Genomic DNA, 70,594 nt, shown 5'->3' on the forward strand with positions numbered 1-70,594 from the left:
CAAACAGATCTATGTAGTTGCTAAGCAGTCTGCATATCCTATGTTAATAATGCTGAGGTGGGAGGCTTGTTTAATACCTCACCTACTCAAAGACGAAGCAGACAAGCCATGAAGGATAGAGGGTGATAAATTTTATCAGCCAGCCCAAGAAAGAAGGAAATAATGAAATCCAGTATCCTTAGGAAGCTATTATTCTTCTTGAGAGAGCTGCCTCTTCTCTCTGAAAATATTGTTGGTATTTTCCCACGCTAGGGCAACAGTGTAATGGCTGAAAAGAAAATTACTCCAGTGATTTTAATGTAAATAGTAAGTAGTCTGTTTGATATAATTTAATTATTTAATTATCCATGAAACTCTTAATTTCTGGCAGAAACCTAGTGTACATGAAGGTGAAGCAAAGTTACTGACTTTGGAGCTAAACTGTCTCCAGAAGACATTCTCCATCCCTGGAACCCCTTGAGTAAGCCAGATGAAGCCTGGCTGAAGTTAACAAGAAATACCAAATCATAACCTACATACAAACTTGGATTGTGGAGGAAGATCGAAAGCCAATAGTTGTTGTAGCCACAGCATTACTAGCAGTAGTATTTCTTAAATACTTTTTACATAATAGAATAGTATAAAATATGCAGCATAATGAATGTCTTTTAGCACTCAGCCTTCTGATAATTGGTTTCCGAGACACAGAATTTAAAGGTGATTGGGCAGGTGCTCGGTGAGGTGTTAGGAAGTGTCTGTGAGATTAAAGTTTCCTTTGAGAATCATATTAGACATTTATCTGCCTAAGTGCCCCAACTCCATTAAAATTCAGGTTCACAGGCCTTATGACTGAGCACCTAATCCGATGAAAAGCCAGGCAGTTTACAGAAGGAATGGTTCTTCTCTTTCTTCATTGCCCCAGCCTCACAGCCTGTTTTCCTTGCGCTAGTCCAAATGATCACGTAGTTGCAAAGCAAAAAGAGAAAACCCCCATTCTCTGTTGATTCTTGAGATAGCACAGCCCAGTGCAGAGGAGCATCAAGGTTGATACCCAGGTGTACACACCTCTCTGATCTCCTTTTTTCACTTTTCTTATGTTATTCAGAAAAGGCAGGAAGAAGTTAATGATTGAGGGTATTAAAGTAGCCAACGGAGTTAGAAGTGGTGAGTGTGCAGTAGGACACTGCTGATACTGCTCAGCCACAGAGTAGTGGGTTTGGACAGTCAGCTCTGCCTGCACATCCTAAAGCGGGGGGGAGACTTGAAGTGTTGTTCTGGCCAGTGTGCCAGAACAGCCCAGCCAGGGAAGCCTTGAGGCAGATCTGACCAGGGCACACTGTTCTGCCTTGTCCCCTGGCCTTCTCACACTACTGCTCTGTCTGAAGCCAGGCTACCCAGCCCTCTCCAGGACAACCACTCTGGTTATTAAACATCAGAGAAAGACTCTCCTAGCCTGTTTTATAGCCTTTTTTAGGGAAAGCAGAATATTAATGTGATCCTCCCCAAGCCTCAACGTAAGTAGAAAATAATTTCAGTCTCTCATGCCAGAGCCAACCAACCGGTCAACCCTAACAACAACAACGAAAGCAGTAAAAACGTGGTTCTAACAAGACACCTGACAAACTGCAGTGCTTCCCTAATTATCTCCTTGTCATATCTGTTTAGTGTGAATCATGAATTGATACTTCAGCAACCAGGATCCAGTGGATGGAGCTTGTGCCTGCCAAGTCAGGGTGCAGAGCAGAACTCAGGCACACATAAGGCCTTTTCCATCTATTTCTCTGTGTGCGACTGGATCACCGAGACTGCCAAGCTCTTGGGGCAGATACTACTGCTGCATCCACTACTCTTGATCCAGGACACCTGGATCCAGATTAAGCACTACCACAGTACAAAAGCCAGTATCAGTTTCATGTTTCTTCTGTACCCTGCTTGCAAATGTCTTCATTACCCTGCCAAAATTTAAAGACCTTTCAGTTTGTCTTGAGATAAACTTTACCAGTTGTATCTGCAGTCCAGTGCTGCACTGTATCTGTGATTGCACGTAAAAAGAAAAGTTTACTTGCTAAGTGTAGTTGTGTACAGTGCAAGCACAAAATACACGTTAAAGCTGATTACCGAAGTTCACTCATCTTGAATCATTCAAGGTTCAAAATTTAAGCAGGAAAAGAGTAATTTTATTACAGGCGTTCCCCATCAATATTATAGCATCATCTTGTGTGGGAGATCCTCTACTATTATTGTAGCATAATACCTAACAATATAGTACAATTCACCTGTTTGCAATTTATGTGGTATTTATGTGGCAAAGAAATGGATGAATTTTAGATTATGAAGTTAGAAAGAAGTGCTGCTACCCTCACAGGCATAGACCTGGGTATTTTTTACTGCTGCTCCTTCTGTGACCTTGGTCAAGCCATTCCAGTTCTTCAGACTCATAACGCACCTGGGTGGGCAGGCCAATTGTTCATCTGCTAAAACTCTCAGGGCCTTAAGTCCTCCAGGCCTCAGTGTTGCTGGATTTTAAAATGAGTTTAAAGTCACACCAGAACTGCCTATACATGTGAAAATTTACTGGCCTAAGTATAGGGATATAATTATGCATATAGCTGTATCAGAATATTTTCCCATGTAGAAATATCTTGCGCTTGTTGCTTCAAATCTCCTTCCAGGAACGATGACTGGGTAAAAGCCAAAGTGTTTGTTAAAGAATCAGTTCCAGTTCAATCTTGCTTGCGCAACACTTACCTGCCTACTGTAAAGATCCTGCAAGCAGGCAGGAGAGGCTCACCTTTCCACAGGTGGGCTCCAAACTTTCAGCCAGTTCCACTTTGGAGCTGACACTTGCAGGTCCAAATGGAGTTCAAGTTAGAAGGACAGCGGCGTGAGGCTTCTTTACTGTGGCTCTGACTGCACAAGAAGCCTCACGCACTGTAATGGCTTTACTCGCCTGAGCGAGGACTAAGTGCAGCAACACCTATGGACAGGAGGATGTCCACGTGTAAAACACCTGGGGCTAGAGGGTGCTCTGTCATTGGCAGGTATTACGGCAATTACTTCAGTATTAAGACTAGACCAAGTAAAGGCTGAATCACCTGTGGCAAGCGGCAGGACATAATCCTGTTCCATCAGGAACTGACTTTAACTCCGACAGCATCTGTCGCTGTCCCCGAAGCTCCGCTGCCGGAGCTCCCCAGCCGCTCCGGCGGGGCAGAAACGCCTTTTAAGCCGCAGCGAGGGTGTCGGAGGAGGCTCACACCCGGGCCGGGGGTCGTGCTGTGGATTAGAGCACACAGCGCCCGTGCCGTGCCGGGGCCGCTCTCCGGCGGCGGGCGCAGCGCTCCCAGCGGGACCCGGCGGCGCGGCGGCGGGGGCGGGAATTTGGGGAGGATCCCTGGCCGGGCCGGTGCGTGTGTGTATGTGAGTGTGTGTGTGTGAGTGTGCCGGTGAGCGGCGCGGGGCGGCTCCGGCCGCCTGACGCCAGCCGGGCCACATCCATCCCGATCCCGATCCCGGCGCGGAGGAGCTGCCTGCTGGCCGCCCGTCACCGCCCGCCAGCCGGTAACAACTTCGCGTCCCCCCGCGCCTCTCCCCGCTCACTGGCCCCGGGGCCGGGCGGCTGTGCCCGCGCATCCTCCTCCTCCTCCTCTTCCTCCTCCTCCTCCCCGCTCCTTGCCCGGCGCTGCCGCGGTGGTCCCCGGCGGCGGGAGCGGTGACGGGCAGCGCTGCGCTCCCGCTCTCCTCCCCGGCATGATGGCGTCCCTGCGGCGGCCCGCCGGGCACCGCTCCCGGCTCCAACTTGGTGGGTAGGTGCCGCGCCGGGCCCGGCGGGCGGCAGAGCCCTTCCCTGCCGGGAAGCCGCCGTCCTGCGGCTCCTCCCCGGCCCCGGCCTCGGCCCCATCGTGGCCCGCGGGGACGCGGCGGAGCCCCGCCGGCCGGGGCAGGGGCCGCCTTTGTGTGTGCGGGAACAGCCCTTCGCCTCCCGCCTCGGCCCGGCCGCGTCCCTCTCCCTCTAATTTATCTTCTTTCTTCTTTTTTCCCCCTTCCTTTCTTTCCGCAGCCCCTTCCCCTTCTGTTTTTTTTTTTCCCTCCCCTCCCCTTCTTTCTTCTTTAATGACAAATCTGTGCTTAGAGGTCAAGGAAAGTTCACTTTTTTTTTCTTTTCCCTGTTAGAGGGTTTGGATGTTTGAGATTTTCCCCCTCTTCAGTATAGTTGCTTCATATACTCGTACAGCCAAATAATCTTATCCTGAATATAGATCTTTAAAGCTTATTAAAATTTGCTGGTGTGGAAATATTCAGTCATGCGTTCGAAACGATCTGGGCCAAATGCTGCCTTTTTTTTTTTTTTTTTTTTTAATATAAACTGAAGTCAGAGCGAGTTCTGACCGAGGCAGGGTTGCTGTGATTGCTCTTTTGTTAGTAGATCAGTCTGAAGAAGGTACGTGGTCCGACCTTACAGTTTGCTTTTACAGTATCTGGATAACAGCTTATTCTGAAAACTAATCATTATCTTGGTGTATTTTAGCATAACATGATGGTCACTGCATGTCTACAGTTTTATTTGGGGAAGTATTTTCAACAGAGGTTAATAAAAACAGTATTGTTAGAGCCAGATGGGGAGGAGTAAAAGTAGATGTGTATTTCAAATACAGGCAAATGGAAAAGCTCATTGCCTGAAACATGTCAGTGTTTAATGGATGTCAGTGTTCAAAGATACTGCACCTTAAAACTAACAGGCTTCTTAGGAAAGAGCTGTCATAGCTGATAGTTTGAATCTGTTTTGCACACATAGGGGAAGTCAGAAAAAGAAAACTTGTTTAAAATTTTTTCTTCTGATAGTTATATGTATTTTTAAGCAGCATTCAGGAGTAAAAATTAAAACTTTTGCTTAGACAGCCCATGGAGAACACTTTTCTTTGCAGGTGTGTGTCTGTAATTCTTCATGTGGCTGACTGCATACACCTTGTCACGTCAAACAATAGGAACAAATCATGTGAGGGAACCTAAGTTTGGCTTATTTTTTTCTTTTACTTGTGAGTAATGACTTGGCTGAATTATGGGATCTGAGTTTTTAGTTGCAGCTGATTAATACTTAATTTCCCCCTTAGACCAGAGAGCAGTGCTGTGAAGCTTTTTCAAGGTTCTCATTGGATTTTAGTGCAGGTTTTGAGTGCTCACTTCTCTGTTGTGAGTGGAAGAACATCAGTATGAAAATGAGAGCGATGTGGCCCTTTTTGGAGTCCTTGCTGTGGTCTTAGGGCTGAAGTCTTGCAATTTACTTCAGACTGTAAGTAGGCACTTGAGAGAAATTTCCCTTGATTTGGGTGATCCAGAAGGCTTCCACAGCTATGAGAAATGATCAGTTCAAGGCATGATCAGGTTACCCTAAGGGTAGGGATTTGTCCTTGCATCTGTTTTGACCCCATTACCATTGGGTATGTAATTAAATACATTTTTTTCCTACTCTGTTCTGTTCAACTTGCTTTTTTGTGTACCCTTGAAAATGTGATGATCTGATACATTTGAGAGAAGTGACTGAGTAAACAGATGGAGATCTTTCTGTTTTCATATAAATAGTAACTATCAAATCAAATATTTGAAAACTGATGAGTTAGGTGTTTGCTTTTCCTCTGTAGTTTGAAAACAGAAGTAAAGAGTTGAACGTGAAGAAAAACAATACAAAGGTTAATAAAAGTGCTCCGTGTGTTTCTGAGTACTGGGAAATTATTCAGATGAAACTATGAATATCTTTGCTTGCTACAAAGATTTAAATTTAAAAAATGATGGGGTTATGACTGGTTTGTTTTTGGTTTTTTTGTTTTTTTTTTTTTTAAATTAAAGCATGAATGCACTGGATAGTACATATTGCCAGTATTCTGCCCTGTGCAGCCCGAGCTGTGTGCGTAAAATATCATTTGAGTAGTCTTACAGGCCTAATGGAGGCATCATCTCAGCTTTATAAATAATGTAAGTTGTGTATAATGTGGAGTCCCCAGAGACTGCAGAGAAAGCATCATTACCAGCCTTTTCAACCTGCTGGAGATCTTAAATTGATTTACAGCACTGAACTGGTGCAAAATGATACATTAGGATGACACAGGGTCAACCTGTAAAAGTCTATGATGTGAGCCTGTTAGTGCAGTCATCATAATTAAACCATATTATGAGGGCAGCGAAGCAAGTGTCTGTGACATGTCCCATTGTGCTTCAGATATGGCTGGCTCAAGAATCAAATAAAGAGAGCTCCGTGTGTGTTGTTTAAGTTATGCAAAGAATAGTTGGAATTAAAGTTTGTGGCCTGTGAAAATAAAACCAATTTAGGTTGACTCTCAATCTCCTCCTTGCAGTCTTTAGGAGCTGAAATAGATGAAGGCACGTGCAGCTACGGGATGTATGAGTGGGGAAGTGGTTGTGAGTGAATCTCTGAAATTTATACATCCTTTTTTAAAGGATCAGCTAGACTTTACCTGCTGACTGTGCTATCAGATATCAAAAGGAACAAACAGGCAAACAAGCAAATTGTTTGGATTTTTTTCCTCCTAGTATTTCTATCCCACTGAAGTTTGTAACTGCCTGTTAAAACATTCCTGAAGATCTGAGTTCTTGTATAAGATGGAGCATTTTAGTCATTTCTTGAACTATATAGCCAAACTTCTAGAACAGAGACTGTAATTTTGAATATGAGTTGGCATAGGTCACTTTTCTTTGTGAAGACAACTGAGGCTTCAGAGTTGTGTATTCCTCCAACAGCCCTAGAAAATAGCATGCCACAGGTAGTAAAATGTTTGCTAAATGCTCAGCATCTTGGGTCTTGCTGTTTCTGCTGCTAAAATCACTATGATGTGTTTTGGGAAAAGTCCTGGAAAAATGACTTGTTTTTTCTTCCTTCTACTAGTCAGTGTGCTGCTTGGGGATTTGAGAGTTTTGCATTTGTTAGTGTTTAAACTACCTCCTCATACCTGTAGTGGTGTGAGTTTTTAATCATCTGAGGTTCTCCCAGCCCAGAAAGAAACCTACCTTATTTTTAGTCATAAATATAAGTAAAAAAATAATTTTGAGGCATGCAAGTGAAGCAGACAAAATAAATGGTCACTAGTGGTAAGAGATTTATTAGTATCCAGGTTCAGTTGCACCTCAAGAGTAAGTGCTTTAGCTAAGGTACTTTTTGAGTGGCAGATAAAAGAATTAAAGCTCACTTTGGAGTGCAGTGGCTTTTAAAATGTGCATGTGGAGCTGTCTTCTGCTGTGTCAGTGCAGAAGAAACTGCCGTATTGGAGAGAGAGCCATAAAATCTGTGAAAATGAAAGTCAGATTGCACAAATTGCTTTATGGTTGATGAAGTGATCTTACCAACGTGTGGGGCTTTTGTTTTTTGTTGGTTTGTTTCTAGTTATTTTTTTAATTTCTGGTTTAGGTTTTCACGACGAACTAACTCAGTTTTGCTTTCAGAGTGGGGAAAGATCTGCTCTGCCCATAAAAACTTCACTGTTTTTCCCTGTAGTAAGAGCAGACTAATGTTCTTCTACTGGCCTTTCTTCTGTGTACAGTAAAAAACTGAATGCATACCAGTCTTAATAATTAAAAGATGATATGCAGTTCCTACAAGTTTTCCTTTGAAATGTACTGAGTGCAAAATTTGAGTTTAAAATACAAACCCCAGCTTGGCAAGTGAGGTTTGAAATGCTGGTGAGTTACAGGCTCATCTACCCAGGCATCTTGGAGTTCTCAAGCTCTTTTGCTCAAGCTGTAGAACAGCAGAGAGAATTTTTATATTAGAATGGAGGGTTTTGCTTGGGGTGGGAAGGAAGTTATTGTAAATCAATATTTTTAAAGTTTCAGTGTTGCATCCTCGAAGTCTGGGGTATAACTGTTTCCATTAGAATGTTGCTACTCTTCAAGATTTGAAATAACCAGAGAAAGTGTTTGATTGGGCCTTCTGTGGAGGGCTTTACAGAGAGAGGGTGGATTCAGGGGTGAGGACACCCTTGGCTTATGGCTGCCACAAAGATCCCTATCCTTCTCCTCAGACAAATGGTGATTTGCATTACAGAAGCCCTTGGGGTTGCTGTGTATTTGAGTGGGGGATGCCCCACATGTTTTTTAACGGGATGGAGAAGGCAGATGTTTCATAAAGTATGCTGATTTCAAGGAATGAAACCATTTTCTAGAAGGACCCCAGATCATACAGGACTGTCTCCCTGCATCCCTTTGTCACCTGAATGTGCTGGCACTGGAAGTTCCTCTCAGTTTAATAGGAACAAAGGTTGAGCACAGTGCTGCTGATTAGACTGTGTGAGGTCCAGTGTTCCATGCATGAAACGCTGAACTCCGTCGAGCTGTGGGGATGGGTCCATTTGTGTTGGTTTTTTATTTTGGGAAAGGTGGAAGGATGTATGGGGAACTGTGGCAGTGGGATTGCTCTGATGGAAGGGTTGTGGGGCTGTAGTGCCAGACAGCAGCTGGGTTGAACCATCAGTGGATTCCAAAAGGTTTTCTGCAAGCATGGATTGCTTTGCTCAGTTGTACTTTTCTGGTGACTGATGTCTTGGGACGCTGTGTAGAAGCTGAGTTTAGATCAAGAGTGGAGGCTTTTTTCTTCCTGTCTCTAGACTTTCCAGCATAGGGAAGCTGACCAGTAGAGCTATTCTGAGCGCTTGCACAATTTGGTTGTTCTAACATAATTTTGTAATTGTTCTGGACTGCGTCACTTTTATTCCAATGTGTGTTATCCACTCGGGAGAGTGATATTAGAGCAGATGTCACCAGTCTCTCCCATTTGGTTCTCCCCTCATCCTTTCTGCAGCATGCACAGGCAAAGTCTAGAGTACAAGGAGAAAAACAAAGTATTTTTAAACATGTCTTTATATAAGTCATTATATTTAGGCACTGTTCAAAGCAGTATCATCCAAACCCAACTATTATGTTGAGTTGGCATGTAAGCAAATGATTAATGTGGTTCACCAGTGATTTCTGAAGCAGTATTTCATATTTCTGTACTTATAAAGGGAACACTCTTCCCAACATGGCAGCAGATGAGACTGTCTAAGCCAGTGTAGACAGTCTGAATTATAGCACTTAATGGTATTCAGAAGTATATCACTTGTTGCATGTTTTTGTCATTAAAACTACTAAAATGCCAATCCACATCAAAGTAATCTATGAGCTATCAATCCAGTATTGGGCAACTTGAAAATAAGATACCCATTAAAAATTTTTGCAGTGCTGAAGTGATTATAGACAGAATCATGAGAGTTTTCGCTGTCTCCTTGTGTCTTTCCCCAGCATGGGTGTAAGAATCTCATCTGCCCTCCAGTTTTGACTGATGGACTTGCTTCCTTCAGTACTTGGCTCTTGTTTGAGGGGAAGCTGAAAATATAGATTTCAGCTCAATACAGATTTTATCCCTGAGTAGAACTTGGATTTCAGGGTTTGCAGCATTACAGAGTTTCTTCTACAGAGGTGGCAAGACTGATGTACATGTGTAAGGGCATATCGAAGTAGATGAAAGCAAAATAAGCATATGTGCACACACCTGACACTTCTGTAGCAGGTTGAGAAGTTTCCCATGAGTTCAGAGAATCTTGTATGTTCAGATTGATTGGTACATGCAGTGACCATAGTTGATGATACCTCTACTTGGTTTTCTTCTCACTTTGTTCAACACTGCAAACCAGTATCTCATTCTTCTGTGTTGACATGAAAGATTAAATTACTGAGATATTTTTCTTGTAAAGAATTTAAGACTTATGATTTCAAGCATTTTAAGGCATTGAAAATTATAACAGCATTCTGTCTGGTGTAGCATGTTGAAACCAGGGCATGAGACTCTTGAAGATATTTTAGTCTTACAATGGTGTGTATATAAGATCCTTCAAGTGGATAGGTATGCTGTATGTGTGTGTGCACAAATGAATACCTAAAACAATATCACTGCTGTTGAAAGTTAAATTGTTTGGATCAGATAAAGGTAGGCTACACCTATATATAGTTGAGCCTGTAAATTTATCGAGGTCTGTGTATGTAATAACTATTTATATATAAATACTTAAATGCTGTTTAAATGCTTGAAATCAGTGTTGATTAAAGATGAAGTAAATTACTGGAGAATCATGTTGCAACAAATTGTGGCTTCCCCTTAAATGTGTTTCTAAGGGTGATAGGAGGAAGAAACATCTGCTCTTTGGTCAGATGCTGTTAATGAGCTGCATGTTTGACTTCATTCTGCCAGTGTATTTCACCTTTGTATCTGTTAGGTTTCATTTGAATATTGACGTGGGAGGAATTAATCAAGTGTCCTCGTTGTCTTACAATGCCTCTTACTAGGAAAGACTTTGATCCAACTTATCTGTTGAAGGAAAAATATGCAGCTTGTAACCGGACATATTTTCCATGGCAGGGGAGAGAGGGCTTTCAAAATTTTGCCAAGATAAGCATGGTAATATGTGTAAGAGTGAGCAAGGAAGGTGGTGTGGAACTGACATCTCCTGTTCTTTCAGTTGATGGTTTAAATCTCTGGGGTGTCCCTGTGATTTTTCCAGAATTATATCCTGAGGAATAGCAAAAAATGTATGGGTTGGTTTTTTTTTTGTTCTCCGTTGTTTTTTAAGTCCTTGTCCTTTTCTTTCCTGCCCTCCCAAGATGTTGTAAAACAAACTCTGCTAGTGGTTTGGTAGGACAAAATAGTTGGCAGAACACCCTTGCTCACTGTTGGCCAGTTGTCTTTTTTCCAAGGGTTTCTGAGCTGTCTTACATGAAGCAAGAAATTTACTTTCAAGTTAGGCCACACACTAGCACCTGCTTAGGAGTGTAGGTTCTGTTCCCAGGTCCTGAGAACTTACTAAAACTGGCTCATCAAGAAAACACAGTCCTGTTTGATGAAGGATCTTTCTTTTGGTACCTAAATGCTCTGTGTGAAATTTGACATATTTTTACCACTGTTATGGTTTCTGGGCTGAAATATACTTTGGTGAAGGTGGGTTTGGATTTATTTTAATCTAGGAAGGGCTTTATTCAGGTTAGTAAAAGTACAGTCTACAAGATGATTTTTTTTTCTGTTGACTTAATTCCAGGTGTAATAAAATAATGCATCCTGCCTTTGCAGATGGGCTGGGAGACACACAGGATGTGAACATGACAGGGCTTAGTCATGGTTGCTTAAGGTATCTGGTACTACAGTGATGAGCATGGAATGGGAGCCTCTGTAGATCAGAATCTTCCAGTAGCTCACAAGCAGTGAAAAATGGGGTGGAAAAGTGGCTTCTTAACAGGGCTGTATGTGAAGCAAGGTGACAGTGATGAGGACTTGTGTTGTAATTGAACAAAGCCATACATGAATGAAGCCAAACTTCAAGGGTACAAGTATGAAGGGAGGAAGACTGAGGCAATTCAGAAGGCTTCCGGACTCTCTGAAGTGGTCGAAATCAGGGAGAAAGCAGCTTTCTTGTGTGTCTGCCTGTGCGCAGCAAGCAGAGCTCAGTCCCTACCTCAGTGATGAGACGTTTTAGTTGTGCCAAGGCAAGTGGACTTCTATCCAGTTTTCTTGAACCAGTTGCTTTTCTGAAGTGTGACCAAATTAATTGGCCGGTGGTTGTTTTGGGAGTTTCACAGAATCACAGTATGGTTGAGATTGGAAGGGACCTCTGGAGCTCATCTGGTCCAGCCCCCTGCTCAATCATGGCCATGAAAGTTGTCCAGCACCATATTTGGATGACTTCTGTTTTTCCAGTTGTGTGACAACCACTCTATTGTTTTGTCCCAACAGTGAATAAAGTAGATTTGAAATATATCTGAACCTCAAAAGACCTGCCAACATGTACACGATGGCTTCAGGGATTGCTATATGCATAATGCCATGACACTGGTTCATTTCAAATGTGTGGTAGTATTCCAGGAATCCCAAACACATCTAAAGCATGCGCTTGCTTCCCTGTACAGGGAGGGAAGAGGGAGATGGGAAGGACAGAGACCCAGCTTGAGTGCCTTTACTGAGGTCTTACCATGAATCTCCAACATTCAAGACCAGAATTTCATCTACCTTCAAACAGTCTCTTGCTCTTTGCTCTTGTCAGACACTTTTTTCTTTTTATCACCAAGAAGAGAGATAGATAGATAGATAGATAGATAGAAAGAACAGACCTTGGTTATGTCATCATCTTAGTTCTGCTAATTATCTGGTGAATGCAGTGATGAAGTATACTAATCTGAAAAATGTGAATTTTGACCTTGCTGAATGTCTTGAAACAGCTGAGTTACATATAGGTTGCCATCTTGACTGTTGCAGTTTCCTGTTCTGCATTTTTGCCTGCTGCTGGCTTTACAGTCTGGCATATTTAATAACAGGCCCTTTATTATCCATGCTAGCTAGTGTCAGTGGTAAGTGCTTTCTCTTGGATGTAGTAGCCAAAGGAAAAGTCTTTGTCTTTATTAGCTTAAAACTTAGGCTAATGCAATTACAGTTTCTGTAATGTGTCGTATTATATTTCATGTGGAAAATATTTTATAAATGCTCTTGGGTTAAAGCTCTGCTGTGTGTGGTTTTTTTGGATAGATGGATATGAAATTGCTCTTTTTTCCCCAACTTTGCTGTAGTTACTAGAGCAGAAGGCAGTGGCAGTAGAGGGGGCTTGAATTACTTGCAGGAGTGTTTGGTTATTCAGAACCAGCTAAGGCAGGGCTCCTTGCTCTGGGGATGAGAGCAGGTTTTGTAAATCAGCTGAAGTACTTGTGTCTGAGTGTTAGCTCATCTTTGACCTGGATATCACTTAAATTTTGAGGGCTGCAGCTCCCTGAGATGGAAAGAACTCTTAAGACCTGGGTTTCTCTCAGTCCCAGGCATGAATTTCTTCCTGTAGGCTGCCTGGGTGACTTTGGTGCTCTGAGCTGATCCCGCAGAAGGTGTTTTTTGGTTTATGTTGGTTCTGCCAGGTTTAGGAGGGTGAACTGACTGGCAGGTAGAGGGAAAGTTGTGTTGCAGTACCAAGGCTGGCGCAAGGGAGTCAAGGGAAACCTTTTCTCTCTGGGTGGGAGCGAGCCCTTGGGGCTGCCCATTGGCTTGTGGACCTGTGACCTTGCTGGCCCAAGGCAGCTGCTGGAGGTAGCCAGTTACAGGCAATGCTTTAGCACTCCCAGATGAAGACTTCCTTAAAGTGCTTGCCAAGGAAAGGTCTAATTTACAGGGTTTTTTTTCCCAGATACTTATGTTGGTGATTAGCGGGGAGAGACTTGGCTGCCAGCAGCTACATCAGACACAAAGCCCCAGTGTAGCTCTATTGGCAGGAAAACGACAGTGATTAATGGTGCACTATCTTTTATGGGGGGTGAGGGAGGACGGATGGAGAGCAACATTTCCACAAGCTTTCCTGGTCAAGTGTTATTTTCCTAGTATAAACTGCAAGCTGTCTTAGAGATGTTTTTCTATTTGAGTGCAACTGCATGAGCAGAACACATCTAGTGCATGTGCTGTGTGAGACAGGACAAGTGTTTTCCCTCAGGAGGAAAAGAATGTCCAAGTTTAACTTCTTGGTAATAGAAACTTTATTTTCCTCTTTAGAGGATGAAATAACTTGAAACAATTGGCAAACTGGGTACAGTTAGCAGCATTATCAAGAAATCAGAGAAAAGGTAAATACTAAATCCACTAAAAACCCTTCTGTAAAGGCAGATTGGTGTTACCAGAAATCACTGCCAGTGACGACAATTGGGACACCTGAAGCTGATCTGTGCTGTGAGCCGGTGCAGTGTTTGTAGCTTTCCTGGGTTCTGCACCACTGCATAAATCACTTTCAAATTTTTGGCTTTTGATCCACTTTTCTCAAAAGAAAATTAGAAAGCATTTGTTGTGGTGCTATACGATAAATGTGTTTAAGAGCCCTTACTCATTTTTGTTCCTTGCATCTTTGTAGTATATTTCTTAAGTTTAAGGAATTAGACTATCTACACATTTAAAATACAAACTGTAGGTATTTCCCTAGTAGTGGGAGCTACTACTTTTCCGAGTGCTGGAATGAGGTACTCACTGAATTCCCTTGTAGCCTTCTGCTGTGCTGGAGAAGTCTCCAGAACATGGGAATCTGACTGTAACAACTTTCTCATTTTTATCTCTGGCTTGGCTAGAGGCTTCTTTGCAGAAAGCATCAGCATAACTGGCATAAATGCTCCAGGGCTATTTACTGCAGTTGACTGGATAGCTGTTCCCTTTGCCCTTCTCCCCACCAGTTTATCAGGAATGACTCTTGCTCATGGTCAGACCCAATGCATCTCCTGTGGTTTGTGGGCAGGGAGCAGTTCAGAAGTGGCAGTGCTGGTGACAGGCTGCTTCGGCTCAAGTCTGATATTCCTGATTTTTTTTCTGTCACACCTTTGCCTACTTTCTTGCTTTCACTGGTTTGGGACATGAGGACTCTCAATATTCCAGGCCAGCCAGAAGTCAGGGTTGTTTGAGCCTAAGGGCTTCTTATCGTGGGAGCTGGGGAGTGCTGGTTTCAGCCCCAGAATTAATGACATCTATGGAATAGCTAAAAGACAAGGAGTCTGCAATCTTTGTGTGTTCTTTCCTTGCACTAGCTTGTAGCCTAGAAGTAAGTAGTCTTGGCAAGTGACTTTGGAACTTGGAGTTCTTCTGTCCATCCTCAGTACCAGGCCAGCTGTGACTGTTTGTTCAGTAGCAGGGAGCAGTGGAAAATTTGGAAGTGTTATGGCTGTTTTAAGCTAGCCTGCTGCTGACCTTGCAGAGCACGGGGTGTTTGGAAAATGCTGTGTTTTGGTGTCTCAGCTGCAAGAGACTTGCAGCTTTGCAAAACCTGACTTTTGAAACTTCAAACTGGTCTCAAAAATTATGCTGGAGTGATTAATAGGTTGTCTTATTGCCATATGCAGTCATACAGGCTCTATTAAGAAGAAAAGCTTGCAGATAAGGGAAGGGTACTGAGTAATTCTTAATGTGGCTTGGTTCCTCTTCCAAAAGTCATGAAAAGCTTACAGATAACCAGGGAGTCAGACAGATTACAGCCCTTTTCTCCTGTTGTAAAACCTCCATATTCCCAGTCAGCAGTGTAGGAGGATATCTCCCACTTCCTTTCAAGCTCTGCTGTTCCCAACTGCTGTATTAACTATCAGCTCCTATCTGTGGCTTGAAGCCTTTGTACAGAACGCTCCAAAGCCTTGATCTCAGGAATATGAGAAAACAGTTTGACGTGAGATTCTGCAGATGTTCTGGCACAGGGCTATGACAGCTGCTTTTGCCTCATCCCACAGTTTTTTGAATCTTTCTGACTCCTCATGATTGTCTGCACCCTTGTTTTGCCCTTTTGGGAGGGGAAAGGTGTGTCCGTGACTTCTGGATCTGTTTTTGGTATAGACACGCTCAGAGCTGTACCTCAACTGCTGGTAAAGGCTGCAGTCAACCCTTTATGTGTGTTTGTGGGTGTATTTTGAACTTTGTTAACCCAAAGTGGCCTTTTACTTGATGTCAAGAGGATCCCTGATTTGTACTTGCCTGTAAGTGTAAACTTTAAAGAGTTTCATTGTCTTGTGTGGAAGCTGAAGGGTCCCTATAAACACTGTGATCTTCCATTTATAAAGGGTCTGTGACTTAGGATGGCTTGATAAATACTTAGGAACTGCCAGGGAGTATTTGCTGTGGTGGGGTTGTGCAGCTGCTCCTCAGTGTCCTGAGGACCTGGAGCACACTGGGCTTTGTGTCATCTCAAGTCCAGTCCCGGTTTTCAGTGGGCCACTTGTGGCATGCTGTCATTAAATAATGTTTCATTAGACGGTGGAAGTCTGGCAAATATTGGTGTTTGTGTCTGAGTTGTATAAACTTGGCTTGGAAAGCTTTGTCATCTTTAAACACTTTCTCTGTCCAGAATGGTAGTTGTGAATTGCAGGGCATTTGACAAAATTCAACATGGACACTTTAAAGACCTGAAGAAGGTACAGTGTTTTAAAAGGTGTTTAAAGACAAAAGAATAGGTCTTTAGTTTTTACAGATGAGGCAAAAACCAGGAAAGCTGGAAGAATCCTTTAAAACAAGGAAAGCTGGAGAGCTTTAAAAAAGTCAAGAAAGCATGCGTCTCATGAAATGCTCAGAAATGTCTTCAGCATTGGCAAACTGACTATTCTTATTTAAGGTGCATAAATGGTGGGTGGAGGACTAATTTGTGGAAAGATTTATTTAATTTAACAGCATTACTTTTTTGGTTTAATTTTCATCAGTTTGTTCTGCTTTGCTGAGGCTTGACCCAAAAACTCTGTTATTGGTGAATAAGTAATTTTTCTTCTCAGTTTTTGTCATCTTTTGATTTGATGAAGGATTCTGCTTTAAAGCTGGGGATCTTGAGCTGTAATTTAACATCTTTACTTAATCTCTGATAAATGAGGTCTGGGTCACAGTCTTTAGAAGTGGTTAAATGTAGCTGATGTAACTGTATTGGTGCGGGCTCTTGGTGAAATGAATCATTTGTAGGAGCAGTGACTTGCCTCAGCTGAGCATAACTGGAGTGCATTTGGTGGGGTTCCCCTCCTTAAAATATACCCTGTTGGAGCACTGCTCTGGCTGGGGCTGACAAACCCCTTTTTAAATTCATGCAGACTGTGCTAGACTGTCCCGTTCTCTGAAGACAAAACACATCTTGCATTTTATGAGCTTCACTCAAAAATTTTGATGCCTGCGTGGTGATGGGCATTTTTCTTTCTTTTCTGTTTTAAAGGTTTTCCTTTATGCTGCAGATGTATGTTTTAACTGCCTAAAAAAACCCCTGAAAGTGACATGTCAGTAAATTTTCCGCATCTCACCTGTGAAGGAAGTTCCTCCTGCCCTGTGCTGATGAATTGGAGGGAAATGCTTTTTTCAGCTGATAAAAAGAAATAAAATTCCGTGCCCTTCCCAAAGGAGGAATTCAACAATTGGACAAGTGATGTGGGACCATGTGTTGGTTTGTAAAAGGATATAGTTTGTAAAGATGTTTCCTTTGATGCCTGTGATGAATATGGATGTGTTTCCCTTGGAGAGGGTTTTGATTAAATTATGCAATTAGAGCTGACCAGACAGATCTAAATATAGGAAGAGGTTTCAGTTATCCTGCCTTTGTGTGTATTAACACACCCACACAGATGTGTGTTTGTTATTGTTGTAAACAACACCTGTTTTCTAAAGACAGTTCAAAAAGTCAGGAAAGGGAATAGTCTTTGTGGAAAAAGGGAGTTACACAGGAGTTTTATGATGAAAGGGCAAAAAAAAAATCTATTTTCCCCAGATTTTTCCCCTTTTAGAAAAGGTCTTCTAACTTTGATAGGTGGATGTTCACAAAGCCATGGCCAGTGCTGCAAACTGGTCTTAGAGGTTCTCCCGCATTTTTCAGGACTTGGTCTGTGTCATCTAACAGTGCTGACTGAGATCCTTGGCTGCTCCTGTACTCCTGAGTGCTCTTAGTGTCCTGATGGGACAATGTCTGGAGTTTAAGTACAACAGAGCACAAATGAAATGGATAAACCTGCCCCAAAGATGCACAATGAAATACCACTGCGATGGCTGGTAATTCATAATGTCTCTTGACAACTGTTTCTTTGGATATGTTTTTCTTTCTAATGTCTTGCCATAGTTTGAGGATTTCTTTAAGAGGCCTTTAGGTTGGAGACAGTGAAGAATGAAGAGTCTCTTCCTGCATAGCATTTAGGAAAAAAAACCCAACCTTATGAACACTATTCTGGCAAGTTTTGTGATTCACAGCCTTGTATTCATCATATAGGTTATTTTAGTGAAGTTCATATTTTGCAATCCCATCTGTGCCAGAGTTTTGACTGAATCATCAAGTTACAGTTCCTTCCTGACCTTGGTTAAAGTACTAGGCTGCGGTTTTAGAGATAATCTTTGAAAGCACATCCGATTCAGTCCGGCTGCTCGCCGACACCAGAAGGGATTTATGCACACCTGGGTGGATGTTTTGATCTATCCTACTTGTACTAGCCCTGCTGTGCACCAGGCTTACCCAGCTTCCTGAACAACTATCTTGGCAAACTTGGTTTTAGTTCTTTCCTGTAGTCTTGGCAATATAAAATATATATGAAATAAGCACGGCAAGGAGACCAGCAGGCGGTAAAGGAAAAGCTGGTGTTTTGTAACTTTGTGGAATCTCACATGCATCTGAATGCAAGAATGAGTAAAATTCAGCAGTGTGTTTCTCATCTCTGGTGAAAAAGGCAGGATTTGAGGATCTGGTGATCACTTAAGAGGCTGTGTAGTGTTAATGTTTTTTGTAAACATGGTGGAGATAAAACATAGGAAGGATATGGTGTTTAAATTTGTTTTCAGTGGGTCAAAACAGTTGCAAAGGTATTGGGAAGAACTGTTCTAAACCAGGACAAGAGCAGATCTAATTGTTGATGGATGTCTGTTAAAACCGGGAAAGAACCTTGGCCATGTTCTTTTCTCACAATGATATACTTGCTTAGAAAGACTTCTGTGCCATTTTACTTACATTGTAATGCAGATTCGGTAGCTAATGTCTGTGGAAAGTGGGTATTTTTTCTGGGGAAGCAACAGCAAAGTTACCATAAATGTGACAAACCTAGTGCCTTCAAATCCAGAAAACCTGTAAGAATTTGCTATTGTTTTTTACTCTTGCAATCATGATAGTTGAGTTTTCAAGGGCAAGGAGCAGTGCCTTGTCTGCCAGAAGCCAAGTGGGGAGGCGGGCAGAAGAAAAGCTGTGGTTCACTGTAGAAACTGGCCAGACACTGTGTTTTTGGTTTGAACTTTGGGGAGCACTGGGGAGAAGCTGGCAGATCCTGATAGTGTAAGGTTATCCCTTCATACTCTGGACTAACAGGGCAATGGGCTTTTTGGGTTTTTGTTGCCCTCCTCCCCTCCACTGGTAAATCCTACATTGCCCCTGCAGGTTCATTTTGCTCTCCCCCCACCTGCTGAACTAAAGGGTGTTTGTGGGTATCTGACAGGATTTTCCCTGAGGGCTGTACAGTGATACATGGGGGATTTTCTTGGAAGGGCAGTGCCTCAGCCAAATAGCACAAGGGATGGCCCAAGAGGAGTTCTGGCAGAGAGGGTATTTTGGCCTGGAGCAAAGGTTACTTCACGGAACAAGCTGCAGAAACCCATCCTCCTGGCCCTTGCTGGGTCCAGGTAAGGAAGGGAATCCAATACAGTGTCAGGAAAAACCCTGCCTACTCTGTTAGGTATGATGAGGTATTTTCAACACCAATGTGTTCCTCTTTCCTTGAACGATGTGTTGTATATCAGAACAAGGATAGCATATTTCAGTGTTTTTTTAAATTCTTTCTGCCATGCCAAGAGAACATAAAAGAGTTAATTTTTTCCTTTTTCTTGTCGTTTTCCAAGCCTACCAAGGAAGCCAAATCAGGTTGTCAGCTCTCTAATGAGTTCTACAGCACTGTGATGTGAAACGTGCTTTCTTTTTGCATGTGTGTTGTAATGTTACTGAGGTTTCTACCAGGTTTAGTGCATTTTTCCAAGCTGAGCAAGATCTGACCTTCTGCCATAAGAAGGTGCAAAGAAAGAATTTGTTGACTAAAAGAAGGGTAATTCAGCAGAAGACTCTGGACTTTTCTGTGTCACAAATCACATTACTTGAAGAGAGAAACTGAAACTTTTTGCTACTTGCTCCAAGAATAGGGAGCTAGAATAAGTTAGTGCACAGTATGTTGTTACGCATTCTAGCACTGCAGCTGCTTAGACTTCATGCCTTTTAGTAATACATGGAAACTGTATTTATTCCTGCTGGAATAAAGAGACAGCTCCCTGCCTTCTATGCCAAAATCTGTTTGGGTTTGTTTCTTTTTTAAAAAAGGTCTAAATATTGTACTGATTACATGAGTTGCTGAAAATATGTGTCTCTCAGAGAGGGTAAATGACTAAATATTTTTAAAGAAGCAAATTAAAATCTCTCTGCTTGTGATTTCTTTATAGTGTTACTAAGTAATGGATGCTGGGAAGAGGTATGTTGACTAAGATAAATTGGATTTTTAAAATGTAGTCATAGACTAGACAGTTTTCACTATTAACAATTATCCTCACTGTGGTTCCTGCCCATTTTTATGTCTAACTGTGCTAAGCATATATTAAAAATATTTAATAGGATCCTTTTTGCCTGCATCACTGAGCCTGTAATACAAATAATGAAATTAGTAGAGTCATTTCTTGTTTGTCTGAAACTTGGGCTAGAAGTTGTTTTCCTCCCCCATCCACCCCTCTGGGAGAGGATCATCTAATTGTCCAAACCCTTTCTCCACCCATCAAAAACAGTCATTTATGCAAAGTGGGACAGTTTCCTATGGGATCTCCTGTGGGAATATGAAAGCACTCTCATTGAATATTTTAATGTCTGCTTCGTGTTGCTGATGGAGTAAATATATTTTCTTTGAGGGCTAGAAAAATAGGACTTCACTCTTAGGCGTTTTGCCTAAATATGTTTGTTTAGATACAAGGCTGGCGGAACAGATATATGTATATATATAGAGATATAAAGATATATGTATATATATAGAGATATAATGTTCACTTATTTTTTTTATAGGCTGCGTACAGGTTTGTGTGTTAATCCAAAGATTACAAAAAAGACAACAGCAGAGAAGGAAGACAAATAAAACAACATCGTGATTTGAAAGGAGTTTGTTGATTCCAACACTTCCATCAGCAGACAGAACACATAGTAAAAAGTGCATGGGTTTGGAAGTGTAGAGAGCGTCTGATAAGTGGGTAACAACTCAATTTCCTTTAAACTGATGCCAGATGCCTTTTGGAGGGTGTTCTGTTGTTTGGCCCAGGTTTCTGTTTCATCCCTACCTCGTGAATAAACAGACCTTTCTAGGTCTGGTGGTCACTTAACTGCTGGAAATACTAACTCCCACTTGCCCAGAAGGGCACGTGGATTTGGGGAACAAACACGCAAACTGTGTCATCTGCTGACTCGTGGTTTAATCTTTATTTTGCACTTCCAGCTGATAAGACCACTTTGTGCAGAAGTAATACAGGAAATGATGCAGTGCAGAAACCAAGAGTGGCAGAAAGGGAAATGGAATGTACTGGCAAGGGCTCAGCTTGCCAGTACAAGCTCTCTGCTTCTTGGAAACAAAAATCTCCACATACATTGTGGTTTGGGTTTTATTTGTTTGGTTTTGTTGTTGTTTTTTTCTTTGTCTGTTTGTTTGTTTTATGGATTTTTTTAGCTTAATATTGGTTTTGGAGCTTAGAGAAACTAGCGTACAGCAGCCTGTGAGTTTTGTCCCCCTTCCCTTATCTTGCTGCTTGTTCAGGGCTTGGGGTGTGCTTAGGCTTTGTTTTGGAGGCAGGACTTCAGCAGGAATCCCTGGCTGCAGGCTGGTGCCCAGCTGGGTCCTGCTGAGCTGAGTTATTTCCGAGCTCACCTCCAAGCACTGTGCCTAATGCTGTTCCTCCTGCTCCCAGCAGCTGTTGCCACAGAGATGCCACCATAGCTTTGATGGTGAGGGTGAAACTTGTTTTTGGAGCGCGTGATTGTGGGAGTGGAATATGTGTGTGCTGCAGGATTTGATCCAAAAACTTCAGAGAATCTTTTCCTTTGGTCTGACTGCTTGGGGCTGCATCAGAGCGTCATCTTAATCTGTGCAGAGCTCGTGTAGCAGCCTGTGTTGGGGCTGTATTTTCAGACACTGTTATGAACATACAGTCTCAACAGACAGGACTTTTCCTTTTTCACAGCAAGTAGCTGGGTGAAAAATGGGTCAGGCTTAGGTAGAACCACATCTGCAAACATTATCAATGTTGAATGAAGCTCGGGTCGAAATGTAGACTTTGTACTTCCTCCTTTATTAGAGCTTCAACTCAAGCTTTTTAAGTCTCTTCTGTTTAATTCAAATGGAAGTGAAGGAAAAAGCTTTACTTGATAAACTACTGGAACTTGTGTGTGTGGAACTTGTATCTTTTGTTTGAAAAGTGCAGAAAAAAGATACTTAGAATATTGATTGAGATACAGACTATATATGAATTGGGAATAACTCAGTTACAAACATTTAAAGGACATACACTGGGGTTCTGGTAATTCAGTTCTTAAATTAGCACAGCATTTTAATAGAGCACTTTACAGTGCATGTAAGGATAAAGTATACCTGGAGTATAGTCAGTGACAGTAATGGAGTTTCAGTTCATTTAACAGTATAGCACATGCCCACGTAACAAAACAAATTCTTAAATTTGCCCCAGGCTCATGCAAATCTTCCCTTGCATTGACATTATTATTTCAAATACAGTTCTTAGCATAAAAGAAATGGGATGTACCAGTTTGAAGTGTAGGTAGATGTGGCCTGCGTCTTAGTCCATAATCATTATTCACATAAATGTAGTATCTGCAGTCAGCCTAATAAAAATGAACCTCTGCAATTAGATAACTGTTCTAGTGACAAGCTAATTTGAATAAAGTGGATGGTTTTCAGCTTAAAATTCTTCAAATATAGTGGTATACTATGAAACCATTGCATTGTATGACAGTCAAGAGGGTAAGTGTGCCATAGCATTTGCAGTTTTAAGGTCTACAATCTTTTCTTGGTATAGCTGTGAAATCCTGTCTGACGTGGGTGTGCTGACACCTTCTATTCTCTGTGTGTATAGATTGCTGGTTTGTTGGGTGTTTTTTGTGTTGTTCTGATGGCAACAAAAACATTCATATCCTTTTCCCCTTTCCCCTTCCTCTGCAACCTGTTGGTATCCAGTCCAGGATATGTTTCCTGTCTTGTCTGTCTATTTGAAAATCAGTGGTGTGGTGCTCTTTGTCTCATTTTCCACCCCCTGCCAGTCCCGGGTCTCTTCTGTTTCCCTTGCCAGAGCCTTTTGCCTGCTCCCAGCATGGACAAGGACAAAACCTGCTGCTCACTGTTGGAACTCCTGCAGATGTGGCATTCCTCCCCCTCTTGACCCATCTCTTCAGTCCCATTCCTTGTCTCCCAGCTTGAGGACTACTGTGCTGTCTAAAATCCTCTTATCTAGACTTCCTTGTCCTTCCCACTCCTTCATGAGTCCTTGAGTATATCAGGCAGACATTGCAGCATGGAGGGTCAGTGGATAATCAGTGAAGTTCATTATAGCTTTCCCTTATGGGCTGCTCAGGAGCTCTGAGGGCTTGAGAGCTCTTGGGTGGGGTGGGCAGATGCAGTTTTCTTTCTCATGTGAGTGAGTGAGGGACAAGATCTTTCTAGTTTCACCTTTTTTTTTTTCCCCTTTTTTTTTTTTTTTCCTTGTTCCTCAAAGTAGGTAAAACTGTTTGGTTTTGTTTTTTTTTTTTTTTCCTCCCAGACTGAGTTATGCTCAGGTCTAGTGCAGTGATTTTTGAAACTTCATGCCTGGCAGTTTTGGAGAGAGCTGGGCAGCACATTGCTGTTGAGGAATATTGCTTCCAGCTGCTCTCTAAAATAAATAATAAAAAAAGCACTAGTGGTCCTGCACTGTTTCCTTGGGATGTTTTGCTGGTTAAGGTTGCAACAGCTGACAGGCAGATTGTAGCACCCCTCACGCTTAATAGTGAAAAATTTAAATTGAGGGTCGGTTTTAGGCTAGACTTAAGGTGAGCTACATTTCTCATATAGGGGTGTACTGGATTCAGCAGCAGGTCCTGCTGCTTAAGTTTTCATCAGGTGTACCTTGAGTCCAGTCCTGGAGGTTGTCAGCATTTGTTGTTGTTTTGTTGTTGGTTGTTTTTTGATCACAACACTCTTCTGGGTTGAGGTGGGGGATATTTTTAATTGCTAAAGGTAAAATCCTTTTTTTCCCCTCTTTCTGATACTCTGCTCTAGGTTGTCAACCAGGAGGATTTAGAATAATGAGAAGGTTGTGACCATCAAGGGGGGATGTCAGCACTGCCTTCCTGGGATTGGAGGATTGAAAAGGAGAAAGGACCAGAACTGTTTGACCCAGGCTGCTTTTGACTTCTGACTCAATCTGCTGTACCCTGGTGGTGGTGGAAGAACAGGGCAGTTGTTCCTGCTTGATTCTGTGGTATCACCACAGCAGGGTCACCATGAATGTAACAAGTTTATTCTCCTTCACCAGCCCAGCAGTGAAGAGGCTGTTGGGGTGGAAGCAAGGGGATGAAGAAGAGAAGTGGGCAGAGAAAGCTGTCGATGCATTAGTGAAAAAACTGAAGAAGAAAAAAGGTGCTATGGAGGAGCTGGAGAAAGCACTAAGCTGTCCTGGCCAGCCCAGCAACTGTGTCACAATCCCTCGCTCCTTGGATGGCCGGCTGCAGGTGTCTCACCGGAAGGGGCTCCCGCACGTCATTTACTGCCGAGTGTGGCGCTGGCCCGACCTGCAGAGCCACCACGAACTGAAACCTCTGGAATGCTGCGAGTTCCCCTTTGGGTCAAAACAGAAGGAGGTTTGCATCAATCCCTACCACTACAAGAGGGTGGAAAGTCCTGGTAGGTTCTTCCTTGTTTGTACCTTTACACCTTATCTGAACAATGCAAAGTGTGGCAATTAATTATGTGACTCATCGGCTTAAATAAGCAAAAGTGGCTGTTTGCACATGTCAGATTCTTCCTCTGCAGTTTATCTCGATGTAAGCGTTAATTAGCAGTTCTCTCTTTCACAGGGGCGAATGCTTCACTTGTGCAAATGTTTTAGCACTACACAGAAGTGGTCTTAGTATGTGTCTCAGGCTGCTGGGCCTGGTATCATCTGGGAATGTTGGTACCCACTATCCCTCCGTTAATTTGTTGGTTACTCAACTGTGCAGATCTGTGATTTTGTATGAAGCATTGCAGGCTAACATAAAAGATTTATTTGCATTATCTGTGCTCAAAAACCATTCTGACACATAGCAGTAGTAATACTGCTAGTATTAGTAGTAGTACTATTTTCAAATTATTATTTCACTTTATCACTTCAGTTTCTCCAGAAAATATTGTTTATCATTTCTCTCACAATTTGTGCCTTTTAAAAAGATTCTGAGTTTAGACAGCAGATTATAATCCCCTCATTTTGAACTTTGATAGTACTGTTTGATTGTATGTGAAATTCTGTTGTCAGCTGTTCTGCAAACACAGTTTGCTTACCTGTTACCCACTGCCTCACTTCTTTATTTAAGGTGCCACCCATTCTCTGTCCAGTCTCCTCTTCAAGGGCCACACCTCTTTTTGATAACTCCGTGTTTAATTTCACTCATGCAAGTTTATTATCAGGGAATACTTCTGGGGACTAAGAAGAACTATGCTTGGAGGTGTCACCACTAGTCTCCAGGTGTTTGTGAGGGTGTACAGCTGCAGAAATGCGCTGCAGGCATGGGTGGACTTCCCTGGTTTAAGTATGGGAAGTGCTTCAGTGTTAGCCATTTCACAAACTCTGCAGCTGTCTGTAGAGTGGCAAGGATACACAGAACCATGATGGAAATGAGGTTGCTGCAAGATTGTTTTGCTGTGGATGGAAATTGCATTTGTCTTGGATCTGCAATGCATAGTGCATATCTTGATGTTAAATATTTCCCTTCTCTATGTTAGTGTTAACTTGGAAATCATGTGAATGGCAGATGCAATACCCATAATGTATGTATTTACACAGCAGCAGCTTGAACAAAGGAACTCAGCTCTGAAAAACAGTTCTGAAAAAAATTAAAATTAAAAAAAAAAATCTCAGCAATTTCATGTTAAGTACAAGAGGGATAATAAAATAGTCATGTACTTCTACTGCTAGTTGTGTGCATATGTCTGGGTTGGTTGCTTGCATTCAGTATTCCAAAATAGTGAAAATGAAGATTCCTGAAACACCTCTCTTCCTATCAGACTGAACAACAATGGGGCTCTTACTGTAATGCCGGATTTCATGCTCTAACTCATTTTGCTTTAGTATTGAAAACACCTACTGAGTTTGAGAACATTCTCATATGGACCATTCATGTCACATTTAAAACCAGGTGTTTGTAAATATCCTGTCACTTCACAGAATCACTTAGGTTGGAAAAGACCTCTGAGATCATTGAACTCAACCTTTGACCAGACACAACCATGTCAACCAGACCATGGCACTCAGTGCTGCATCCAGTCTTTCCCTAAACACCTTCAGGGATGGTGACTCCACCAGCTCCCTGAGCAGCCCATTCCTATATCTGATCATCCTTTCTATGAAGGAGTTCTTCCTAACGTCCAACCTAAACCTCCCCCGGTGCAGCTGGGGACTCTGCCCATATTCTGTGTTCACTTCAGTGAGTTATGCAAGGCAGAACAAAACTTTCAAAAGATGTCTAACTGAAATGTACATTTTCTGCTGGGTATGTAATGTAGGAGGGGTTTGTGTTTAGTCAGCCACAGATTGTTTTGAGGGATACTGCACGGAGCTGAGTGGGAAAACAGCTTTTGGAAACAGGGTAGCTGAACTCCCATTTGGCTTGGAGAATTGTGCTCCATAACTTCTGACTTCTTTTTTCCTGTTCCTGTCTTGTTCTTGCTGTCCTTCAAACATGATCTTTATCTTCATTTTGTGACAGTCACTCTCAAATCCTGCTAACCATTTTTTCCCATTTTTGCCAGGACATTAAAACACCATTATTGTCATGTAAGTGCTTACACTTTGAGATTAATGGGTAGTGGGAATTAATGGGTAGTGGCATGAGTCACCACTTAAAACAATCTATGGACTCAAGCAGTTATCAAGGTTTGTGTTTCCCAGAAAGCTTAGACATGTGCTTTCTCTTGACAAAGCAAAATTGGAAACTCAGATTGTGTATGATACGTGTTTTGTGCGCAAGGTACATCTCGAAGCTCTGGCTCTGCTTGACAGCGTGGTCTCTGTGTTTAACTGTTTTGTGCAGAACCAGTTACTGGAGATCTGAAGGGTATGATCCATGTATGGGATGGCATCTGTCCCTTCATTCTTCTCCTGATTGTTGTGTGATTTGTTTCAGTGTTGTGTAAGGTTTGAGGAATGGATTAGTGGTAAATCCTCAAATATGTAAAGTAAGGTAGTGCTCTTTGTTGGGAAGTCAGTGCTGTGGATACATCTCAGTTTCCACAGTGCCAGAGGCATGAATGGATTTTCTACCTTGACACCTTATTCCATCCTCACTGTTTAGCTTGTGAAGATAAGCTTGGAAAGCATGAGAACTGGCACTCTGTGGTGTGTCTGCCAGCTACAAAGCTACACCTGAATCCAAGTGAGATTTTTCTGTTAGCCAACCTAGATAGGAACAGGTTGTAAACAGTGAGAGGAGGCAGAAAACTCTCAGCAGTCTCAAAGAGGGAATCTCCCAGTGTCCCTGCACAGGGGGGTAGTGTGGCACCTGGCAGGCCCATGGGTGTGACATGATAGCGCCGTGCTCATGCCTGACCTGACCAGGAGGCTCTGCACAGGCACAGGGGTCTGTCTGTTCCTGTGCTGTATCAATCAAGAAAACTAAACTCACAGAAAACTGCTTTTGGCACAGTTAACTTGGCAAGCTCAGTGCTCTCAGCTCGCTCACGTGGAGCCAGATGGGGGCACAGCAGCATAGGGACCAACAGCGTGGTGGAGGCGAGGAAGGGTGGCCCTCCCGTGACCCTGTGACGCTCTTTCAGCCTGGAAGCAGCGAGCTGATGGAGCGCTGGAGCTGTGCTCCATGGCAGGGTGCATGGGCTGCTCCTGCTCCTGGTGTTGTGCCCTCCCACAGTTCCCTTGTGCTGGACCAGATCACAGGCACCTGTCCTCTCCCTGCTGTGTTATCTTCCAGGCTGATCAGGGCAGCACAGGGGCTTCCCTTCTGGCTGCAGGAACATCGGTTCCAACATGGCCCTGTGAAGGACATCTGGGAAGGAGTGGAAGTGGAGGGGCATGAGAGGAAAAGTAGAAACTTGTTGCTGGGAGTGGGAATGCAGCCTTGCACTTTGAGTAGCAGGGGGAAATATCTCCTCAAGATGGGTTAAAGTAGCTCACTGCTGCTGTTCCCTAGTCTGTTGTTTGCAGAATTATTTCTGGAGCAGGGTAGTTAATGGCTGTCAGATTTCTCCCTTGGCAAGACAAAGCAAAGCTTTTAATTAAAGGAGGCCAAGGTCTGAATTTGATGCCTCTTAAAAATTGGCACACTTAGCTGAACTGGTGCTTGCTTGGCTGAATCTGCTGCTTCTCCTCAGTTTTATTTTTTGGTTTAGAGATACCTGTTGGAATTATCCTTAAATATGATCAAGGCTTGCTAAATAATTAGGTGTACTGCATACACAGTGGCTGGGGGGAAAAACCTGACACAATGTTTCTCATCCCTCTGAAAATGCCCCAAATGACCTCTCAGGGTTTGCTGGAGAATGTGTCCCTCCTGAGACACTTCCTTCCAGTCTCTTATTCCTCAGGTTTCTGTGGAGATACAGCCTCTGCTGCCTGCCTCTGTCCTCAGTTATGGCAATGGGACCAGATGAAAGCTATCATCCAGGATTTTAGGGAAAAAAAGGCCTGGATCCTGTTTGTTCTAAGAGCAAAACAAAAGGAATGGAATACAGAACAGGGAGGATGAAGAGGTGCTTAAATTGCCACTGCTTTTAAAAATAATAATAATAAGTCACACCTCTAATGTGGCTTTAGGGGAGGAGGTTCAGTTCTTTTGCCTTAGCTAAAGGGGAAGGAAGGAAGATGAAGAAACTGAATATTTAATTTTCTTAAAGTGCTAGTGAACACTAGCTCTCCTCCATTCTGATGCAGATTTGTGTTTGCCTCTGCTGTGTTTGCCCCATTGTCCTGCTAGGTTCTGACTTTATAATATATTACAAAGGAGGCAAAAGAGAAATTAACTTTGTTTTCATGTTTAACATGTAGAATTGGTTGAAGGTGCAGTGTTTCTGTAGATGGCTATCCCCCATTTTTTTGCAATTACTGATAAAACATGGATAAAAAGGGCTGAATGGTTTTCCTCTGTTAAGCTTCTCTTCTTCAGAGAGCTGGCTTTACAAAGCTGATGGTGCCAGTGTTCCAGCCAAACTGGGGGCGAGCAGTGGTGGCTTTTTGGTGGTGCAGACAAATAACAGTGTCATAAAAGTTGAATTTTCACAGCTGAAAATGATGTTCCCTTCAATTATAACCATGAATTCAAAGTGTGTGTCTGCTTCAGCAAGCTTGTTGCTGGCCAGAAACATTTCACCTGTATGTACAGCTGCTTTTTGCCACGAGAGCAGGCCAGGTCCCCAGGCTCTGAGTAGAGTGGTGGGTGTGTCACGATGGTTTTGCTCTTGGTGTGGACTCTCTGCCTATGACTTTAACATGATTATTTTCATACTGGCCTTTGATCTCCTCTGCTTTTTGCTCTCAGTGAGGCTCTGAGAGGCAACACACCTACTGCAGGCTCCCACAGAACCAGGCCTGCTGGAGGATAATGCCAACAGTGCCAGGCATCGGGGGGAGGAGTGGAAAAGGCAAATGGGAGACTGCTTCTGGGGTGTAAGGGAGGGCAAAATTGATGCATCTCTTCAGAGTTAATACATAGAACCAAGTTACAAAAGTCCTTGGTCCTGTATGATTCCCATAGCAGGATTTCTGCACCTCTGCAGGCTGGGGGTGAGAGGGAGCACAGTGTCATCCCTGAGAAATTTTGCTGCGCAGCCATGTGTGCACTTGGGTGTGACTTTAAAAATAGCATTGCTACAACAGGTGGGCACAATTATAGGATGGTTCCCCAAAATAGCAAAAGCAACTGTCAGTTTGCTTGGCAAGCAGAATAAAACTTCCTTCATTTTGGCTTTGCAGAATTCAGTTCTAAAATTCCCCACCAGAGCCGAGCTGGGGGAGAGGAATTGAAATGAGGAGGTGGAAGGAGGGAATGATCTAACAGCACAGCTTTCCTTGTCTAGCCTCACCACATGTCAGGAAAAGAAACTGCAATAGAGGGATAAAAGTTGTCAAGAAAGATATGTTTCTGTCGTATTCTGTCTGTGTTTTCTTTCTTCAAAATTAACCAGACACAGATGTTTCTTCTGATTTGAAAGACCAGACTTCCAAGTTTTAACCTACTCGGTAGGATGGTGGCTGTGGCTTTGGTACAGGTAATTTGAACTCTGGTCTGTGTAAATGTCTGAATTAATACACACTATCACTGTGACTGCTCCTCCACCAAATCTGCTTACAAGGGCTGCCTCACTAATGTGCATACAATTAGTACTAAATTCTGAAATTGACCTTGGCAAATGTCAGTTTAATCAGAATGTCAGCTTATCAGAGCATCCGCAAATAAAATCTAATGTTAGCTGAATATTGTAATGCAGGAAATGTCCTAATATTACTTGTCAAATGCATTTGGACCAGATGTCTGATGTAAAAGCAAAGTCAGTAAAGTAACAACTGTTTTGCCTTTTTTTTTTTCCCCAAGACATACAGTCTTCATTTGTAACTGCACAAAATGCCAAATAAAATTTTGGGGTCTCCCAAAACCTCAAAATAAAATAAGAGTTGAGAAAACAAGACAGCTGTCAGCTTTCTCCTGGAGTAGAAAGTTTGTCTTTTTGTCACCCAAAACAGATTTCTGAGTAATTATAATTACTAGAACAGAGGTTTGGAGTGAAAGTCTCAAAGATTGGAATTTCTTCTTTTGAGAAGCCAGCAAAGCAAAGCTGTGATACCACAGCCAAGGGTTATTGGAAGAGCTTTAAGTAGTTCGATCCTCAGAGATGGCTTTAGACACAGTGCTTATTGATTGTATATTTTTAACCAACTCAGGCAACATGAGAAAACCTAATGACATGAAAAGTTTTCTCTCTACCCAGTGTTTTACTGTTTACAAGCGAGATCTTGTCAAGGCCTGGCAGTCAGAATGCTTCAGTGACTCCCTGGTGTTGCAGAGAGCAGCACGTCCAGCTGAGCATGTGTTGGTACCTGCTCCGTTCCCACCTCCCACCGTGGGACTGGAGTGCTCATCAGGATGCCACAGCCAGCTTCAGCTGCTGTGACCTCAAAGGCAGGAAATGAAGCTGGGAGTCTTCAGGAGGGTTCAAATTTATTAGTTTAACACTGCTGCTGTCTTTTGTTGCTTTTGGTTTTTTTTTCTTTTTCTTCTCCTAACTCTTTCTTTTTGTCACAATTTAGTCTTTGCAGGATTTTCTTATTTCCAGACAGCATGAACTTTTGTTTTAGGATTTTCCTCCTTCCCAACCTGCAGTTCTGTTTTTCTGGCAAAACATGCATGGCTTTGCATAAATTCAGATGAAAATGCAGCTATGTAATGCTTGGAAATTAAAGCACTCTGCCTAATGATAGTGTTGTCAGGTTTTCATTAGCACTGAGGGCCCTGTTGTGGTACAAACCCTTTTACAGAACATATGTCAACCAAGTCATGGTTTTTAAGTCCAGCACCAATTGCTTATATAATTTTTTTCTTTTTTCTTTTTTTTTTTTTCTTTTTTTTTTTTTTTTTTTTACAGAAGAAGTAGAATCTACTTTGGCAAGGAAAGTGGATTAAAGTCTGCTTTCTTATATGTGGACCCTTGTATTTCCTTACATGGTCTTTCAGTTTCCATACGTGGAAAGAGAGATACCTACCCAAATTTTCACATAACATGCAAAGGGTGTGGAAAAAATGAGCCCTTGAGGGAAACTAGCTGTCATCTGGGCCTTGTGTAAAGTAATCAAAACCCATCTGGATAGAAAATATGCTTCTTTGAAAGTACAGCAGGTCCTTTGGATTGGATTAGTTTGAGGTTTTTCACAGAGAAACTTAAAAAAAAGAAGTTATGTTCATAAATGGGATACTTTCTGTGTTTGCTAAAATCATTATCTCTGGAATGTGAAAATAGAACAAAAAAGAAAAGTAAGAAGATCTTTATTTAGGATAGCACAGCTGTTAGTTTTCTGAAGAAGAACAGGGTGACATACTGGAGATAAAAAGAGTAGAGATCAGTTAGTTTCTTCAAAGGCCACTATTACATTTTCATAAAAGCATTTCTTCCTTGGTGTGGTTAGTCAGAACATTTATCTGAACAGCCAGGTTGCCTTTGGTCTATCTTCTGTATTTTTGGCATTCTTGGCTCCTAGATGAAATAGCCCTGTGGGTTAAATTGCCCCGTAGCTCTAATTTCTTTAATATAGCTCCTCTTGTTTGGTGCAGGCATACTTGGTCTTATTTGCATGGTAAAAGCAAGCTCCCCAATTCCCAGGCTGGCTTGACAGACACAGGATCTCAGGTACAGTTCCACAAACATACCCTGCCTGCTTCCTGGGGGTTTATCCCCCTCTTCCTTACTAGTAACCTTACTGGTAGTAGTCCTGTATTAACTCTCAGCTGCAGGTCCACATCGATAGAAAAACTTGGGAGCAAAATTTAGCCACAATATAGCACATAAAACCTTTTAATCTGGTGTTTGAAGAATTACAGAAATCAAGCTGTCGGATGACTTGTGGTTCTACTCCATTAACTTTAATGAGATTGAGTTGGCAAATCTGTTGCAGCAGCTTTTTAAGACAACAGTGTATTCAATATTATGTTTCCTTTAAATATATGCTGATGATACTGATGTTAAATTTTTTAAAAAAGAAAGAAAATTAATATTTTTATTGTATCAGTGTTCCCTTCCGCTGAAGAGGAAGGGAGGAATTGTGTTTGCAAATGGTCAGAGCCACATCCTGCGGAGATCTGCACGGCAAAGATGTGCACTGCTTCATTATTTCATAGCAACAGGTGTGCTGGCTTAGCACCAAATAACTCTCTCATGCTCTCTCCCCTTCAATTATACCTCTTCCTGGAGCTGGCAGCTGCAGCAGAGATCAGCCTCCTCCCCTACTGCACTGAGCCTCAGTAATTTGTTATTCCATGTGGCTGAGGTCTGCAACCTGACCAGAAGCTCAGCGCCTTACGCAGGGGCGAGGGGAGCAAGAAGGGTGTGCATCCCCCTTTCTGTTTGAACTCCTGGCAGCCTTCCATGCTCCAAAGGGCCCAGTCCCTGCTCATGTCTTTACTCCTGAGTGAGCAGCACTTAAATTAACTCCTCTGTGGCTCCACTGGGAGCAGCTTCCCTGCAAAAAAGCTGGGAGCTGCAGGGAGATCAGGTTCTGGCAGTGAGTGACTTGGGGTTGTACTAATTGGAGCACTGCAGGCTCTGTCCTACCCAATGTGGCCTTTCAGGGCTTTTCCTCCTCATTGAGGGTTTTGTGTATGCAGGGAGGATGTGAATTAGGGGCAGCACTTAATATCAATTCTGCAGTGATATTTTTGAGACTATTTGTGTTCCATCAATACCAGTTGTATTCTTTTCCCCCCTTTTCCATGTGCATTTTGAAGAAGTTGGCATTTATTGACTCAAGGTTGGCGGAGTTGGACAAAAAGCATGGGTTTGCATGAAGGACACCTGGGAAAAGGAGACTTGTTTTTATCTCAAGTCCTTCTAAATTTTGCCAGTGGTTCTGCCCAACAGGAGAAAACATGTATATATACCTTGGGAAAATCTGGCACTGCATTAATTTAATTACAGAAAACATACAGAAAATATCCTGTTCTCCTGCTATTTTAAAATGCTGTAAATCATTTGGCTTCCTCTGATGTCATGTATGTCATTGTTTAATGTGAGGTAGGGGATGGGAAAGGTAGGTGATGTACTTTCTGCACAAATTAACTCCATAAAAGTTAATGGTTTGACCTTCATCCACAGGAAAGGAAGAGATAGGAAAGCTGTGTTTTTAATGCTTAGAAAAGTAAGGAAGAATCATAAAGACAGGAAAGGGAAAATACATTTTAACACATGATCTCATTGTTAATTTTTTCACTGGTAATTTATTATCCCAGCAAATGTTGACTATGACAATTAAATAGTACTTGACCTAGCTGCAAAAGGACTGCTTGATTTAACAGAACAAGCTTAATTCTGAGAAACCCTAATATTCAGAGAGCTTGGCTCTGACATGTTGAGGATGAGGGATTTGTGATGTCCACCTGAATGCTGAGTAACCTTTTTTATTACAGCCCTTTCCAGTGGCATGTCAGAATGGTTGTGTTGGAGCGAGAAACAGTCTGCACAGCTGGAGGAGATACAGCTTCTCCTGGGGTGTTTTGCAATTGAGAACTTCCACAGAATGACAGATGGATGTGGTTTGTTTCAGAAAACACCATAATTAGGAACTTTGCCTATGCCTTGTAAAGTGGAGTTGGATTTTTTGACATCTAAACAAATCTACTTAAGGGTGACATCTGCCTCAAATGTTTGAGATCTCTTGGAATCTCAGCAAAGTTGCTCTAAGAAATTGAGAGATCAGGTTAAATGCTTAAAACCTGCTTCTGCTTGGGCAGCCTAAATTTCAGTAGTGAGGGTTTGAGGTTTTTTCAGTGTATGTTCAATGAAGATTTCTGGGATCAGACTGCTCCTGCCTTAATGCCACTAGCAGGCAAAAATGGGAGCTTAATTACTCTCTTAGGCATATGCAAAAAAAAAAAAAAATCTGAACCAGAGAAACCTACTTCTTTTCTTTTTAGTTAATGTGTGACTTTAGGAATAGAGAGTGAGTTTTTGGTGATAGTGGGTTTTTTTTGACATTCATTTATCCCTTTTAAGCATGAACCTAGACTTTAGACCTGCTCCATGTGTCAAGTGATTATTCTGGTCCTCTTGGACTCCAGGACACTAAAGTAAATACCTGAGTGCTGCTTCTTTAATACCAAATAGCTGGAAGAGTAAAGATGCCCCAGTGTCCTGGGAGAACCTGTTTGTCATGTGAAGAAAATGTTATTTGGTTTTTTTGGCTTTTTTTTTTTTTTGGCAATTAGTTTGTAATTCAGGCTTTTAATAAAGCAGCTGTCTCCAAAACACCTTTCTTAATCTGAATGATAGCTATGTCTATGTAGGCTTGTTGACTACACATGCTCCTGTTCCTCTTCTGTGTGCCCAGGTGTTGAGGCCAGAGCAGGAGTCTCAAGGAGAGGGGGTGGTAGCCTTGGCTTGTTTTTCCTGGCTTTTGTTGGGTTTTTGGCACCCTCTCTTGAAGGCAAGCTATCCGGGGGGGAGGTTTCTTCCAGTCCTGCTCAGACATGGAGTTGGGAAACAGAGGTTCCAAAGGGGGAAGACGTGAAGAGGACTTGATTTTTTATTTCTATTCCACTACATTGTGCATGGACCTCCCTCTCCCTGACCTTGTCTCTCCTCTCCTATCCATCACCCAAACATTTCTGTGGAAAGAAGAGCTTTTAATCCTTCGGTTAGCTTGGTCTTTGCTGTGAGGCATTCAAAGATAGAAGCTGAGGGACTGGAAAAAGAATTGATTCTTTTATCTTAGTGTATCTGGTATCATGTTCATATTCCCAGTTTGAAAGAGACCTTTGTTTCACAGCTGAGAAGGCTTCAGAAGTGTGGTGAGACTCGTAGTTTCTGATGTTTCTCTGATCCCATAGTGGCACATAGTTGCAGCTCAATTGCTGCTCAGTTGGTTTTTTTGAACTACATAATTTTGTTTAAATGGCACAGTTTGTAAACTGACTTGAAGAGTTAATAACTGTTTTAATAGAAACTTGTAAGAACATAGTCTAGGTTAAAAATAAAATTATAGCTGTTGGGACCAGACTGAGTTCAAGGCTTATTAGTATTGTCTTCAGAAAAAAAAAAAAGTGTTCTTATTAGCAAGGGTTTGGGTTACAGGCCATTAGGCGATTAGTCAGATGACAAGTGCAGCAGGAGGAACTGCATGTCAGCATTGTCAGGCTCTTCCCAGCACCTCTTCGTGCGAGTGAGACTGAAACACAGAACTGTGGTTTGTTCTTGGCTCCTCTTCGCTGGCCCTCTGTGCAAACAGGCTCCCGTCTGGCAATCCGGGCAGCTGCGGGTTTGAGCTGTGCAGTATCCGGATGCGAGGGAAGGAAGGAGTTCTTGCTTGGACATGTGCTCCTACCTTTGACTGCCTTGTTTCTGAGGCACGTGCCGATATGCCGGGGCTGGGGAAGAATGTGGGGTTTTTCCCTTGTACACCTTCAGGAGCAAGTCTCTAACGCTGTGGCTTTTCTCTCTTTGTCCCTTTGCAGTTCTTCCTCCGGTGCTGGTGCCGAGGCACAGCGAGTACAACCCCCAGCACAGCCTCCTGGCGCAGTTCCGCAACCTGGGACAGAATGAGCCCCACATGCCGCACAACGCCACCTTCCCGGACTCCTTCCAGCAGCCCAGCAGCCACCCGTTCCCCCACTCGCCCAGCAGCAGCTACCCTAACTCGCCTGGGAGCAGCAGCAGCACCTACCCACATTCTCCAGCCAGCTCAGACCCAGGAAGTCCTTTCCAGATGCCAGGTACGGTCAGCTTCCCTTGAGAAGGGAGAAGGTGGTTGGACATCACTGCTGTTGTGGACTTTTTTGCTCAATAACACCAAATGATCAGCCAACACTTTTGTTTAATAGCAAGCTAACACTTGTAAGGTAATAAAGACTACAGAATCTCTTTGTCTGGTAATATTGAAGGCTTTAGGATTGTGCCTCTTTCAAACACACTTAAAACATTACAGGAGAACTCTTGTGAGGTGTGAGGAGGGATCCAAAATATTTTGGGGACCAGTTCAGCAGTTTAGCCCACAAAGTGTAGCGTTCAATGCGCCAGAAGTGTGGTGCTAGAGATCATCCTTGCTTATGATCATAAGTTCAGCACAAGGCTTTAGTTCCACAGAAAAGGGATGTTTCTCAAGGTGATCACGTTATTGCTACTTGATAAACAATTTCTTCTCATAGTGGTGTAATTCCAAGGAGCTTCAACTGAAAAGCAGGCTCTTAAAATAACTCTTCAGGCTGTTTTACTACCTACAGTCAGGGAAGAGCCTTCCTTTGTTGACTGGTGTCTGTAGAAAATTCCATGCAGCTGTCTTTTTTTGCTCTTTACATGCAGCTGGATAAAAATACTGCAGAAGCAATCTGTGGTACATTTCTTGATCTAAATGCTGGAGAAGGATGCAGTACAAATGCTTACTGATGTTGTTTGGCTGTTTCCTTCAGGGGCTGAGGGGAGGGTATGTGTAAACAAAACAGCAGATTTGTGAAAATCTGTTTCCTATTACATGAAATTAATATCCATAGATTTCTTCTCTTGCTAATTGTTAGAAATTTTTCTCTGGTGAGTGAAAACTACTGAATTTGCTGGAAGGAAGAAAAGAGTTTGTATTGGCTTTTCTAAAAAATGTGAGAATTTGCTGTGAAACCAGCTGTCTTTTTTATCTTCTTTTTTTTTTTTTTTTACATGATTGCTGTGGTTGGGGCTCTTCCAACAGAGATAAAGACCTAACAAGGTCTTCCTGAATGCTGGCTTGTGAAAGTTCACTTGATCTTTGAAGGTCTGTTCTGTCCACATGCCCTTAATGTCTGCAGCTGCAGTGAAGAAATTGAGTTAGAGGGGAGGTCAGGATACTGATGTCCTTGATGCTTAGCCCTGGACAGTTGTCCATCTTGCCCTAATGGGGAAAGAGGCTGACATCTGGAAAATACAAAAACAAAGGGGCAAAGCAGTTAACCTTGAAAACTTTCTAGATACTGCTTAATTTGTTGCCCGTGGCCTTGGAATCTTGTGCATGACCAGCATCATGTTTGCACACACACAAGCATTTAAGGCTTAGTAAAACATGGGACTCAAAATCCAGTGCAGTTTGTTAAGCTTTTAATGCAGCCCTGTTGTCATCTCTGCCTTTCTCTGCTGCTTTCTCATCCACCTGAATGTGTTCAAGTTACAGAATTAGCCAGGCACCTGCCGGCATTAGATGTAAAATAAAAAATACCTGCTAAACAATAAGTTAGTTAATAAATTTCATGAACATATGTTTTCTTAAAAAATACATTTAAAAAAAATCCAAACAAAACCACCACTCCACAAAAAACACCCCCAAACTTACAGAGCATTCTCCTCCTGCCTTTTGTTGATGCTAATTTGGTTTTCAGAGTTTTGGAATCCCCTGTGATTATTTGCTGTGGTAGTTTGCAATCCATACTCTCAGTAATGGAAATAAATGTGGGATGAACAGCAGCAGAGACATCACAGGGGTAATCTAATCCCAGCTTTTGCAGCGAAAGCTTGCAGGGATCAGGCAAGGGTTTCTAGCTCTTGGATGTACCTCTGTGCAATTGATCTGGAGGAGAGTGTCCTCTGGTGTACTGGGAAATGGTGACATTGGCAACTTACAGCAGCTTGTAGGAAATCTTTTGGGAAGCTTTCCCAGGAGTGGAATAGGCGGCTGAAGGGCAGTGCTGGCTGGGACACTTCAAACAGAGCTGACAGCCATATGTTAATGAGTGCAGGCAATGTGCATGGGCTCCTGTGCTGGTGATGCAGCCGTGAATGGGACAGGACAGAAGCACTGGCAGAGAAATTCCAGACCCACAAGGCCACTTTTGTCGGATTTGGGTTCCTGAACGCTTTCTGCTATTCCCAGTCTAGGGAAACAGAGCTAATACTTTGCACTGACAATGATAAGGCCCTGGATATAGCTGGGATGTTTAAATAATTTGCTGGTATGATTGTGTTGGAAACAGAAATGCTTCTGTTCGCTTTTAACATATTCAGTATCTACTGCTGGCTGGGCCCTGAGACCTCTTTGTGCCCTGATGTTTGTATGGCACTTTCAGCCTGCAGAACTGTGGGTTGGAAACACGGCTGAGCTATCTTTTGTGGCTTTATGTGGGGGTGAAGTGACTTGTTTTTATTGCAGTTGTGCTTAATATACACAGTAATTCTTTGCTTTCCTTATTCGAGGTCCATGATTGCTTTTTCAGATTTCTGGTGGGTGGAAGTTTATAGCTGAGTTAGGCTGGAAGCATTTCCAGGCTCAAACTGTTTATGTGGATATGTAGATGCGCTTTAAAGAGAGGAGAGGACTCATGTATCTGCCTTTTCTATATTTAGCTGATACTCCCCCGCCCACTTACCTGCCTCCGGAAGATCCGATGACACACGATACCTCCCAGCCCATGGATACCAACATGATGGCACCTGCAATTCCCCCTGACGTGCACAGAGGAGGTAAGAACGCCTCCTTCATGTTTTCTGCTTTGCTTCTTAAGAGTAAAGAACCTCCACAATTTAGGAGTAATAACTGAGTTTTAATTTTGGATGGATGTTGTTCATAAAATTTTTCTTTGCGGAAAAGAAAAAAAAAGGGCCGTGTAATTTTTCTTCTGTTGTTGTAAGGGATGAAATAGTAAAGCTGGAGATTATTTATAAATGTAAATATTTATTTAAGAGAGGAATCTATCCCATGACTCTTTAAAAATGTAAAATATATGGGGTTTATTACTTTCTTTCTCCCAGCCAACTCAAAGACCAAAGTAATTTTATGTTTTCTATTGGGAACTTCCACTAATCTGTGAATGGAAAGAACTCCTCTGAGGCTGCAGAATACAGAGTAATCTGCCTGAGGTGTGGCATTGCTACAGACTTTAAAATTCTGTATGCAATAAAGGCCTATTGCTTTATGTACTGTGACACAGACATCTTTTTACACATTGCTTGTTAAAGCCGCAGCAGCGGCCGTGGCTGCTGAGCAAAGGGTTTGGTGCATTCATCATCACCTTGTGAGAAATGACCTCTTCAGAGAACACTTCAGCTTACACACTTGTGGCCCATGCCAAGAAAGAGCAGCAAGCTGGATGCTGTGCCAGAACGATTATCAAGATCACAAGTATATGAACAATTGAACTGTTGTGTTTTGGGTTTTTTGGTATTGGTGGGGTTTTTTGGGTTCTGGGGTTGGCTGGGTTTTTTTTTTGGTACTTGTTTTGCTGCTAAGCTCAATGTCTTGTTTCAGGAAGTATATCTGCTCTCTTAGCACAATTTGGATGGTTTTTGTGTTAGTCTATTTACTCTCTGCTTGGAATGAGTTTTGCTCAGTCTGTAGCACTTCCACTTTTTGCTGAACACACAGACTACACTTTGAGGGTATAAGTAGTTTGCAGGAATTTTGGGCCAGAAATGTAGTGTCCCAAAATACATTTCTCAAACTTTATGCCTACCTGCAGACCTGTGCATGTGTGTCTCTCTCCCAAAATGTGTATTATAGAATTCCTCTAACACATTAGAGATGACAAAGAAAAGAGGGTTTATATTTTTCTTCTTGCTCTTTATAATTCAGCCATTTCAAAATAAAAATTATATATTGATATTTTTCTCTTCTAGTAGGTTAATGCAATGGATTTTCCTCTCTGTCTCTTCATTAAAAAGAAAGACTTTTAGGAAGCTTCACATGTTTATTATTCATATGTATGCTGTGATACCATGACTTGAAAAAAAATCTGCAGCAGGTTGTAGAAGAAAAGTTTTTACTGTGAACTTACTGCATCATTTTTTGTTGCAAACTTTGTAGAAGCGTGTTCTTCATGGTGATTTGTTAGTCTTAAGAGATTTGATTGAACAAGCTGCATCCTGTCAATGAAGTTGGGTAATTTCCATTGTTGGCCCATGCTGGGAATAGAGAGACTAAACGCACCTGCTCTGCATGACTTAAAGCAAATGTGAGGAAGTCAGTATGAAATCTGTGTGAGAGAGATATGATTAATTCTGTAAGAATGGCCAGCTGGCAAGATTTCTTCCTGACTTTGAGAACTGGGGCAAAGCTGCAGCTTTGATAATTGCTGGCATCTTTGTGGGAATTAAAAATGTAGCAACCTCTTAATAATAATTAGACTGTTTTTTCTTCTTTTTTTTTTCTTCTTTCAACAGTGATGTGAAGGGATAGAAAGTGCCAGATTATCAGGAAAGATCAGCTTTTTACCAGTGTTTTTAAGCAAGTTATTAGCAATAAATGCTATGCTCAGAAGTTTTGCCATAGTGATGTAGGATGTGTTACCCTGCTCTTGATTATTTGCCACCTTTTGTATCTACTGTGCACTGCTGTTTGTGGGGGACTTGGGTTTTTTATTTTTGTAACAGAAACTCATAGTGGTGTGATCTGGGAACAGAGGAAAATATAAATCTTGGAGCTGGGAGAAGGAAACCTCTGGCCATAAAAAACAAGTTTTCCCATATTACCAGTCTGATTTTCATTTTAGCGCTTTGCCCTGTAGTGGGATCTGCAAAATTAGTGTTTCATCAGCAAGTCCAACTTTTCTAGTCTTAGTAGTGAAATAGTGTCCTTCATTTAAAAGAAGGCACGCATAAAGCAGCTACAACCCCTCAGTAGCCTCCTTTTATTTGGGGCTGTGCTTCATGTATGTTCTGCAGACAAATGTCAGTCTCTCTCAGGTGTTTTGAAGTCTCCTACCATTCTCCCAAAAACACAGGAGAAAGATTTGTTCATGCTCTGAATGCTGAAAGATTGATCTGCTGACTGTATATTTAAGCTGCCTTGCTGTACTTCTTTGTAAAGTGAGAAATGGTCTGCGATGCAGTCGTGTGATGCTGTTTCTTCCTGTTGCTGTGCGACTTTGCAGTAAGCAAACAGGTGACTTGTAGTTAGTTAATAAAACGAACTGAAGTAGAAATCCCTCTACTGAGTAGGAAAGAAAGCTGAGTTGTAGAGTTACAGCATTTCTCTGCTGTCTAGGGCTGCACTGTAGCATGTTGTAAGAAAGTGGGGCGAGGATACTGGGGCACTGCTTTGGACATGCCCAGGAGTTTTATATACTTGTCTGTTCATACCTAGTACCAGCCTTTGTCTCTTTTGAGTCTTGAATTGAAATTATTTCACTCTAGGTAGCCCAGATCTGCTGGGTTAGGACTCTTTTCTCCTCGAGCCAGTGCTGCAGCACTGTTAGGCTGTAAGGTTTCCATTGTGGCTTTGCAGATGTCCAGGCCGTCGCTTACGAAGAGCCGAAGCACTGGTGCTCCATCGTCTACTACGAGCTGAACAACCGCGTTGGGGAGGCGTTCCACGCGTCCTCCACCAGCATCCTGGTGGATGGCTTCACTGACCCCTCCAACAACAAGAACAGGTTCTGCCTGGGGCTGCTCTCCAACGTCAACCGCAACTCCACCATTGAGAACACCAGGCGGCACATTGGCAAAGGTGAGTTTGGGATCTGGCAATCCATTCTGGGTGGGGGTGGTGTTTCCCGAGACATGACAGCCTGGGCCACTTCCCTCAAGAGTAAACTGCTCTTCCCTAGCATGTGGGAGAGGTGCTTGTGTTGGTAAACATATAATTTTCTGGCCTAGTCTTATAAACAAAGTATTGTTCCTACCTGGTTTGTAATTACAGGAAGCTTTTACCCTTAATCAATTTTTATTTGCCTGAAGGCTATCGAAATCTAAATTAGAGGTTAAGGCAGTTTGTCTAATGAAATGTCTTGATTTATCTTGATTATTGCTGTATATGGAAATCCAAATTGTGGTTCTTGGCACCAAATGTTTTAGCTAGCCTTAGTTCTAACATAAATTAGCTATCCTAACATGTATTTTGGAAGATAACCTGCTAAAACAGTTTATTCCAAATGCATTTTTCACAGGCTGGTGATTTTTTCAGTGGGAATTTTGTGCTTCCCTTCTATGTCTGTGACAGTCTTGCAAAAGAGAAAATCTTCACCTTAATGCCTGACTATTTAATACAGTCCACTTTTCTGAGAACTCACCTGTAATGCAAATGGCAGGCAAAGCTGATGTTGCCCTCTGCAGTGCGCCATTCCTGCAAAGCACATTTTTTAGGTATTTACATTTTTAGTAAACTGTAAATTTTCTGAGACAGTTGAGGGTTCAGCATGCCCAAGCAGTGGGGTAGATGTGCCAGTTCATGAAGAGGAGGAAAAAACTGAAGCTGAAGAGAACTGTCAGATCCTCAAGTCTGAGCCCCGAGTCTGGAGAGCTTTTCTCTTCATGAGAACTGGTGCAGCTCTCAGTAGTGCACCACACCTGTGTTATGCCACTCAAGTGTTAATACTTCTTCCTTCTTTTCCTCCCCATCCATCTTCCCAAGTATCAGGATATTTATTTAACACCTCATTCATTTTTCCTGTTAGGAGTAAGCCAGCTGCAGGCAGAGTTCTGCTGAAGCACTTAACTGCGTGTGTACCAAAGCAGAGCGTGGGAGAGACAAGGATGCAGTTCAATAAGTAAAGGCATACAAGTAATGGTGATGTAGAACTGTTAGTCTTTGAGAAAGGAGGAGTAAATCCCAAACTTGAAGACATAGCCATAAATGTTTTTGCAGATCAGGTGGGAGTATGTATCTACCCACACAGTTAGTGGCAAAATCTTACATGACAGAGCACAGTCAAGGCTTTCTTACTGGACTGCAGTCGAGTTTTCTAATTCTTCGTGTTCGCCTCTGTAATTTGTGACATTGGGGGAGGTGATAGGTTTAAGTAGCAAATAAACCATTTTTAAACAGAGAAGGTAAATTTTCTTGCTTTCTCAAAACCTTTAGAATTGACTTCTACTGACACAAAGGTTCTCTGTATGTTACTTTTTGGGGGCTTTGCTGCTGTGGATGACAGGTGAAGGAGCAGGCACTAGATGGGGAGAGGACTGTAAAATTGGTGTGTAGCCTCATTTGGCAGATAGGTCTGAGGAATACAAAGGCCTTTTTTTCCCCACCTAGTTTTCTGGATTTAAAGCTAGCTGACACAACTCAGGCTACCCAAATTAGCATTCAAGACTTTTTCAAAGAATCGAGCTTGGGGCTGCTTTAGTATCTACAAATGATGCAGCAGGTTTCTGCTCTCTCTGCTTGCATTCCCAGTTACTGCTTCACTTAAATATAATGAGAAAAAGTTCAAGTGGTCAGGTTGTCCAATGGAAGGCATCAAAACTACTGTGCTTGCTAGTTTGGTGTTGTTGAATACACAACATGTTGATTCCCCATACATACATACATACATACATACATACATACATACATACTCTTCTTTCAGATTGCCTGCTGATGAAAGAGAAAAGTAAAAATGAAGACAGATGATACTCTGATATGTAATTAAGGTTTATCTCTTTGAACAGAAGCCTATCTCTGTGGAGACAGAGCATGAAAACAGACACAGAGTGTGAATTTGCCACCTTCTCCTCGCAGGTGTCCATCTCTACTATGTTGGAGGGGAGGTGTACGCAGAATGTTTGAGCGACAGCAGCATCTTTGTGCAAAGTCGGAACTGCAACTACCACCACGGGTTCCATCCCACCACAGTCTGCAAAATCCCCAGTGGCTGCAGTCTGAAGATTTTCAATAATCAAGAGTTTGCTCAGCTCTTGGCTCAGTCTGTGAACCATGGCTTTGAGACGGTGTATGAGCTTACTAAGATGTGCACTCTCCGAATGAGTTTTGTAAAGGTATGCGGGCAATTTGCTTGAGATTATTTTGTAAGCAAAGTAAATATTTTTTCTTAATGCAGTGATTTTCAATGGTCCAGTAAGTCCCTTCACTAGCCTATTAATGGCTGTTTAATTTTAAGTATGGAATTGCTTGTTAAGTCTAAGACCGATCTTGGTGAAATGAAGTATTTGTGGACAGAAAACCATCTGACCCACATACTTAGAAAGCTTGAGGTGACTTACAGAAGATGTTTCTTCACATAAGTCCTCTATATCTTGACCAGCAACTCCCAAATTACGAGCTGCAGTCATTATTTAGAATAATATGCCATACCCTTCTATTCTAGGAAGGCATGCAAGGTCAGGATTTGTCATGTGGCTGTTGTGTGTCAGCATAGGTACTAATATGAAAGGGCTGGTCCTTAAATGAAAGTAATCAAAGAGGATGGTGGTATGCTGCAGTCTTCTCCATGATGGGAGGAGGAGAACTTTCAGATGTGTTAAGACAGAGGTTCCTAAAATGGAATAGGCTGTTTACATCTCTGCATCCATTGCCTAGACAGTCAAACAGGAACTCTTGTGTATTGGAAGTTGCACAGCACAGTGTTCAGAGCTGCTGCCAGCTGTGCTGGGAGCTGGGAAATCCCTTCATTAGGGATTAATTTAATACAGAGCAGACCAAACTGTACCCGCAGATGTCATAGTCTACTCTTCAGACCTGCCGCAAAAAAGGTTCACTTACAAAAACAATTTTGAATGTTTTAAATATCTCTTCATATCTTTGGTAATTACTGTAACAGAACAGGTATGAGCTGGAACAAAACCTGTCTTAAGTAGAAAAACAGCCTGATGAGGGATGACCATGCCTTCTTTCTCCAAGGAGGAAGGCTTCTGACTTAATGCTCCGTTTATCATCCCCATCCTGAGAATGATACTTTGGTTCTTGTTAGACAGATGCCTCATCCCCATTTCCACATCAGTCTTATCACTTCATCTTTTAATTTTTTTGATCTGCTTGGCAGCATTTCCACCCAATTTGTTCTATTTTCAGTCTTGGCAGAGAAGATTTGAATATCCCCCTCTTCAGAGGCTTTATAGGGACCTCAGGCAGCTGGCAGTGATGAATGGGGAAATTTTGCACTGCTACAGGTCTTGTCTTTAAACACCTCCATTCCAAGAGATCTGAAATTATACTTTTCCAGAATTATGATTTTTTTAGCTTCTGATTTGTTTGTTGAAATGTGATAATAGTTGGTGGGTGCTATGGGTGCTGTGCCACCCTGCTGATAATAACTGTTGAAAGCTGTTTTGGTAAGAAGTACGCTTTTCACACATTTAGTCCTATGATATAAGGTGATTTGTTTTTTCTTTCCCCACTTATGATTCTATTTCCAGGGTTGGGGAGCTGAATATCATCGCCAGGATGTAACGAGCACTCCATGCTGGATAGAGATACATCTCCATGGTCCCCTTCAGTGGCTGGATAAAGTACTTACTCAGATGGGCTCTCCTCATAATCCTATTTCTTCAGTGTCTTAAAAGGTCCCAAGCTCCTGCATTTTGGAAACAGTTGAGCCTTGCATGTACTTGAAAGATGTATGAGTCAGACACACGTTTTTATTTTTTTTCCCCCCCTCAGCTGGCAACAGCTGAAAAAGAGCCATGAAAACACTTGACTTCTGTGACCAACTGCTGGGTTCAGAAAACAAAGATAAATAAACCCCTTTGACATACTGTTGGTATAAAGAATTTTAGTTTACATTGTAATGTACTGTTGCGGAGTTGATTTACAGGGCTTAGTACAAGAGGGACAACAGAGCCAAAGCCAAACTCAGTGTGCTGGACAGAGTTCCCGAAGGATTTTCCTGCAGCCGTCACTCTTAAGGTTCTCCTTCCTTACATTCAGCACTCACTGGTTTCCCCCACGTCCTCTGGAGCTGAGAGTGGATGTTGGCCAAGTCTGCTTTTTGCAGCCTCTCTTCAGTACTACTTGGAAACATTACACTGTTCTCTTTAAAAGTAAAAGAAAGCATAAGGTTTAATCTCAATAACTGTGTGCTATCTCTGAAATTGTGTCCTGACCATACTGCTGTAAGAATGTTAGGTATGTTCTTTTCCTAAATGTATGTATGGTGTATTTGAAAGTTTAGAAGTTAATTAGATTTAGACCATAAAGGAATTAGGAATATTTGAAGGGGGGGAGGTGGGAGTGGGAGGGGAAAATGACAGCTGAAATGTAGAATATATTGTAAACATAGCGTGTTAGTTTAAACTGAGGTCTGAATTTTGTTGTGCATTTTGTTTTCATAGTGGCTTCATCTTGTTAGTTCTGACTATTTTTGCCTCTTCCCCCAAAGCAATTGTGCAGCTTCTTTTACCCATGAAGAGGACAAAATTATTAATTACTGCAGTTTGAAGGCTGTAGCTCTATGTATTTCAAGACAAATTTGTACAGAGTGCTCTTTAACCATTGAGCAGTTTTATACAGTTTATGTAACAAAAGTAGGCTTTTAATTTTGTGAGAGAATCTTGTTTTGCCAAACCTAGTAACTGTTAATTGTCTGGAGGACTTCAGTATCCCTGTGGGGGGTCTATTTCAAACTTTAAAAATATATATATTTTTAAATTTTTTTTGCTTGGTTTATTTTCTTCTCTTTGCTCTTTTATATTCATGTAAGCTGTAGTACTTTCAAGTACTTTTATTCCAAAACTAGTGGGTCCTCTTTACTGGAAATTTTGAATAAAACCTGTTGTTACTGCTTACATTTGATTAAAACCTTGTCTTGTCCACTTCTTAGCAGACTCTTAACAAACCAGATAAAGGTGTGCTCTTGGAGGAGGAACCACTAGAAATGAAGATGTGCTGAGCTTAGATGTAATGATTAGTACAGGTCAGTAGCCCTGCTAAACTCAGGAGCAAGGGGAGGCTAAGCAGCAGAGCTCATTGTGTGTTCAGCCAGACACAGAATTCATCTGTCTGTCTCTGTAATGAGTAATTGAGTGATAGCCCTTTTTGGAGTATGAGTCAATGCCACCTTTTTCTCTTCTTTTTTCTCTTTTTTTTTTTTGATGCTTTTGTTAAAGTTAATTCCACAGCTTGGCTCAGTATATACATTTTTTTAAATTAAAAAATTAAAAATTCTCCCCTTGCTCAGGGGAAAAAAATCCATAATGTACAAGTTCCCTGTTGAGAAGAACCTGCTGCTTTTACATTCCAATAACAGGTTTTTTGGTTTCTTTTCAGATTCAGTTTGACATATCTTTTTCATAAAGAAGTGGTCATAGCACAAATGTAAGTCTTAAAAGTAAATAAAATCTAGAGATGACCAAAAAGTGGAAGAATGCTGTTTGCTGCTCAGGCACTGTCTTTGTTTTTGATATCTTCAGCCCCTGCTACATAAACTCCCAGCTGTTCCCAACAGTTTCATTGCTTTTTATGGAATGCAGCTGTGAGGTAGTGGCTTCTTTTTTAATTAGTGCTGTAACCATCCATCATGCAAGTCTTAAGGAGTGTTTCTACTTGGATGTTTTCCTATTTGGATGATCCTGTGCAAGTTTTGATAAACTTTGAAAAAGCGTTGGAGTAAGAAAAGACAGTTTTATGTTGTGACTGCTTTGAATGTTGCTGTCTTTTATGTTTTGGGCTGTAATGCCTCTCTTTTTTTCCTAAATAGGGATTAAAATTAGAAAATAGTAGCTCTGCAATGCCTCAGAAACTTTCAGCAGTAATCTGAATTAAATGGAACATGCAGGATCCCAGTTTTTCTGAGTTCCTTGTGTTGTCAATTTTTCTATGATGCTGTTGAAGTGCGGGGTACATAATATTTTCATTATCTGTTATCCAGCTTTCTGCTTGTGGTGTGGAGATATTAGGTACAAGGAAAAAGTGTACCTTCAAATGATGGTAAAGAGTATCTCAGCTGCACTTCATTAAATAAGATGAGTGGATTGCAGTAGCACCTGAGACTCTCAGGTGCTTTTGTCTGGGTTAATTTTATTTCATAGTACTGGTATGGGGCCGTTTTGGATTTGTACTGGAGACAGTGTTGATAACACAGGGATGTTTTCCTTACTGCTGAGCAGGGCTTGCACAGATCCAAGGCTTTTTCTGCCTCCCACCCCACCCGTGAAGAGACTGGGGGTGCACAAGGAGTTGGGAGGGGACACAGCTGGGACAGCCAACCCCAGCTGACCCAACATACATCCTGTGACATAGAGAGTCATGCTCAGCATGTAAAATGGGAAGAGGGAGGGAGGGTGTTTGGAGGGATGGAGTTGTCTTCCCAAGTTACAGTTATGTGTGATGGTGCCCAGATTTCCTGGAGATGGCTGAACACCTGCCTGCTTATGGGAAGTGGTGAATGAATTCCTTGTTTTGCTTTGCTTGTGTGTGCAACTTTTGCTTTGCTTATTAAATTGTCTTTATCTCAACCCACAAGTGTTCTTACTTTCACCCTTTCGATTTTCTCCTCCATCCCACCTGGGGTGAGTGAAGGAGCAGCCACTGAGTGGTGATTAGTTACCAGCTGGGGCTAAACCACTACAGACTATCAGCCAGAAACAGAGGAGGTAGGACACAACTTACCTGGGAAGAAGCAACTACTGGCTTCAGGCTGCTGTGAAAATTTTTGGAGCATTTTGAAGAAGTCTTCCTTCTGATTTGCCCTGCTTTGGACAGTTGGAGTCAGAAAGCTTTTAAAGACAAATGACAAGAATGAAATGAAAGAGTTTCTTGCTGACCTCTCACAAAACAGAGAATGTTGAGAACTAAAAACATGGACAGAGCCTACAGTGTCGGCTCTGTAACCAGGTAAGTTCCTGTTTCTTATTTGGTTTTATTTCCTCATAGTTTCCTGCATTTTATCTCCTGAACAGGAGTTAAACACAGAAAATGCTACTTAAAAGCCAAGACTAGTCTCTGTTAGGAGAAACTGAAAAGACAGGGATATCTGTATTGAGGAAAAGCAGTATATGTGGACACAAATAATTCCCTGGAGCCGAATGTGTTTTGAAATCTCTGCTTTGGCTTTTGAGTGCTGGAAATCAAATAATTCTCCCTGAGTGGAGATGACTTTTTTTAATCATTTCGGAGGATCTGGTGAACTCTTAAAAGATTTGTTGAAGGCTAAAAGAGGTAGTCATGCTTACCTGTATGGGTTTAGAAAGGTATGGAAAAAATAATTCATGTTTTATCATGTCCCGTATCATAATCATAGGCCTGATCTTTTAATGCTTGCTAACCTGGTATCGCTGTCTACTTTGTTAAAGCCGTTTGCTGCTAAATCACTGCTCTTGCTACTGTAGCTATTGTGCTTTATTGTCTTAAGACAGCTATAGTTGTCTTTTTTAGCCTCTAAGCAATACAGGTGTGAGTATAATTGTTTGAGGACAACAAATTGGTGTAGAGGTGTCTGAAACTGATACTGGTGTGCCTGTCTCCTTGGCTTTTCCTTCGCCTTCTCCCACTCTAAACCTTTGATGAACACCTTGGAAGTTAGCTGTGATTTGGTGCTCTCTTTAGTAATTGCTGCTGGTTTGTTCTGTGAAGCACACTGTAGCCTCTTAGTGTGCTCTTGAGATTTGTGATTCATGGCCATGAACTGGCAGGTCACCTTTTTCTGGACACTTGCCTAAATATACAACATAACTCTACCATCACCAGCAGTGGTGGAGCAGTACATTTTTTACACGCATCATCTCACAGTTCATTTTCTTCAATACATTTGTGATTCTGTGCAGGAGGGAAGGGAAAATGGCTTGTATTTTCCTCTGGCCCTCCCTCTCCTTGACTTAACTCAGTGAAGAGAGACGCCCTTCCCATGTTGTCTTTCAGGGGATGTTTTCTCCTCTCTGTTTCTTAAGCTCCCCTCACTGACTTCTATATTCTGGATGACTTCCTTGTTTTTTTGAACTCTATAAATTGCTTTTTGTCATCCCCAGGAGGTGCTGTCCCTGTGCCACTGTGGGTCATGTGTCTGTGTGTCTTCATGTGCTGGGAGCTGCTGAGGCAGAGTGCTCTGGTTCCCCACTTTTGTTCAGTTTAATTGAGGTGTCTGACAGGTGGCTCCTGTTTCATTCACCCCACCTGCAGTCCCTTCAGCTGGGAGGGCTGTGTCCCCTGGGGTGTGTGGTGAACTGTTTTTCATGGGGCAGGTGTGATGGAGAGGCAGCCTCCTGATCAAAGCCTGTTGCAAACACAGAAGTGGCTGCAGTAAAATTGACAATGTAAGCATTCACTGGGCTTGATGTGGTCACAGAGCTGAGTGGGTCTACTGCAGGGAATGGACAAGATGGGTACAGTTTTTGTGCAGGTCTTATGAATGCCTTGCAGTTAAAAATGATCCTCAGTGTATGTTCTTAATTGATCTTGTGCGACTGAAGTAATCAAAAGTAATATCAAACAAACCCCCAAATTTTACAAACAGTGCAAAAGTCTGGAATTTGATTAAATCATCTTTAAGGAATGTTAAGATCTTTTTATTCTAATGTGTGCAGATTGATCATTTTTTTCTTAAGAATTTGTTTGTGAGTTCCCCTTTTTATCCTGCCACTAAGGCATAAATTAAAAAATCTGTATGTTCTCTTCATGATCCTGCCAGCTCATCTGAGACTCTAAATCTTTAAAGCTCAGAGGAGGCTGCTGTAGTTTAATTTTGAAGAAGTAAGCACTGTCACTTGCTCCAGATTGTAGACAGGAGTTAACATATCTCATAGCAGTGCTAAAAACCTGCCACTTACAGTTGTGTACTACAGTAACTAGAAAATGAGCTATAGTTATATTACAGGCTTTCTTTGCTCAAAGGGTTTGGTTTATGTGGAGCGGTCACTTGCTGAGATATGCTGGGAGAGCACAGTTTCCTTTGTAGAACATATTCTGATTTTCCTGTTGCAGCTTTCCCCAGTGTCCCTGTAACATGTAAAAACATTATATTCTATAAAGAAAAATGGTATGCATAACTTTTCCTTTCCCTTTCTCCTAATATAACGTTGAACCTCTTGGTCTGCTATTCCTTTAGATTACTGAACCAAGCTTAGAATAAGCAGGAGAATAAGACTGGATGTGTGTAGTACTGCAGTTACATTTTACTATTTTTTTGGAGCACTTGGTTCTTGGCAGGAGAGCAGGGTCTGTCTCTTCTCTGAGCCCTTCACTTCTGCCTTCTGTTGATACTTTAGGGATTGGTAATCCTGAGTGTTTTCAGATATACATGTGGAGACTGAAAGATGGCTGCTGTCCCATCAGATATTTCTCAAAGTTTGTGGACCAGTCTCCTCAAGTCAAAATCACTATAGGCCATAGTGTTGGCAACAGCACTATTTAGAAACTGGATCCAAGCATGGCTTCATTTTGAACGTGATTCAGCCAATGGTTTGACTACAAACGCTTTTCAAACCTCTCAAACACAGCTTGATCCCTCTGTATGCTGGATTTGGGCCATGCTCTTTTCTCAAGCAGCACAGAAAGAAGCTACCTTGATCTGCATGCACTGGAGACTCAAAAGTTCAGGAACTGGGTTTTTATCTTGTGCTAAGAGAGCAGTTCTGTAAATACTCTTTCATGGGGTAGCTTTGAATTGCAGTGTGGGGTTTCTTTGTACCCCTACTGCTAATGATTGATATGGCTCTAATTCAGAAAACACTCTGGGCACTGGAGCCTTTCTGTTTTCTGACCCACTGTGTTGCTCTTGGTCTTTCAGGAATCACATCATTGCCTCAGATGTCCCTGTGATTTCCCCAGGTCACAGGAGCAAGTTTGAACAGATAAAGTGGTAGATCTTCGGTTGAATTTGATCTTACACTGATAGAAAGCAGCTTACAATCAAAATATGAAACCACTGAACTCTCTAGAAATTGACCATCTTCAAAAAGATTCTTAGGAAAGCACTGGGATGTCTTAAGGGATGCACTGGGATGTTGGCAAGGGCACGTACAGCAGTTTGAGCTGTCACCTCGAGGTGGGAGCCTCAAGTTTGGGGACCCTAATTTGGCAGTGTGCACTTTGAGGAAGAGGCCGTCCATTCCCTCACAGGATCTGTTGGCACCATACAAGCCCCAGATGAATCCATACTGTGAGTAATCAACAGAAGCAACAGAAAAAGATCCATGTGTGTACAGTGGCAAGGGAAGCTTCGCAGCCAGGTTTTCTTACCATCACCTGAGGAAGTACGGGAAATGCCCATTTCTGTGCCAGCAGCAGTGGGTGGGTGACAGGGCTGTGGCAGTGCCATTACATGGAACAATCCCAAGCATGGTCAGACCTGGAACTTTGCAGCTGAGTGAGCATGGAGGTTGGTCTTGCATGTGAGCATTTTGTTGGATAAAATGGGGGAAAGGATGCTGACCACACCATGAGTGTTCTTGTTGTATTTGGTGTTTATTTCACTGTTGTTTCAGAGTTGTCTGGGTGCTCTTGCACTGTTGTTCCTTTGATAGTAAGGTGAATAAAAGAGATGCAGATTGTGTGGGCTTTCCTCTTTTTTTGTCTACATTCTGGTTACCCCTTGTGTTTTGTAAAACATTACTGTGTCTCCTTGTATTGGGAATTACCATGGCCTGACACAGGTGGGGTATACAAGAAGCCCAGTCAAAATTCATTCTCTCTACAACTGTATCTGAAATGCCTGAAAAATAATGACATTGCCCATCACATAAACAGGAAACAGCCCTTGTAAGGGACTGAGCGTAGCTGAAAGCATAACTCAAGTGACATCTCCATCTGGGAACCTTTCAGTGCCACACAAGTTTGGAAAACGTGGTTGTGACTGGCTTCCATATGTGGGATGAATGGCGGGTACCAGATGTTGCCTTACACATTCGACTCTTTTTCTTTAAATTCCATCTGAGACACAAATGTTCTGCCTACAGCACTTGTGGGTGAAAGCCTGCACATGTGAAGGTTTTGGTGTTTGCACAGGAACACAGCTGGACCTGCACCACTGGAAGCAGGGTAGAGGTTTCTCTGGTCATCAGAAGTTTCTGATGACAGTAAGCAGTAAAACCCCAGAGGTAGCAAATTAAACACGCAGTTGTCAGAGGTGGAATGCAGTGTACTTCTAAGTGCTGGCTAGTATGTCTGTGAAAGCTGGCCTCATTTCCTCCAAAAGAACACCATGGAATGTAACAATAGACTGATGATATCCTCTTAGGGCATATGTAATAATTAGGCTTTCTTAATTTCCATCTTTTCAAATTTATGGGCTATGGATTATATCCTGTGTCTGGTTTTAGTTTTCCAAATGCAGAACCAGAAGCTCCTTGTGAAGTTCCTACCTCTCAGTACTTGTAGCCTGCTCCCTCCTTCTGCAACCTTTCTGCCTCCATACTAAAAGAAGTTTGGAGAGCACAGCAAAAGGGCTGGTTACTGAAAAAAGTAGAGCATGAGTTCATGTGATACCATGAGAAGAAACTTAGTGTATACCTGGAAAAACAAGCAGTTGTGTGGGGGGTATTTTAATTTCTGTTGTTGGGCATTTTTGAAGAATCCTGTTTATTTTTTTGTGGGTTTTTTAGAAATGCAACTTCCAGACTACAAGTCTGAGATGGTTAACCTGGTATTACAGGTTTGTTACTAAGGTACAGATAATAGAATTGTAAATAATTTAAAATTCTCCCTTTTAGAGGATGCACATTCTGTAAGGTACTATTCCTACTTTTAAGGAATAGTTTTGGTTGGGTTTTGTGTTTTTTCTGGAAAGCTGGATAAAAACAGGTCAGAAATTTACCCCCTCATACCTGCAGAGGGGGAGTACAGGGATCTGCTTCACTTTCTTCCCTTCCACCTCCCCAAAATGAATTATTCTTCTGTAGTTTTATGGGAGGAAAGGGAAAAATCTGGAGGGACTTGCTCCATGTGGTTTCCCTCTGGCTAAAGCTGACCCAGCCACAGGGAGATATCTCACAATGGAACAGATGCTGTGTTCTTCAGATGAATTATGAATTTCAGCCTCTGAAAGAATCAATCTAAAAGCCAGAGGGCTGTGAGGGGAGGGAAAATAACTTTGAAAAACTAAAACATCACTTTGGGTGCATAAAGATTTGCGAGAAATTCTTTCAGGAATGCTGCATTGGAAGCATATTTGAGCCTTGTACATGTTCTGCACATGCAGAAGTGCAGTAAATGCTGGTCAGGTGAGGGGCTGGCTGCATCCTTTCAGTGGTGTATGGGATAGTCAGAAGGGATTTCTGTAGGATTAAAGTAAAATTTAGAAGGCATTTTGCAGCTTCCCTACATAGCCTCTTCAACTTATTAATCACTTTTGTAGTTAGAATGTTTCTTCTACTATTTGGGTAAAGTTTGCCTTTCTACAAAATGGGTTTGCTTTATAGTTATGTATTATGTCTGGGTATTTTTTATTGTCTTTTGCACTTGCCTTTAGTGATTGTCACTCCACCAGAAATACAGTGGGTTTCCATCATGTTTTCCTGGGAATCCTGAGGCATTCTTCATTTCATGATGCTTTCATAAGGCTCTTGTGAGAATAAGCAATGATTCTATGAAATTATTCCATTGGCCTAATCTTAGAACTCTTACATAATTGAGCTAAAAAGTTTAAATTTTATATCTCCTGGAAATTGATCATGTGGAATGTCCAGATTAGTGCTCAGAAAAGATTAGTTAAACTAATTGACAAATATTATCCTCTTAGATTAAGCTATTATTTTTGTTATTGCCCCTTCTTTTTTTGACTGTTTCTCTGATACCTTTTAACACTAAAACTTTTAAAACTGTAGTTTGCTAAGTATTCACTGTTCTTTTTAAAGTAAGAGTTAAACCATTTATCCAAGAAGCATCTGAGAGTTACTGTTTTAAAAATTGCCTTAAAGTGAGGAGGCGAAAGTTGGGTGGGTTTTGTTTTAAATTTTTGTCTTATTTCAATGGAAAAAAATGTATGTGCTGTCATCTTTTTCTTGGATCACAAGGAACAAAAAGAGTTTTCTTTTGCAGGTCAGACTTTAAAATGTGGTCTTTGTTATTTAGAATGAATTAATTAAGAAAGTATGTGGTTAGATAACTAGCATTAGGTATTTGTAGTCTTCTTCCAGAGAAGCTGACCAAAGGGTTTTCAGAAGTAACTTTTGCTGAATTACTTGCTGCCCTGCTGTCTGAGCCTCTGAGACACTGCAGTCATCAGTAACTAATGCAGGAGTGTTTGGGTGCATGGTGGCAGATTCAAGCGAGGAAACTCCCTGCTCACTAAGTTTTGTTCTAAAACATCATGGTAAATAAAATGTGCTTTAAAATTAACTGAAAGGGTCAAACCTGGAGGTTTTGAAGTATGTGTAGGTAGCTACTCTGGGGAAGAAGAGTTAAATTCTTTTCCTCTGGTTTGCAGAGAATAGGACAAGAAATAGCAGTCTTAAACTGCACAGAATAAAATTGAGTCTAATACTAGGGGCAGGGAGAAGAAATTTGTGTCAGTTAAGATATTAAACACTAGCAAGTTATCTGGATAGGTTTTGGAGACTTGGTCATTGGAGATGGTCAATGTCAGGTTAGAAAAAGGCATATTAGGAATAGTAAATGTCTTATTGATGCTTCCCTGCTGTGTGCTGTGTTTAGGGCTTGGTCTGAACTTTGAAGAGCTGAATTCTGTCAGAGATGTTGAGGATGCCTTTGTCACCCAAATATATTTTCATACCTACTGAGACATAGTGATTTAATATAAAGCTGGCAAAACTATTTTCCCCCTCTTCTCCTTATTCCCTTGGCCTGTGTAGTTAAGGCTGAGTTGCAGCTAAAAAATGCATTGATTTGCACAGCTATCCTGGTAACAAACCTCACTTCTGCTCAGGCGTGTGTTCTGTGCGAGCATTTAGTCGTCATTGGGAATGCTGGAGTATGAGTGCCTCATACGAGACCATCTGGAAAAGAGCTTTTCCTGAAGCTTATCAATATTCCTAACAGGAACCTACAGAGTTTTCGCTCTCAGAGCAGCAAGACTGAAGAAGCAGTGACAGCTATAATGGCAGGGTACTAATGACTTTGGAGAAGCGTTACTTGTGTAATTGGAAATGATACAAACACTGTCATTAAAACAGATTGTTGATGCCACCTTTATTCTTTTCATAGACTCAGTTACAAGAATGGATGCACTCTAAGGAGATGGTATCAGAATTTTTATGCTTCTCACAACTAGATGGGTAGATCATGACACTTCAAAATATGAAATGTTGTTTTTCCAGAACGTCAGCTAAAGGAAGTATGGATTTGAATGACAGCATACTTTTCCTTCACTGGAACGGGAGCACTGGGAAGGTGAAATGTCATTGACATGTGCTTCTGAAACATGGAGTAAGAGCTGAGAGCTCTGACTTGAGCTGTAATTTTCTTGCATTTTTTGGTGTTAGCAGAAAATTCTTTATAGCTTCTTCAGTGTTTGTTATAAAATATAAGAAGACAAAATCCATATCCCTTCCCTTCAAGAAACATCTCATTTTGCAACTAACTGCTGTTTTAATCCTTTTAGTCTCCACTCATTCTGTCTTTTTTAGAATAAGTCCATACAAGAAGTTAGCAGCAGAAAGGGGTGGTGATGGGGAGAGACTGCAATACAGGAGGCCTCCTAGAATACTTTTAATGCAACACTATCAATTTTTTGCTTAATCTATCCTTTTAGATTATTTTTAAAAACCAATGGGCTTGTAAGGCCTTCTGTCAGACCTCCATTATTGGTGACTGCACACTCATTGACATACTCAGCATCTGTTTTAGTATCTGTCTTGCTTCATGAGAAGAAGGTAGCACCAGGGATATGTTCTCTTGGAATAAATGGCAACCCAGACTTGTATTCAAGATTTCCTATGTTCATTTTTTAAATGTTTCATCCACTGACAATTTGAATAGTCTGCCTCTGGCTGAGCAAGAGAGAGCGTTCCTGGAAGTTCCTGGAAGTGAAGTATTCCTGGAAGTTTCTTTCCAGAAATGGCAGAAAGCCTGAGTCTAGGCCAGACTAGAGACATGCAGATAGATACAAAACTAGAAATTTTGGACAGACCTAGTTACAGTTTTTGGCATCTGATTGCTGCTGTTTCTTTCCACAGCCCTGTGGAAAGAGCCATCTAACATGTCTGATAGATTAGCTTAAGTCAAATAAACAGCTGGGTTTTCAATGCTGAGAAACTGAAATGGAATAGCTGATCAGAAAAAAACCCCCAAAACCTCAGTCTATCCCCTTCCATACTAAAATTCAGTTGAATCTGCTCTGAAAAGGATGAAGGATGCTGATTATCACAATCCATCTGAGCTGTGAGTACTGCAGATTTCTTGTCTTCATTCTAAACAATAAAAAACCTTTACTATTAATGCAACAAGGCAACTATTCATATGTGTCCGATAAAGTTTTCTGTTTGTTTCCCACACTGATACTCTGAGCAGGTGTCATAACACAGCAACAGAATTTTGGTTAAAATGTATGCCTTGTATTTTGTTTCTGGTTTAGGCAGGGAAATAAGATGACATTTGTAAGCTTTATGTTAGCCAGAGATCCCTGACTTGCTGCAGTGACCAGAGACAGGGCAGCAGCAAAATCCTGCTGGGAAGTCAGAAACTCACTGTAAGGGACTCCTAAACAGGGTTACAGCCACTTGCTGCTGGTCTTCTGTGAGTAATTTTCCAAACCGAGATGGAACCCATGCTTGCAGAGAGGCTTTTATATTTTACACTCTGAAGCCTCCTGGATGCACTCTCAATAAATGTTCAGTATATTTAAGTTCCTCAGGTAGTTAAACTCTGCCGAACAGGGCAGATTTTCGATGGTGATGGTGAACTAGAATTCCCGTGTGTTCAGAGTCCATCCGGGCTGTGTGACTCAGCCGCATAGCGCTAGCTTCCCCTTCTGGCCAGAAAAGGTAAGGGAAGCCTCATGGCGAGAGTCTCGGGAATTATTTCTCAATCTTATTCCTCTGCACTAAAGATTAAACAGAAAATTTCAGACAAAAAATTAATGACTAACTTCCGGTGGGGGGGGAAGTGCAGCTGTTCATCTTTGATTCTTGCAACATAATATAATGACATGTTGAGATAGGGTTGCTGCTTGAATGTAGAATTCTTTTCTAAACATGGACCTAGTTGGGAAAGCAATTAGATGAAAATACCAACTTCTGAACAAAAAGATTCCAAATTTCCCTTCTAGACCTTTATTAGCTGGTCCTTGAAACAAATGTTTGACTTATTTGCATATGCTCTGTGCTAATTTTCCCCACACAACTGCATCAGTTACAATAGCAGTGGGGTTTGTTGTTTGGACATTGGAGTTTTTTGCTTCCCTTTTTGTCTTATTTAAGGATTCTTCTTTCATCTTAATTCTGTGGTACAATATTTTGTATCATTAGGCTAAGCTATGTAAATGTAGGGTGTACTTACACAAAGGTGTTTGTTTACTTTGTGGTGTAAAGCAATGGCACACAGTGTGATCCAACAGGCATTTTATCGCAAGCCCTTTCTGAGTCAGTCAGCCTTTCAGAATGCTGTTGTGCTCTGTTTCTGGATGGGTTGATCATACAGCATTGAATCTTAGCAGAATCTTCCCTTTTTGTCCTTTTCACACCCATCTGCTACAGCTGCCTGGAAAAACGGGACATTTACCTTGCACACAATTTTGGATTGTAAGACCAAAGTCTTGCTTTTGTGGGTATGTTGGAGAGTAAGCAAGCAAATACCCACGCAACAGAGACTTCTAGCTTGAGTTTTTAGCAACTACAGAACTTAAAAACTGCAAGCAATTAGGCCTTTCCTTAAGCAAAAACTAGCTGGGAATGAGGGTGTCTCAGCAAAGTCAGGTGTCAGATTGTATTATATTTTTTATGTTTACTAATATGCTTAGTATGGTTTCATTGCTGTATTAAAAAAAAAAAAAAACAGGAGGAGGCAATTAATGGTTTCCTTTTCAGCTGTGTAATGATGAACTACATGAGAAATATTTTGATATCATGAGTCATTGTGGCCATGGAGAAAAACATACTCTTCAAGCCAAGCTTTTAAATACTTTTTTAATTGAAAGAAAAAGAAATATTATTTTACTGGCAAGTGACTTGCTCTTCCAGGTTTATAATTTTAACAATGAATCGGTCTAGGACAACATTATTTAAATGGCTTTTACAACCAGTAGTAGTATAGGAATAATGTTTGGGAGTTTTGCCTATATAGTAAATGTCTTTCCTTTTGTTACAGAAAAGGTAGTTGCTTTTATAAGAAAAGATGGTTTTATCTGTCCCCTTTGAAAATGATTTCACATCAGGCAGTGCATCATTAACAATTAAAAAACTAGTGCACAAGCAGTAGAAAACTTTCCTGTAATAGCTAATGTCATTTCTCACTAATGTGCAATCACTGCTCAGTTCATACCAACAAGGAAACACTGAAGTCACTGCTCAGGTTTTGTGAAGAAACTTCAGCTCCCTTGTTTATAAAAATGTTACACAAATACAAACCGTAGTTATTTAAGATCATTTTTCCTTCTGCTTTCTTCAGATGCTATCTTGTAGGTCTCAGCTAAAGCTCAAAGAGCAAATTTCCTTTTCTAGGCTTTTAGGCTCCAGCAGCCCTGACAGCCTTATGGTTCCTCTCCAGCACAGGTACAGAGAATCTGCTCAGAATCTGCTTGACCCTGGCAAGCTGTGGAAAGGCTGTTTTCTCCACACCTAGCCAGGAAGCTGTCCTGGCCTTTGTAGAAAAACCTTGGGATGCTCACAGTCAGCAAACACCTGTTGGCATAGCAGTTTCAGGGCTTTTGGGGAGATGGCCTTTTTTTTCTGGTGTTTCCTTGCCTGAGGAAATCTTGTAACTGCAGATCTGAGGCCTGGGCTCAAGTTGCATTTCAACAGGCAAACTTTCAGCTGTGAATATGCTTTCTAGTGATTTCATTTCAGGTGTCCAATTATCTTTTAAGATAAGGCAGGAGGTATATTTTGTCTAGAGTGCTAAGACTGTCCTTGAAAAGCTTAGCCTTTCTTCTTGAAAGGAAGGCTGTAATCAGCAGTTACGTTGCTTCGTGTTTTGCTGTAAAGAGGAAGTTGGATCAAATTTCTCTGCTTCTGTGAAAACTGAAATGAATTGAGGGGTACCTTCTGAAATAAAGGGCAAATGGTCATTTGGCCACCACTGTAGTTTCAGTTTGTACCATGGCAGGGACTGTGGTTTTGTATTGGCCTTTACAGTACATTGCTGTAGGGAAATGTCTATGATGATATTAAATATCATTGTATTAATTATGTGCACAAAGATTACTTTAGGTTTTCTTAAAGAGGAGGTGAGCAGAGCAAAGAAATCAGTGTTGCCAGAGAAAGAAAGAATGAGCTAATCCAACTAAAACTGCAAGGGGAAGCCAGTTAGACGGAATGTAAATTTGCATGGTTGAATTTGGCAGATTCTAGTGTTAATGCTATTCCTGCTGTGAGAAGTTACAGAAGGGTCTCTTTCTATTCCTTTGCAATGATCTGGATTTGGTTGCACATTTTGCCTGAATGTCTGTGCCTCCCTGCACCTTTAGCTCATGGCACAATATTTATAACACTTTACAGGATATTTGATTTAGTATTGGCTCAGAAGGAAGACACCTATTTCATGAGTTACCAGCAGTACCTTTTTCTTTAACACTGGGATAAATTTTCAGCAAGGAGGTTAAACCAGATAATTTTCTTAAATCTTAGAGAAGTTTGCAGACTGTGATGGAATAACTCTGGGGGGTGCTTTTTTATTCTTCTGACACCCTTGGGGAAAAGAAGCAAAGAGAACACAGAAAATGAGTTAAATTTGAAACTAAAAAAACCCTCAAATCCACACACTCCCACGCCCCCAAATTTGAAAGATAATTTTTAAGAAAAAGGAGAAACAGAGCTCGATGCAGTAAGCTACTGAATTACCCTCGTGAATATCTCAGCAACAATGTTAAGTAAATTAATGATGAATGGATAAAGAATACAGAAGCCAAGAGAAATCTGTATGTTGGAGATTGGAAAGCACAAATACAGTGAGTCTCACCAAAATTTATTGGGCTGTGTGTAATAACAACCAAGAACGCCCCTCTTTGGTTGCAAACATTACAAGACCATAGGAGAAACAAAAGAACACTATATGTATGGCAGGATGTAGATTAAGAAGACTCTAAATAAGATCCAGCCTCTAAGAGAGTATTTTCCCTATTTTGGATGAGGTTATAGTAAAAGGAAATTAGAGGTGGTAGAAGAGCACATAGTTTTAGCAGACCTATATAATCTCTGATGTATGAAAGACTATGGAAAGAAAGGGTGTATATAATTGACAAGGCAATAGGAAGTCTTCCTCATATCTGGCATTTGGAGATTGTAGCCTCTGACTGGTGAAAAGCAAACTTGTTGAATAACAGAGCTGGGGGGAAAGGGGAACAAAAAAAGAGGATGACTTGAGCAATTTGTCGTTCCAGACTTCACCAGCGTGCAAAGTCTTGAAAACAAGTTCTTGCAGGGAGATGACTCTGCAGCGCATTCATGGTTGTTTGTGGCCATATCAGATTGGCAGTACAGCTGGTGGGCTGTATAAAAGAGAAGCAGTTTTGTTCTGAACTGCTGAGTGCACACTTTAATCTCACTCCTATTATTCCGGTCCACAAGGTCATCATAGAGAACTGAACAATCCCCTCTCCTCTTCAGCATTGATGAAATGTGCAGTTTTCCATGCCTGTTCATCAAGGTCACTGACAAAAGTATTCAATTTGGGAGAACACAAAGGGGCATAAACTGAAGCATCAATTAAGCAGTAGTAGAATGGGGTTTTTTGTTGTTTCTGCTGCTATTAAAATAGTAGTGTGGATGTTCTACCTAGGTGTAAGTGCAGCACTTGAAACAGAAAGCCTTAGAAAGCTTGTTAACGAAGAGATTATAGTGATCCAGGCTAACTCTGGTGAATAAAGATCTGGTTAAACAGAAAGACCTCACGAGGCTATTTCAAAATGGAATTTCTTGTCTCTTTCTGCAGCGGTTTCATCCCATGCTGACAGACACACAAAATTACACATTTTCTTAGCCCTGAAGTGTTCAGTTCTCTGTGCATCATCATCTTCTGGACCAGAATAACAGCGGTGAGATTAAATTGTACATTCAGCAGTTCAGAACAAAACTCCTGCTATTTAATCGTCTGTCACTTTCACTGCCCGTGTGATGACACTGTGAAAAAGTCTTTGCAGGACAGTGCAAGGCATTGGGAACAGCTCAGCCAGCGGACTCTGTGTTTACATTCACTGGAAATAGACCTGTGTACTTTAACAAGAAGACGGGCAGAAAAAGGGTTGTGAGATGACTGGAGAAGTAATAATAGTTAAAAAAAATAATTAAGGAAGCAAAACAGACCCCGCCTCCTGATAAACCAGCATTCTACGACAGGAAACTCAATTTAAAGAGGAGGTTTAATAAGGCTGAAAATAAATGTGATTTAATAAGCACATGTGGGGTTTTAAGCAATTCTTCTCCCTTCCTGGTGTATGAAACGAAGAGGAAGGACTAGCAAATCGCCATGCACGGATTCAGAGTGGATACCTCTAAATCAGGAGGGAAAAGATGATTTGAAACTTCCATCACTGTAAGGCCCGGGCAGGGAGACTGTGACTCCACGGCCATGGAAGTTGGTGTACCCATGGAATGGCCAGAGCCGAGCCCTGAGGCCCTGACCGCTGGCTCTGGGAGGCGCGGGCAATGGCGGGACAGCTCCTCGCCCTTCGCCACCCTCCTCTCCCGGCCGCGCTCGCCCCTTCCCGGCCCTTTCCCTGCGGGGCGCCGGGTTCCGGCTCAGCCTGAGGGCGTCACTTCCCGGGGCGGAGCGGGGCGGCTCCGGTAGGTGCCGGGAATGGCGGGGATCGGCCGGGAATGGCGGGGATCTTTTGCCTGCCCTCCTCCCCTCAGCGGCCGCCCCGGGCTGAGCGGCGGAGCGGGAGCGGGGCTGGGGCCGCCCGGGCGCCTCGGGGAGGCTTCGGCTCCTCCTGTCTATTTCTAAATGTTCTTGTGCCTGAACTCTCCCCCACCCCCCTTTTTTAATCTTTCTGATGGAAATGAGTGCCGCTATGCCCTCGTTCCAATAATTGTTTAAAACAGCCCTAAAAATAGCCCGTCCAACTAGAATGTACCGCCGTTTCCGAAAGCGGAAGTATTGACTGGTCCTGGATTCGTAGTGTGCTGCATGTGCTCTCAGAGGCTTATTTAAAAGTACCTTTTTTTAATATTTTCTTTTATGCGATACGATAATAAAGAGATGCTATGCTTTCGATTCTGTAGTGTGTTTTTCTTGTTTAGCGGGAAAAGGGGACGGTCATTTTTTTTATTCAAGGCAGCAGGTACAGATAAAGCCGATGATCGTGGGTGTACATAAATTTAATTTGAGTCCTCACAAGTGCTTTGAGAAAAGTAAAAATGTTTTTCCTTCTCTTTAGGGTGTCTACGAACAGAAGTGGTCTGACAACTGTGGTATTTTTAGTTCCAAACAAGATGAAGATCCCCTCTTTGCTGCTGAGATTCCCTCGTTGTTATTTCTCCAGAAGAACTTACTTCATGAGCTTTCGCTTCACTTCACGAGCAGACTTCCTGAGCCTCGAGTCTCTTGGGCCAGCTCATCGCTGTCACACAAAATGGATTTGTTCATCAAATGCTTTGAGGAGAGAGCTGTGCCAGCAAGCAGCCCCTGAGCAGCAAGCAGAGGGACTTTCTGACCGGGAGCAGAGACTTGTAGACAGACTTTACCATGGGCTAATCCAGGGCCACAGAGCCTGTTTAGCTGAATCCATTACACTCATAGAATCAACTCAGAGTAGGAAGAAGAAAGTAGCCCAGGTGCTCCTTCAGAAGGTATTATCCTACCACAGGGAACAAGAAAAGTTAAATCAAGGAAAGCCACTTGCCTTTAGAGTGGGTTAGTCCTTTTATGTCTTGTCTAGTAGTTGCTTACATGGAATTACTGTCCTCACCTTTTATTATCACTGTTCTTTGTGGTCTGTAGTCTTGCATTGTTATTTTTTTGTGGTTTATAACCAATCTACATTACTTCTGTTGTCCAGTGGAATTATGGCTTGAGGTGAAAAATGCTTTTGAAAATGCTTTAGAAATTATCATGGCTTCTTGGGAGTGTTATTCAGGGTTGGTTGTGTAACCATTATAAGGTGAAACATTAGTTAGTTTGCAGATTGATGCAGATGTTATCTACACCTAGGGAAAGATGTGTTCGAGCACACCTGGTCTTTTCCTAAAGGTGTTTTTTGGACACTTCCTGAATCCCTTTTTTAGTCTACAGAAAGAAAAACATGCACCTTCCTGTTTTATGGCCCTCTCTTAAGCAGCCTGATTTTCTGCTGAAGGAGACTTGAGCCTGCTTTTCCTGGAAGCTGTAAAATGTTTTTCCCTTACAAAGAGAATGACTGCTAACATGTGTTATGCCCAGCTGTCATCTCTCCTGTCTGGAGAGGTAGTAAGAACAAGAACTGGGGCATGGAAGTGAGAAAAGTTTGGTGCTAATCTTAGTTTGTGAGCTTTGACATGCAAATAAATGGCCTCATTTTTTGGAAAGAACAGCTCTTCAAGGTACAGGCTTGCTTTTTCTTTTGGAGTGTTTCTTTTGTAGTAAATCTGAAAAATCCAGTTCTAATATATAACATTTTGAAAGTTATGAAGGCTAAGTCATACAATATAAGTAATTTTATTTGGAGGGGAAGAAATAGATGTGGATAAACCAAATGTTATGTTGGTGTCAATAGGATGAGGGGTGGTGAAGTGCTGCTGTGTTGCCAAGCTCCTATTTTGTTTTGGCATAGCTTTTACTTGCTTTTGTTGTGATGCTGTGTTAGAGTATGAATTGTTGTCAACTAGATGTTGATGGTATTCATTAGATGTGTTATTTATTTGATTAACAAAATGCTTTTTTCTTCCTGATGTGATTATTTAGGGTTGTCTGGTCCTCCTGGTGCTGGAAAGTCAACCTTCATAGAATGCTTTGGGAAGATGCTTACAGAAAGAAACCACAAAGTGTCTGTGTTGGCTGTAGACCCTTCCTCTAGTACAAGTGGTGGTGAGTGTGAATTAAAGTTTGAGTCAAGTTTCTACTACCTTGTCAACTACTGAAGTATCTCTTTGGCCAAGTGGAAGAAAATTTGGTGCCTTTAACAGTAAAATGTAAAAGAAATCAAGTTTTCATTTTTTTTCCTATATGATACAAAATTGGAAAATATGTATCAGTGTTGTAATTCTTTCAGATTTCTTCTTTTCCAGCATTCAAATGTTGCCTTACAATTTATTTTTCCAAATTTGAATTTTTTTTAAGTTGTGCAGGATTACTGATGACTGGCTGTGATCTGTAACTCTCCAATAAAAAATTGTAGGGAAATTGTAAGCTGAGCATGCCTGATTCTTGGTATCTCTGATACAAATAATACAATCTTGATTTTGATCTTTCCATAAGGGGCAGCTGCCAGGCGGCATCATTAATTTTGCCAGCTTCTGTGCTGTTAGAGGTGTGTAACTATTTATAAAGAAATAACTAGAGCATTGCAATTAATGGAGCTAAGATGGACTGTGTTCTTTGATGCATGCCTTCAGGATGGCATGAGTAGAGTAGCAAAATGTGACAGCAAGACTGCAGCAGCTGGAAGAATGGAGCATCTCTCATCTTTTGGAGCATGCGTTGAGTGCGTCGATCTTGCTGAATCTGATTTGCAGTTTGTTTGAGTAGAAGGAAGGCAGGGACACGTGTCAGCTCTCTTAAAACAAAACATCCAGCATCAAGGTTTGTCAGAATCATAATGCAGAGATTTGTCCCTTTGGACAGGAGCAGACAAGAATCAGCTGTGTGCCCTGATGTGTGTAGGCTTCAAAAAGCCATTCAGGAGTTGTAGAATTCATTCTGACCTAGCACAGATTCTTCATGTTTGGTAGCAGTAAGGTCTGCCTGTCAGGCCTTTCCAGCTTCTGAGAAGAACCAGACAGTAGCTTCCTAGTCCTCAACTAAGTCTTGAGCAGCTATAACTAGGATATTATTATTTGACTGACTTTGTAGAAGAGATCTGTCTTTCCTCACTCATTTATTGGTGGGGAGGGGGGAGAAGGGGCAGTTTGGCTGTGTTGCACTTCTGAAATAATTTAACATTAAGGTTCCCTGCTGGGTGATAAAACACGGATGACTGAGTTGTCAAGAGACATGAATGCATACATCAGACCATCTCCAACCAGTGGGACACTGGGAGGTGTCACAAGGACCACGAATGAAGCCATTCTGCTCTGTGAAGGAGGAGGCTATGATGTTGTTCTTGTGGAAACAGTAGGTATGTGCTTAGGGTTTGCTTTGATTGTCCTGTTGTGATATGAAAATAAGCTGTGCAAATAATTGCATACCTCTGCCTTGATTTTGCCCATGTTTTTGTACGTGGTCACTGCTTGAACACAAATCTCATTCTGTCTTGTTTTCTAGTCCTGTATATCTTTTACTTAACTGTGTTCCCTGTCTTTGTTTTGTTAGTGGGATTTGTTCGTGGGGCAGTGCTGGGATCTGTCACGATTACTGTCATTAATGGGACTGAAAGTTTGTAGTAAATGGTAAATTCTGAATTTAATTTTTTAGGTGTGGGCCAGTCAGAATTTGCTGTGGCTGATATGGTTGATATGTTTATATTACTGCTACCACCTGCGGGTGGAGATGAATTACAGGTATTTTTCAGTTTCTCTTATTGGTTACTCTACCTGGGACTAGAAAGAGAAACTTTAATTCAGCATACAGTATCTGTGCAGAAAGTTCATATCAATAGTTTCGTCCATTATACTGTTATTATTAAGTATTTTCAGTGTCATTCACTCACTGCACAGTTAAGCTCCCTTTTTGATTTTAAAAGTATTACAATGTAAGCTTCTGATAATCTGTGGCTTAACTTTGACATGTTTACTAGTTAAATATATTTATTTGGGGAAAACCAGAAACCACCAAAGCATTTTGACCTGCTTTTTGTGCTGAATCAGTGTGTCACAGCCCCTCTGGGTACTCCTGGTTGCTGTCCCTGTTGCATTTAGGGCATCAAGCGGGGCATCATTGAGATGGCAGACCTGGTTGCTATCAATAAGGCTGATGGTGATTTAATTGTGCCTGCCCGGAGGATCCAGGCTGAGTACGTCAGTGCTATGAAGCTGCTTCGCAAGCGTTCCAAGGTTTGGAGGCCAAAGGTTTGTGGACTTCCTGTGTTTTATGGGGCTCTTTGGGTCTGGTTTGGTTTTGTTTGGGTTTTGGAGATGTGTTTGGGGTTTTTTTTGTATTTTTCCCCCCAGAAAACATGCTGAATGAGTTAAGATTGGTATCTTCTCACCTAGCTATCCTAGTCTCCCTGGGCTCTTTTTAAAAATTGCAGTTGGTTGTTTAGTCTCAGTGTGCTGGAGGAGTGATTGCTGCTGCTCTGGTCTTGAGGTGTGCCACATGAAACACTGCAAAGCCAGTCCTCCTCCCCAGGACTCCTGCCCTGAGCTACAATCTCTGCGCTAGCAGAGCTATTACTGACATCAGGAGTAGTGCAAACTTCACTTGCCTTTTGTAAACTGTACATATCTAAAAATGTCCCTTAGTCTACTCCTCCCTCTCTTATAACTCTGAAACCTGTGATTATCTTTGCTCTTTCCCTCGTTCATGTGTTTGCTTTATTGCTTTAATTTTTTTTTTTTAGCTTCTCACATAACAAAGATGGCTAGATAATTGGAATTGTCATCCTGTGAGTCTTCAGTTTTAGTGCTGTATTTTATCTATTAAAAGGTTTTGGTGGATTTTTAAGGAGAAGATTCAGTACTAGTTTTTAATATGTGTATATAGAATAAGCACACACACACTCTCACTTCTTTTATAAATAAACTATCTGTAAAGGAGGTTTGTTCTACCCTGGTGTTGAAATTGACCCATTAAGCTGAGTTTAAATTAGCTGGGCTGCCTGAGGACTAGCCTTTCATTTTCTAAGTGTGGAAAAGGGGAGAAGCTTTTCTTAAAAAAAAACAAACCCAGGCTGTTCAATTTGAATGACTGTGCTAGATTTCTGAAATATTATTGGCAAAATTAATTCCTGGTCTGGAAAGCAAAGATTAAAAAGAAAATTAAAAATACCTTGTTTCTGGCATGTTTTAAGTGCAAAAGAATAGCTACCAGAATATGCACTTAACTCTACATTTAAGTAAAAGAGCAATAATGTGCCTCTTAGCTGAAAGACTTACTAAAAATGATTCTCATAATAAGCAGCTGGACAAATATCTGAAATAGCATGGATCTCATGGTCTGCTTCTAGTTAGTAGAATCCCAGATTTTTGGGGGGGTTATGGGGGAAGGCACAGAAATGCTTAGAGCCTCATAAAACGAGTATTGAAGGAAGCTTCCCTCACACATTTCTTGATTTCCATGCAATCTATGGGATGCAGTTCTGGAAGCCTCGAGGCCAGCAGGTAACTTGGCTTTGCCGATTCCTCTGAATCCTCCAGGTAATGCGCATCTCCGCCAAAACCGGAGAGGGCATCTCGGAGATGTGGGATAAAATGGCTGAGTTCCGGGAGCTCATGCTCAGCAGCGGCGAGCTGCTCGCCAAACGGCGGAAACAGCAGAAAGTGTGGATGTGGAACCTCATCCAGGAAAACATGCTGCAGCACTTCCGCACTCACCCGGCCGTCAAGGATGAGATCCCGCTTCTGGAAGAGAAAGTTCTTAGAGGGGTGTTGTCGCCTGGGCTGGCAGCAGACCTGCTGCTGAAGGCATTCAAAGATGGTCTCTGAGCATTGTTTTGTACTCTGTTCTTGATGAGTGCTTTATGTAAACGTGAACATTAAATGCACTTTTTCTATGTGTGGATTCAGATGTTTTGCTACAGCGGAAATGAGTAGAAAACCTATCCAGTACTCTGCAGAAGAATTCTGTTGGATTCTGTGTATGCAGTGATCATGACAAATCTAAATACTCACTAAGAGATTACTACACACTATTGGAAAAAAATAAATTTCCAAATCTTCTACTTCTGCATGCCTTAGATCTCTTGATAAAAACTGGATGCCCGTGTAAAATGATTGGGTTTGGGGAGGGCAGGAGAGCAAGGTTTGTGGTGGTGCAGGGTTGGATTCTGGTTGTGGGGTCATCTCAGAGCAGTTGACACTGCAGCTTTCCATTCTAATATAGCAGCAGCTGTTGCCAGAATGGATTGCATTTTCTTTCCTCACCTTGAGTGACAGCAAGAACATTGCACTGCCTGACAGCACCAGACCACAGCCTTAGTTTTAAATAAATTGTATGCATATAAATAGAACATAGTGATGTTTGGTCCCTCTTTGGAAGCTGTAGTCAGTTATTACACACTACAGTAGGAGAAGGGAATTTTAACCATCCCAGTTTCAAAATAGATGTTTTATTAAAAAGCAAAATGTATTTAGACTTTTTTTTACATGCAGACAGATTAGACAAATGTTACCCATGATATTTAATAGCAAATGTCTTTATACTAGAATACTTTGTCTGTCAAAATAATGTTTTGTGGTTTTCTGATCTGACTTAGGTTTTTTGGATTCAAACAAAATGGCCAGTCATGTTTGATATTCTTTCTTTATCTCTTGCAGAAGACAGGACTGCTTCCAACCCAAAGCACTTTTCTATTTTTCCTTGAGAAAAATCTGGAGGAAACATTTTCCTGATCTGTGATCTAGAAGGCAGAGCTTATCTGGTACCCACTAAATGTGAAGTGGATAAGTGGAAAAGTGCTGGTTTTTGGAGATCTGACAGTAAAACAGGAGAATTTGTGAGCCAGTTTATCTAAGTTGGTACTTAGATAAACTAATTTTTAAAGAAATACATTGGAAGTGATAATTTTCACGGTTTTGATTTTCTGGACATGTACATAAAAAGTATGGTGACTTTAGCTCAATATCACCTGTTTGGCTTCTGGCAGCCCAATTCCAGTGTAGCAGTGAATTGGGTTACTTAAATCCTCTTTTTACCTTCATGCTGTTTGTTTTTGATCAAGGCTTTTTTCCCCTCAAAATATTTTTTCCCCTTCAGTCCCAGTTGTTACATTGTGATCCCAACTTTTGGCTGCTAGGCACAGTTTGCAGTGAAACACTAAGGAAGGGCCTTGTGGTGTTTTGGGGGCCAAACAGCTGAGGCATTTCTTTGGTAAGAAAGTTTGCACTGGGGTAGCTGGTGGTAGTGGTTTCCTCCACCTAAACTGTCAGAACTTCTGAGCTCTGACCACTTACTCCTGTTTCTTAATCACTACTTTGGGACTGTTGCAATCAAAGAGGCAGCTGAAGGAATGTAATGAGGGGCAGAAGCACAGTGACTTTGTTATGACCATGCTGAATTGTGAGGGAAATGCAGTGCTTACAGTTTCTTTTTTATTTAAACAACCTCTATTGAACATGACAGAGAGTGCCCTGAACCAAAAGCAACTTCTTGTGTCCTTTGAGTCCTTTCAGCTTTCAATACTGAGTGTATTTTATGATACCTGGTAGAAGGAATGAGAGTCAGGTGGGGAACAAATTAATGAGAGTAGCAGCATTTTAA

General features: G+C 41.7%; 2 protein-coding genes across 4 annotated transcripts; both read left to right on the forward strand.

Annotated features, from left to right (window-relative positions):
- Nucleotides 1-3,327: 3,327 nt before the first annotated feature.
- SMAD1 (SMAD family member 1) lies at nucleotides 3,328-46,875 on the forward strand. 2 transcript variants are annotated; one of them, XM_084205030.1, is made up of 7 exons: nucleotides 3,328-3,540; nucleotides 23,776-24,399; nucleotides 35,916-36,173; nucleotides 38,761-38,877; nucleotides 41,636-41,857; nucleotides 43,850-44,106; nucleotides 45,484-46,875. In XM_084205030.1, the coding sequence occupies exons 2-7, from the start codon at nucleotides 24,000-24,002 to the stop codon at nucleotides 45,625-45,627; spliced, it is 1,398 nt and encodes a 465-aa protein (XP_084061156.1). In that variant the 5' UTR covers nucleotides 3,328-3,540; nucleotides 23,776-23,999; the 3' UTR covers nucleotides 45,628-46,875. The 2 variants fall into 2 exon arrangements, with proteins under 2 accessions (XP_084061156.1, XP_084061157.1); XM_084205031.1 differs by lacking the exon at nucleotides 3,328-3,540 and adding an exon at nucleotides 21,020-21,455.
- Nucleotides 46,876-62,867: 15,992 nt separating this feature from the next.
- On the forward strand, nucleotides 62,868-69,018 carry MMAA (metabolism of cobalamin associated A). Of its 2 annotated transcripts, none has more exons than XM_084204461.1 (7): nucleotides 62,868-62,889; nucleotides 63,483-63,958; nucleotides 64,985-65,107; nucleotides 66,186-66,356; nucleotides 66,653-66,738; nucleotides 67,096-67,245; nucleotides 68,533-69,018. In XM_084204461.1, exons 2-7 carry the CDS (start codon nucleotides 63,538-63,540, stop codon nucleotides 68,818-68,820), a joined length of 1,239 nt encoding a protein of 412 aa, XP_084060587.1. In that variant the 5' UTR covers nucleotides 62,868-62,889; nucleotides 63,483-63,537; the 3' UTR covers nucleotides 68,821-69,018. The 2 variants fall into 2 exon arrangements, with proteins under 2 accessions (XP_084060587.1, XP_084060588.1); XM_084204462.1 differs by lacking the exon at nucleotides 62,868-62,889 and adding an exon at nucleotides 62,912-63,258.
- The last annotated feature ends 1,576 nt before the right edge of the window (nucleotides 69,019-70,594 follow it).

This window comes from Fringilla coelebs (assembly GCF_963513975.1).
Source record: "Fringilla coelebs genome assembly, chromosome: 4".
Lineage (NCBI taxonomy): Eukaryota > Metazoa > Chordata > Aves > Passeriformes > Fringillidae > Fringilla > Fringilla coelebs.

Excerpts from the sequence above, each read along its gene's own strand:
- SMAD1 (XM_084205030.1), top strand. The coding sequence starts at position 24,000 with ATGAATGTAACAAGTTTATTCTCCTTCACCAGCCCAGCAGTGAAGAGG. Across the intron at positions 41,858-43,849 it reads CAGGCGGCACATTGGCAAAG|GTGTCCATCTCTACTATGTT; the intron begins GTGAGTTTGGGA and ends TTCTCCTCGCAG. Across the intron at positions 44,107-45,483 it reads TCCGAATGAGTTTTGTAAAG|GGTTGGGGAGCTGAATATCA; the intron begins GTATGCGGGCAA and ends TTCTATTTCCAG.
- MMAA (XM_084204461.1), top strand. The coding sequence starts at position 63,538 with ATGAAGATCCCCTCTTTGCTGCTGAGATTCCCTCGTTGTTATTTCTCC. Across the intron at positions 63,959-64,984 it reads GCCACTTGCCTTTAGAGTGG|GGTTGTCTGGTCCTCCTGGT; the intron begins GTTAGTCCTTTT and ends GTGATTATTTAG. Across the intron at positions 66,357-66,652 it reads TGTTCTTGTGGAAACAGTAG|GTGTGGGCCAGTCAGAATTT; the intron begins GTATGTGCTTAG and ends TTAATTTTTTAG.